General features: G+C 56.6%; 1 protein-coding gene across 10 annotated transcripts; it reads left to right on the forward strand.

The window, feature by feature from the left end:
* The first annotated feature begins 3,042 nt into the window (after positions 1-3,042).
* Positions 3,043-60,390, forward strand: SPEG (striated muscle enriched protein kinase). Of its 10 annotated transcripts, XM_036319973.1 has the most exons (43): positions 10,202-10,266; positions 11,320-11,362; positions 12,273-12,302; positions 12,876-12,965; positions 13,049-13,385; positions 16,134-17,434; positions 19,261-19,404; positions 19,703-19,885; positions 29,233-29,408; positions 29,630-29,718; positions 30,613-30,788; positions 33,245-33,505; positions 34,782-34,940; positions 35,039-35,228; positions 35,337-35,560; positions 37,896-38,015; positions 38,236-38,340; positions 38,939-39,145; positions 39,434-39,557; positions 39,671-39,846; positions 42,401-42,513; positions 42,867-43,035; positions 43,317-43,413; positions 43,540-43,740; positions 44,787-44,844; positions 45,423-45,500; positions 45,606-45,784; positions 46,322-46,348; positions 47,028-47,180; positions 47,365-47,407; positions 48,421-48,489; positions 48,764-50,753; positions 50,998-51,129; positions 53,760-53,876; positions 54,019-54,186; positions 54,302-54,424; positions 54,598-54,765; positions 54,902-55,517; positions 55,977-56,216; positions 56,298-56,521; positions 57,342-57,417; positions 57,608-57,757; positions 58,087-60,311. In XM_036319973.1, the coding sequence occupies exons 1-43, from the start codon at positions 10,234-10,236 to the stop codon at positions 58,277-58,279; spliced, it is 9,552 nt and encodes a 3,183-aa protein (XP_036175866.1). In that variant the 5' UTR covers positions 10,202-10,233; the 3' UTR covers positions 58,280-60,311. The 10 variants fall into 10 exon arrangements, 9 of the variants coding, with proteins under 9 accessions (XP_036175865.1, XP_036175870.1, XP_036175871.1 ...); XM_036319972.1 differs by lacking the exons at positions 10,202-10,266; positions 11,320-11,362; positions 12,273-12,302 and adding an exon at positions 3,043-3,564 and having other exon boundaries at positions 13,049-13,208; positions 58,087-60,340; XM_036319971.1 differs by lacking the exons at positions 10,202-10,266; positions 11,320-11,362; positions 12,273-12,302 and adding an exon at positions 3,168-3,564 and having other exon boundaries at positions 58,087-60,390.
* Positions 60,391-60,948: the final 558 nt, after the last annotated feature.

A 60,948-nucleotide genomic window follows, 5' to 3' on the forward strand; every position in this document is an offset into this window, starting at 1 on the left:
ATGTAATTCCTCGGCTCAAAATTCTCTGAGATAACTTTCTGGTTCACTAGGAATAAAAGTGCCATGGCCTACAAGGTGCTAGGCTGTCTGACCTCATGTCTCTGTTCAGCCCCACTGGTCTCCTGGCTCCTCTTGGAGGCCACCTCTGCTTGGAGCAGTCCTACTTGGATATCTGTGCCATTTGCTTCCTCACCCAGGAGTAGGAATCCTGGACTCAGAGTCAGACCTCAAAGGCATTGATCCCCACGCTGATGAAATCCCTCCCCAGCCTTGCTCCAATGCCTTGATGAGCAATCACCCAGCTCTAACCACCCTACCACATTCCTATCTCCATAACCTGTTCCATTTTTCCACAGCACTTATCTTCTTCTAAAAATCTTTATTATCTACAATAATAAAAGCGTACTATGTTAATTAGACCTGACAACACCGGGGGCTGCGAGGGAAGCCCGGGTCCCAGGTGCCGTAGGGAAGCTGGTGCTGGCAGCCGGGGGAAGGAAGGACTACTCTTGTATGAATTTCGTGCATCAGGCCTCTAGTTTCTTTATAAAGAAGAAATAAGCAACACAGGGGCAGGAATACTTGTCTGCTTTGCTCACTGCTATACTCCTAGTGCCTAGAACTGTGCCAGGCACATAGTAGGAACTCAAGAATTTGTTGAATGAATGAATAAACCCTGAATTGGATCACCCCCATTTTACAGATGAGTAAATTGGGGCTTAGAGATATCAAGATCACACAGTTCATGATTCAACCAACAAACCAACCAACCAACCAGCCAACATTTACAGACCATCTACTGCATTCTACACAAATCATTGAGGCACAGTGCTAGGTGGCTTTGGGCTGTTGGTTTTTAAAAACAGTTTCTAGTCCTTTGTTCTTGATGTTCCAACTGCTTGCAATGTCTTGCCTCTACATTTTAACAATTCAGTTTACAGTTAAAAATTCAATTTATCATCAGTGGTTGCGAGCAGAGGGCATGTTTGACGACAAAGGGGATGCTCAGGCAAATATTTAGGGTGATCAGACTGTTTTGTAAGGTCCTGGGGTAGTGGATACATGATTCTCTGCATTTTTTAAAACCTGAGAACTGCACAGTACAAAGAGTAAGCTTTAATGTATGCAAACAACAAAATTTTCATTCCTCAAGGTTTTTAATCTCTATGGACAAAATTCACTATTTAAATTGTTTCTTCTTTCCCCTGTCCATGAACACACACACAAGCACACTTTGACTTTGGTCTCCCAGAATGAAGACGTGGGATAAGGGGGCTACATTGAGAGTGCCTTTCTCCATCTGCAAATGACTCAGGGCTCCTCTGCCTTCCCAGGCTTATTCCTCAGGGCTCAAGGTCAGACCTGGGCCTCTCACCTGGACTTTAAAAAAATATTTTTTATTTTGAGATCATTGTAAACTCACATGTGGTTACAACACAGAAAAACAATACAGAGATAACCTGTATGCCTTTCATCTGGTTTCCCCCAATGGTAACACCTTGAATAACTATAATACATTATCAGAACCAGGAAATCGCCATTGATATAGTTCACCCACCTTCTTCAGATTTTGCCAGGTTTATATATATGATTTGTGTGTATGTGTGCTTGTGCATGCACACATGTGCATGCATTTAGTTCTATGCAACTTTATCATGTGTAGATCCATGTGACCACCTCCATAGTCAAGATACAAAACTGTTCCAGCACAAAAGTCTCAGTTGGACTTTTAAAAGCAGTTATGTCCCGCCCTGGCCAGTGTGGCTTAGTTTGATGGGCATCGTCCGGTGCACCAAGAGGTTGCAGGTTTGATTCTTGGTCAGAGGCATGTGGATTTTGGGCTGGGTCCCAGGTATGGGATGTGTAGGAATCAGCTGATTGGTCTCTCTCTCTCTCTCTCTCTCTCCTCCCTTCCTCTCTCTCTAAAAAGAAATAAAAAATATTTAAAAAAGAATTTGGCAGCAGGCATTTAAAAATAATAAATAAATAAATAAAACATAAAAGTGGTTATGTCCTATCTTGATGTTTCTCAAAGTGCAAGCCTTATGCATCAGTCACCTGGGACACTAGTTAAATGTGCAGACAACGGACCTTCCCAGCACTGCCTACTGAACCCGCATCTCTGGGGGTGGAGCTTGATTCTCTGTACTTTTCACAGGTGCCTATTTTGAGAACCACTGCTCTAACTGGCCTCCAACTCTCCCATCTCCAATCCACCCTCCACACTGTGGCTGCCAGAGAGATTCTTCCACAACATAGCTCTGACCATGTTATCCTGCTGCTTAGCACCCAACTGTCATCAGGAGACTGACTTTAGCAAGCAAAGCTCCCTGGGTCAGGCCCCACTTCCCACCTCCACTCACCCTCCCCACGGCAGTTCAGTCCTTCCAAACGCCTGATTCCTAGAACACATCATGTGCTTTCATCATGTTCTGATTCCGGCCATGCTGTTCCTTCCCTCTCCTCTCTGCCTATTGCAAACCTGTTCAACTACCCATTTTTACAGATGAGGACTTGGAGGTTGAGAGAGGCTTGATGCCACCCAGCAAGCGCAGGCAGGACCCGCTGGGAGCCAGAATCCACCCTACTCCCTGCTCCTGGTCTTGCTGTTTACCACACGGCCATGGAGGCTGCGGAGGCCTCTGCTCCCTCTTGTCTGGCTGTCGCTCCCCTTCGCCGGGCCTTCCTTCCCATCTGCCGCTCAGACACTTCACCCAAGACCTCCTGTCCCTTTCCCAGCTGGGAATCTGGGGCCTGCGGGGAGGGAGGAAGGGAAATGGGATCGAGCCCAAGGGTAACCCGACTCCTCGGAGTGGGCTTGGGCGCAGACACACCATCGGGGAGGAGGCTGGGACTCGGTTAAACTTGGTGAGGGTCTGGGGGCACCTGGAGGGAGGGAAGGAGAGGAGTGGAGTCCAAGTCCCCTCCTCTGCTGCCCCCTCCCTCCACAGCTCCCTCGAAACTGGAGCCGGGGGCCCTAAAAATAGCCCCCGAGGAGCAATTGCCAGCAGGCCGCCCTGGTGACCTTCTGGGTAGCGCAGGCTGAAGGCGGGCGGGCAGCAGAAAGGCAGGGCGCCGGCCCCCCAGGACTCATCTTCCAGGCACCATCCCCCGGGCGCCCCCGTGGCAGTCGGTTCCAGCACCCCCCAGCCCAGCTCGCTGAGGCCATGCAGAAATCGCGGGGCCTGCGAGGCGAGGAGGCGGGCACCAGGGCACCCCCCAGCCCCGGGGTGCCTCCGAAGAGGGCCAAGGTGGGGGCCGGCGGAGGGGCCGGGGCCGGCGGAGGGCTCGTGGCCGGGGCGCCAGTCTTCCTTCGGCCCCTGAAGGACGCCGCAGTGTTTGTGGGCTGCGACGTGCGGCTGCGGGTGGTGGTGAGCGGAGCGCCCCAGCCCAGCCTCAGCTGGTTCCGAGATGGGCAGCTCCTGCCCCCGCCAGCCCCCGAGCCCAGCTGCCTGTGGCTGCGGAACTGCGGGGCGCAGGATGCCGGCAAGTACAGCTGCAGGGCCCAGAACGAGCGGGGCCAGGCCTGCTGCGAGGCCGTGGTCACAGTGCTGGAGGTCGGAGGTAATGGGGAGGGAGGGGCTGGGTGGGTGGTCAGAGGTAGAGGACTGCCAGGGCCAGGTGCATTCATCCAGACTTCTTCCCAGGTGCTTTGGCGTCTCAGCTGCGCTGACCCAGAAGTGCCCACCAAGAGGAAAGTGCAGGGAAAGGGGTGTCAAGGTAGAGAAGCTCCCCACAGGAAGGTCAGAGGTCATGGGTCAGCAGTGGGTAAGCAAAGCCCGAGCCCCACTCAGGCCTCACTGGGGATTCCATAGTGGACACCCTCATAGTTTCCCCGTAGCAAGAGGCCACCTGCAGAAAATCATCTTCATCAGCTCCAGTAACTTAGACCTGAGACTCCTGATCAGCTCCTGACAGGTGTGTGCGCCCCTGGTCCAGCTGCGATGTTGAGGGGATGGGTCAGAGCTCCTTGCAGTCTGTTGCTGGGGGAGGTTGGTATGCCCAGCACCAGGCTGGTTGGAAGAAGCCAGTGGGTGGATGAGTATTAATAAATGGGGTCCAGGGCAACAGGAGATAGGTCTGGGGGCTCCCAGGCATGTATGGAGGTGTGTGCCTGAGAACCTACATGTCAGCATGTGCTTGTGTGCATATGTGTGGGGGTTGTGGGCTGTGGAGGGGTTTGGTGGTACAAGCAGATGAGGGACAGAGGTTTGTGGAGTTGGTGTAGGAAGCCCATGGCCTGGACACACTAGCGAAGGTTTGGAGAGCATGGAAAGGAAATGCTTAGGCGGGTGCCCGGGCCCTGCCCCTCTTGTGTAGAGTGCTAGTCTTGTGTGAAGGGACCAAGGATGGTCCCAGGCAGGAGAGTGTCTGAGGCTGGGCTTGGTGCTCAGGGTCCTGTGGGTGTGTGTGCCTGACCAGGGCCCATTCTCCTTAGGTCCTTGTTGGGGCTTCCTTTTTTACCTTCTCTAGGCCAAAGGCAGAGCCTTAGGTTAACTGAGCCTTAAGAAACAGAATTCTGAGGAAATAGACTGCAGTTAGGGGAGATGGCAGCGAGCTTGGGGGAGGACACTGAGTGTGTCTGGGCAGTTTCAAGAGGGAATTCTCACTCCAGCTGGCTGGTGTCATGTAGGGGTACATCCTTGGGGGCTGAGGAGGAGGCATAGGCATATGAAGTGCCTTAGTAGCTGGAGGGAAAGGAGATGCTAAGGTGCAGCCATGGCAGGAGATGGAGCAGGGGCTCACCCCCCCTCTGTCAGCATCTTCTCTTTCCCTAGCTCCACCCTGCCCACCCTCCTACAGTCTTCAGTGACTAGTTCCTTGGAGTTTCCTGAGGCCAAGCATGAGGCAGAGAGGGCCAAGGCTGGCTTCCTTGACTGGCCTTCTACTTGGCCAGGTACAGGCTTTCCCAGTCTGGAGTTAGAGAATGGGGCTCATCCTGGAAGAGCTTTGAGCTGGGGAGGGATCGGACTCCTTGGGGGATCTTAGCTCTGGTCCCCTAAGGGGATGGGAAACAGAACGTAAATCGAAGGGCATGATAGATAGAGTGATGAGACTGCAGCTCAGGGAAAGGAAGTGCTGAGGAGCTTGGTGGTCGCAAAGTTTGTTTAGAGCTGGAAAGAACCACAAGGAACTGAAGCTTCAGATGCCTCCTTTTACAGGTGGGGACACTGTGGCCCAGAGCGCAGGGAGATCTGCCCAAAGACATACAGCTAATTATGGCCACCTTGAATTAAGAACCCAGGTTTTCTCTCTGGAAGCTTTTTACTGCTCCGGGAGTTCTAGAGGAGGGAGAGAGTAAGCGAGGGGAGCTGTCCATTGTGTAGAGAGTAGCTCAGGCCTGGCCTTGAAGATGAGAGCCTCCTAGCCTGCCCTGGTCCCCCAAAGTAGGCAGAGTGATAGGGTACTAGAGCCCCTTTCCATGGGGCAGAGTTGTCTTCTCAGCCCCTCTGTCATCTGGGTGGCATGGCCAGCAGGCTGAGCCCTGGCTGGCATATCTAGATGGAGGCCAGGGGGATGGTCTCCAGGCTGTTCTGTTGGAACAGCATGTGGGAGAGGAAAGGACCCTGGGGGCAGTGGCACTGGACTTGGGGCCTTTAGACAGTCATGTTAAACAGGAAGAGGGTTGGGCTGCAGCAAGTCACATTTGAGAACTTTTCCCACCTGTGAAACCTTTAGCCCAAGAGCAGCTTTATAATTAATATTAATTGGTAATAATTTTTAGTAGTAACTTATAATAGTATGAATAGCTACTACGCTACCGTGTGGCAGGCAATATGCTGTCATATCCTTTGACATATCATTTAAGCCCCACATAGCTCTGGGGAAACTGAGGCACAGAGGGATTAAGTGGCAGGCACTGCTGTACAGATAGCATGTGGCAGAGCAGGGATGAAAGCCTTGGTTTGTTCCACTGCGAAGAAGAACCACGTACTTAACGACTACACCCCTCCCACATGATTTGGGGGAGGTAGGGGCTTTGCTTTGGTGATGCTGGGGGCTGACTAGGTGAGTCTGGCTTCTTTCTCTTCCTATTGCCTCCTCACTCCCACCAGTCCCTGCCCAATGGCAAGTGCTGGTCAGGGGCAGCTGGGCAAGTAGCTCAGCATTGCTCAGACTTTCTCATGGAAAACGTTCTTGGTTAGGATCAACAGTGGGAGGACTTCAGGGCTCTCGAGGAAGCCCAGCCAGGACCTGGATGCAGAGGGAAGGAGGCAGTTTCCTGGCTGGAACTGTTGTCTGGCTCAGCAAGATGGGGTTGATGCTGAGGTTCCTGGCACTCCTAAAGCCTGAACTGTTAGCTCAAGAATGGAGGGACATTGCATGGCTTGGAGAGGCTGGGCCCTTGAGAAGACAAGTGGACTGAAGGATGGAAAGTTTGAAAGATGGGAAACAGAAGGTTGGGATTGAGGGCCTAGAAATGAGGAAAGAATAGGAACAGTGAAGATGGTAGAAATATAGAATCCTTAACACATGTAAAGCACCTGATCTCATTTCATTTTTTAATTCCTTAGCCCAGGTTACTGTTATGCTATTACATGTATAAGAAAACGGGGTTATAGAGGGAATTTACCCAAGGTCACATGGCTAGTAAGGTGGCAGAGACAGATCTGAAAGCCAGGCCTCTGGGTCTAGGTCCACATTTCCTGTCAATATCCCAAAGTCATCTCCTGGCCTGTCTCCAAGACAGGCAGGCAGTCTTCTCCTTCGAAATCTCAGGTTCCCATCTGCATGTGCAAATCAAGTGACCAGAGTAAGTGCCACCCTCAAAGCTTGGGGCATGTGGCTGGAAGGGAAGGTCTGCACTAAAGGGCAGGGGGTAAGGAGGATCTGATGATGCTCACTGTCCAGCTAGGAGTTTCATAGCCAAGAAACCAGTGTCAATCGGAAGGGCCAATGGTCAACAGATGGTAGTGAACCATGCAGGAGGTGGGGGATTTGAAGAGAGGTTAGGGACAGGGAGAAAGGGCCAGTTTATTTATTTTATTTTTTAAATATATATATATTTTTAAATTGGTTTCAGAGAGAGGAAGGGAGATACAGAACTAGAAACATCAATGATGAGAATCATTGATTGGTTGCCTCCTGTATACCCTCCACTGCAGATCGAGCCCACAACCTGAGCATGTGACCTGACCAAGAATCGAAACATAACCTTCTGGTTCATAGGTCGGTGCTCAACCACTGAGCCACACCAGTCAGGTGAGAAAGGGCCAGTTTAGACAAGGGAAAGGTGGGGAATAATACACCAGAGCCTGCATTGAGGTATATTCTGAAGTTGTCATCTTTTTCACCTGGAATTTGGAATGTCTGGATAAAAAGCCAGGAGGGAACCACTATGGAGTTGGGGATAGGTATGGAGTGTCTCCATCCATGCATGCCAGGTCCTAATCAGGAGAGGAGGAGGGACCAGGGAGGAGCTCCTGGAGGAAAGAAAGAGAAGAGCAGAGAGACGCGGAAATCAGCCTGAAGCAAGGCAGGTCCTCCCAAGCAGATCCTGAGTGGAATGTGAGATGGAAACTTCTCGAGCCATTTTTTGCAAAAGGTCTGGGTCAGGACAGAGAAGGGAGGGAGGCTGGATGAATGAGCTGCTGCAGGAAGATTTACTATCCCCATCCCCACCACCTCTTGTCCTCTCCACCTCCAGCTTTGTCATCCATTCCCATGTTTATCAGGTGGCTACTGTGTGTCAGTCCCTGTTCTCAGGATACATGAGTGTGGGGAGGGGGTAAAGCCCCAAACTCCTGTCCTCCTAGAGCAGTAGTTTTCAACCTTGGCTGCACATTAGAATCACCTGGGAACCTTTTTAAAATCCTGATTTCTGGGCCTCATCCTCCGGAAATTCTGTTTCTTTGTTATGGAGTGGGGCCACAACATTAGTAACAAAGAAACAGAATTTCCAGAGGATGAGGCCCAGAAATCAGGATTTTAAAAAGATTCCCAGGTGATTCTAATGTGCAGCCAAGGTTGAGAACCACTGTCCTAGAGATGACACAGCATTCAATAAGCATAACAAATAAGCAAAAATTATACAGTATGCTAGAAATACAGGGTTTCAAGCTCAGGGTAAGTGAACGAAGGGAAAGGAGAAACTGAATCTAGGCATGAAAGAGAGGAGGCAAAGAGTAGGGGAGTGAGGCAGGGCATGATGACAGGGGTTTTCTCTGGTAGGGGAAATGCTGGCAGTGCAGAAATTAGAAGTCTGGGTTTGGGAAATGAGAGGGGGCCACAGCAGTACAGCCATGGAGGAAAAATGGGGTAATATTGGATCTACCCTGCAAGCATGCCCCAGGTCAACCTTGTGGGGGTGAACAGAGCAGGCCCAGAGCGGGAACACAGAATCCCACAGGCCTCTGCTCAGCCCAGCTGTCCCGTCACTCACGCCCGTTGCCCATTGGTTATTTTTGCTATGGAATGTGCCAGCCCCTCGGATTCTCCTGGAGAACAGGGGCTCAGGTTACTCCCTCTCCGCACTCAGCTCCCCCATCTGTGAGTGGGTGTGTTTGGGGGTGGCAGGGAAAGGGCCTGTGGGTGGTCAGGGTCCTCTGGCTGGAAATGATATAGACACACATGTGTACCCTCTCAGCACAGGTCCCTGTGCATGTATCTGCATGTAGAACATTTGCCTCTGGGTATCTGGGGAACTGAACCACTTGCATGTACCCAGAATGTACCAGACATGACTGTAAAGTAAAGGGGCCACAAATAACTTCAGGGGCCAAGTGGAAACTGATCATGAGCAAGGTCCTGTTGTCAGCAGCTGAACTTGAGCATGCTTGCCCCCCCTAAAATATGTACTGTGCAGGCTGAACAAAACTCATCCGTTGGCTCTGTATTTATTTTGGACCCATGCTTTCAAGAAATAAAGTTAGGGAACCTACTGACCAATCAGTGTGTGAGTCTTTATGGCACAGTGGTCACTAATTCCATCACAGTGTCTGGATCAGAATCCCGATTCTACCAATTGTTGGCTGTGTGACATTGGGCAAGTAACCTCTCTGTGCCTAAGTCTTCCCCTTGTTGTGAGGATTTAGTGAATTTATTCATAGAAAGTGCTTAACACGCTAAGGTGCATACTAAGCATACAATAAGTGTTGATGATAATGACTCTGTAGTCACATCTCGGAAACCAGGACTGGCACTACTTGTGTATGCTGGGATAGAAATTTGGATTTGGGGGACACATGGAGACACACAACCTGTGTGGCTTTGGCTAAGTGACAGGACTTTTCTGAGCCTTAGTCTTGTAGGTTAAATGAAGCCAGTTAAGCTCATAAAGATTTCAAGCTCATAGGGTTGTTGTGAATGAGGTAGCATTTATAAAGTGCCTGGCACTTAGTAGATGGTTAAGAAAGTTACAGTAATTGGGTGGAAAGTAGAGTTTTGTGTAGGCAAAGTGTGCATAATGCTATGGGGAAACTAAGAAAGTTTGGTGAGTACGCTCACCTGTGAGTGAGAAGATGGGTCCTATTTGTGAATAATTAGGAGAGCTTCTTGGCACCTTAGCTTGTGTGTGTGTGTGTGTGTGTGTGTGTGTGTGCAGGGATAGAGTACCTATCATCAAGAAACTCAAGAGCCCTCTCTGGGCTTTCCTGAGAAGCCTGGGGGTGTTTACAGCTGGGGCCATGTCAGCACGGAGCCCCCAGCCACGAGGAGCCTTGTCCTGTGTACGACCTAGGCGCCCTCACCCAGCGCTGTGGCCTGCAGCATACTCGGCCACCGCGAGTTGGGTACCGCCTGGCACAGGTCCGTGTGCGCATGTTTGTAGAGTGAGCAAGTCGAGATGCGCTGACCTTCCGGAGCCGTCCCGCGGGAAGCGGAAGGAGGTGGCGTGGAGATTGCGTAGGGCTGCCAATGAGAGCGTGGCCCGATCTCTCGTGGGGGCCACTGCACCCCTTTCTGTGCCTCAGTTTCCCCATGTGTCCAGGGCCCGGGAGGCAGATGAGGGATGGGAGTGCGGGAGCACAGGTGATACCCGTCCCAGGGGACGCAGGGGTGCAGGCCAGGGAAGGGGAGCCAGGTGGGGTGCGGGCTGGCGGGGGAGGGGCGGGCTCTGGGCGCGGCCGCCGCCTTCCCCGCGCCGGGCTCCCGCGCCCCCGAGGCTGCTTCCGCCACCGGCGCTGGCTCCAGTCCGCTCCCCGGCCGCCCCCGGCCCCGCCTCCGCCTCCGACTCCGCCTCGCCCCCGCCCGTCCCCTCCTCGCCCGGCCGCCCGCCCGGCCCCCTCCCCCGCCATGAAGAAGCTGTGGGTGAAGAAGCGTTTCCAGGTGAGGGCTCCGGGGGCGGGCGGCGCCGGGAGGGGGTAGGAAGGGCTGGGCACCCGGAGGGAGGGCGGGTCACCGCGGCTGGGCCCGGGGAGGGGGCGCTGGAGTCGCGCCGGTCCCACCCTGGCCGCTGAGGCCGCGGGGCCGGGCGCTCAGGGGACTCCCGGATCTGCTGTATGAGCGCACAGCCCCCCGCCCCTCCCCGCGCGGAGCCCCCTCCCCGCCCCCCCCATCGACTGTATTCCCCGCGACCACCCGGGGAGATCTCCGCGCCGCCTTTGGCGTGGAGCGCCCACTAGCTTCTTGGCCACCTTGTTCTCTTCTAGCCTCTGGCCAACCTGGGCCCGGGCCCTGCCCGGCTTCCCCCAGCCCCCCACTCTGGAGCCTTCCATCTTCCCGAGCTCCTGGAAGCCCGGCACAGGGATCCGCGCTGAGCTCAATAGATTCCCCAAGCCCTGCCTTGTCCTCGCATACCCGGGCCTCCTTCCTGCATTCCTGAGGCCCCGGCCTTTTGGGGTACTTTGCCTTCTGGCCCCCATCACCCTCCCTGCCCTCTTGACACCTATCCTTGGGATCTGTCTTGCTCCCGGCAGGAATTTGTGTCCTTATCTCTCCATCTCCCAATCAACCAAGCAACCTCCACCCCCCCCCCATCTCTTCCTTTATCTCATCTCCCAGTCATCCAAGCAAACACTGCCCCCTCCCCCCAATCTCTTCACCTCAGCCAGCCCCCTATCCTGTCTCCTAGCCTCTGTCCCTGGGGGTGTCGCTCAGGTCCCCAGTGCTGTGAGACTATGAATTATGACCCACAGCCTTGCTGTCCTCTCTCTCCTTCCTCCCCTGCTCCTCCCCAGAGCCAAGCTGACTCCCGGTGGGAGGGCTGACAGGCAAGGAAGAGTGGAGACATTCTCTGTGTGGAAAGTTGGCCACCTTGAGTCTCTGTCCCACCTCCCCCCACCCCCCTGCCCACTGGCCCTGGAATGTTTGGACAGGAGGTATAGGGATGTCAGAAGCGAGCCTTCCCCTCAACAACTCATTCTGGCTTTTCTCTTTCAGAAAACCGGCCACTCCCGCCGGGCCTTTAGCCGCCTCACCCATGGTGTGTGGACTGTGGGCTTCCTGCTCTACCCCATCCCACTCCTTCTCTTGGTCCATGCTCCTACGTGAGGCACCCAAGTCCCGAAGACAGCTCATGAGATGTGGGACCCCCCCCCCCCCCCCCGCCACACACATACATGCATCCATACTCACCTACCCACCCAAGAAGGCCCCTGTGCCCTGCTGCTGAGAAAGGACCTAGCAAAGCGGGGGGAGGGGGAAGAGTCATACACATTCCACCATAGGTTCACTGTTCTTCATCCACGGGACAGAGTGAGGATGGGCTCATTGCCATAGTTTGGCTACCAGTACATGGCTCCTGCTTGTCGTGGCACTCAGAGAAACTGAGGCTCAGAACCGGATAGAGTCTGGGAAAGTTAAACATGGCCCAGAAATGTTGCTTCTAGCCTAACTGGGCATTTTTGAAGACCACTCAGCAGAAGAGAGGGATGGGGAAGAGGGTTCCCGTCACATCATGATGCAGAACAGATGAGGGTGTGGTTTTCAAGGAGGGGTCAAAACACAATACAAATATTGTAATAGCAGGTGAGCCTGACCCCTAATGGGGGGTGGCTGGGCTGAGCACAAGCAGGCATGTGTGTGTGTGTGTGTGTGTGTGTGTGTGTGTGACCAGTGAGTACACCAGTAAAAGTGCCAAGGGTACAGGAATAACCAGCCAAAGCATGCGGGCTTCCCGGCCCTGGGCACACTGGGAGCTTGCAGGCAGTCAAGAACTAGAGATGCTTTCCCCATCCCAGGTGTCTCCCTCCCCAGCCCTGGTCCCACAGGGCATCTCTGGGCACTGGGTATCCTTGTGCCCTCTCTGCTGCCTGCCCACCATGCCCTACCCCACAAACGCTCTGATAACAGTCTGTCCATGTCTCTCTTCTGCTGCTCCTATGGAAGCGAAGTTTTCCGCTCCTGCAGAAAGCAAAGTTACGGTAGGAAACTGGCTCCTGCCCTAGCCCTCCACTCCCCCCTCTTCCCTGCCCAACCCGCCTCTCCTCACCCTGCCTCAGCTGCACCCTGATGTGTTCCGGCTGGCTTGGGGTAGAGGACAGGCTGGTCCTGCGATTGGTCGAGTGCCCTGACAATACGACTCTGAGGTGACTCCCCTTTATTCCTGGGGTACTGGAACCCAGAATTTAGAGCCTTGGAACCTAGGACCTTGTTATTTGGGGGGCTGCATGGGAACTTAAGCTACCACTGGCAGGGGAGGAGGGGTTGGGGCTGAGGCCCTGGTAATTCATTAGGTAGTTGAGGGGACTACAAGGAAGCGAGGGTGAGTACCCAGGGGCCCAGAGTTGGAGCCAGGGAATTGGCAGGGGAGGGGTTACCCTGAGCAGCCCAGGATGGGCAGGGGAATATGGGGAACAAAAGAGAGGAGAAGATAGGTACCAGACATCCTACAGTGGTAAGATGGAGCCTGCTGTGAGAGCGGTAGGAGGTGACATGGGGGAGAGTTGTAATGAGAGGGAAGAGGGCCCTGCCCACACAGGCCCCTGTTTCTTCAGACTTGGAGACAGGTGAGGATGACATCAGCGATGTGCAAGGGACCCAGCGCCTGGAGCTTCGGGGTGACAGGACCTTCAGCACCCCCACAGGTGAGCTGTCTGGGGTGCTCAGAGAGCAGGCGGGTGGGCCTCCCACGAGAGGCGTGTGTGCTTCACCATGCTCCTTTCTCCAGGGGGCTCCGACACCCTGGTGGGCACCTCCCTGGACACTCCCCCGACCTCCATGACAGGCACCTCCGAAGAGCAAGTGAGCTGGTGGGGCAGCGGGCAGACGGTCCTGGAGCAGGAAGTGGGCAGCAGGGGTGGCACCCGCCGCCTCCCGGGCAGCCCAAGGCAAGCACAGGCGGCCGGGGCCAGGCCACGGCACCTGGGGGTGGAGCCGCTGGTACGGGCATCTCGAGCTAATCTGGTGGGCGCAAGCTGGGGGTCAGAGGATAGCCTTTCGGTGGCCAGTGACCTGTATGGCAGCGCATTCAGTCTGTACAGAGGACGGGCGCTCTCGATCCACGTGTAAGTAATGCTTCTCAGGGGCCTGCACTGTCCCACATTACCATGCTGTCCTGCACTTCCCCTCCACCCCCACCTCCCGGCACCATCCACCCCTCCGTGCACTTCTCCACCTTCCATTGCTTCCACTCCCAGCCCCAGCTATTCACTCATCTTCCCACACTGCTCCATCCGTCTCCTGTGCCATCACCACCCACATCCTCCCACACCTACTGTTCTGGCTCACCATGCCCTCTCCATGGTCTCTGTACCCCTCTGTCCCTTCCTTGTCTCCTCCAAAATCTCCACTTTCCCTGGGGCCCTCTCCTGCCTCACCCATTCAGGCTCCAGTTGTCCCCAGGATCCCCCCCCTTGGGGCCCCCTCCGTGCCTGCTGTCTCTGCAGCTGCTGCCTTTTCATTCTCTGCACATTCCTGTTCCCTGTGGGCCTTTCTCTGGGAGGAACGGAACCACGGCAGCTCCCGGGAGAGCAGGAGAGAGCAAGGAAGCAAGAGCACACCAGGAGAGAGCAGAGAGCGAGGTGGTCAGGGGGCAGGTGGGGTCAGGGGCCTGGGAAAGCAGGAGTATGTGGGGGGGGTGGGGGAAGTAGGGACCAGGGCAGGGAGTGATGGAGACAGGAGGCTGGGGTAGAGGCAGAGGGGTTGGAATGCTGGAGGGGGGTGTCTGTGATGATCTTGTGGGAAACGCCTGAGGGTGGGTTTGAAGGTTGTCCTGGTAGGGGGTGTTGAGCACAGGTGTTGGAGTGAGGCATTGGAGCCATTTTTGGAGATTTGGGGGTTGGCCGATACAGAAGAGAGTGCTATGGTAGAAGAGGGGAGTGGCTGGTGAAAGCTGTATTGGGGGCATTTGGGGAGTTGACAGGGGCCTGATTTGTGATGGGTGTGGGTGTGTTGGGGGGTTGGGATCATCATGGAAGAGAAGGAAGGGGCCTGTTGTGGGTAAGGAGGTTTGAACGGCTAGTGGTGGGTAGGGGAGAGGTCTGGGCAGGGGCAGGGGCAGGGGCAGGAGAGGCTCCCTTGCTTTATCTGATTGGAATTAGCCAGGTGCTCCTGTGCCCTGGACTTGCCTTTTCCTTCCCTGCCTGTCTTTGCCAGGCTCCAGCCAGAGCCTGGAGTTGCTATGGCAACTTCGAGGAACCCATTTCCTTAGTGATGTCTGTGGTACAGAGGCTGGCCTGGAGCTAGAATCTGCCGGCAAGAGGCCTCCTTGGCTGTCCCAATTTCTCTCTTGCCTCACCCAGTTCCCATGGGCCATTCTTCAAGGACTGTGCTGTAGAGTAGATTCTGCCTCCCTTCAGGTGGCTGGCTGAGGTTCTGCGCCCTCAGGGCATTATGGGTTGCCATCCCCATGTCTCGCACCCCCCCACCCCCACCCCCCCACCCCCCCCACCCCCGTCAGAGGTGAGGTCTACAGTGGAGGTTGCGAGGTTGCTGACCCAGGTAGTCTAAAACATCCTTAGAATTTATGCTTGTGGCTGGTACCCTATTTCTCCTCTTTCCAGTGCCCCCAGAATCCCAGACATTTTGGAGGGAGAAGGGCTCACAAGTCAGACTTCGCTGGCTTTCCATCCTAGCACCATTTCCTAGCAGTCTCACCCTGCTAAGGCACATTTACCTCTATAGGCCTCAGTTTCTTCATCTGTAAATGGACCTGTAACAGTTCCCATCTGAAAGGGTTGTTGTGAGGATTAAATGACTCAGTGCATTTAAAGCATCTAGCACACGCCTGGCACACAATAAGTACTCAGTGAGTCATTTCATACTTTGTATTCAGCTCTCTAATGTGTCAGGTGAGATGCTAACATCTCAGATTCCCTTTCTTATTAATCTTTACGTTTAGCAAGGGTCCAGGTGGGGGAAACTGAGGCCCAGCTCTTGGACTCAAAGCTCTGTAGGTGAGAGGTGTGCTCTGGACTGACCAGCTCCTTCCCGTCTCCTCTTCGCCGGCACTCCCAACTCGGGCCCACGCAGTAGTTATTTCTGAACTGAGTTATTTCTGAGCACACCCCTTTGGGGAGCCTCTGTGCTTCTCCCGGGAGTTCCAAGGACTCAGGTAACGTCCCCAGGGGCAGGACAAAGTCAAAGGCCTGCACTGGGAGCAGACTGATGAAATGGAATGGGAACCTGGGCATCCTAGCCTCCTACCCTAGGGACCCCTGCTACCACCTGCTGTGTCCTCTCAGTACTGGACTCAGGTCAGAGCTGGTGTTAGGTAACCCCAGGGATGGAGCGTTGCTCCTGGAAGGAAGGCTGAAAGGCTGGTGCCTGTTCTGGGGCCGCTGTGAAGGCGCCATGTCCTGCGGAGGATGGGCAGGACTGTGGGGGGCAGCTGGGGGCAGGAATGGGTGGGAGGCTGCATTCCTGAGAGGGCCCCTCCCGGTGCACCCCTTCTGCCTTCCCTCACCACGTCATCCTTTGGGTCCTAAACCTCATTCTTTTCTCTCCCACCGCTCTGTTTTGTTTCCGCTGTTCCCCAGCTTCCAGGGCTGGGGGGAGGGGCTGGCCCGAGCGCCTGGGGCTGAGTCCTACCTGGACCCAGTCACTAGCCCCATCTCCCGGTGCCTGAGCCGCCGCCTCTCCCCAGCACCGCACCTGCCCTGGCTGTACCTTCCTCTTTGCGGGGAGGGGTGGTGGTCTGGCCCATGTCACCCCAAGCCTTCCCCGCATGTCCCACCGCCAACCCCTGTCCCTAGCTAAGGGTCTAGGAGGGGAGGCCGCCTGAAGCTTCTACCCTCTTGGTCTCGGTTCCGCAGCAGCGTCCCGCAGAGCGGACTGCACAGAGAGGAGCCCGACCTTCAGCCTCAGCCAGCCAGCGAAGCCCCTCGTCGCCCGGCCCTGCCGCCTCCCTCCAAATCCGCGCTGCTGCCCCCACCGTCCCCTCGGGTGGGTAAGCGGCCCCCGCCGGGGCCCAGCGCCCAGCCCCCGGCCACCCCCACGGCGCCCCACCGGCGCGCTCAGGATCCGGTGCTGCCCGAAGACGCCACCGCCGAAGAGAAGCGAGGGAAGAAGGCCAAGTCGTCGGGGCCCTCGCTGGCGGGCACGGCCGAGTCCCGGCCCCAGACGCCCCTGAGCGAGGCCTCGGGCCGCCTGTCGGCGCTGGGCCGCTCGCCGCGGCTGGTGCGCGCCGGCTCCCGCATCCTGGACAAGTTGCAGTTCTTCGAGGAGCGACGGCGCAGCCTGGAGCGCAGCGACTCGCCGCCGGCACCCCTGCGGCCCTGGGTGCCCCTGCGCAAGGCCCGCTCGCTGGAGCACCCCAAGTCCCACGGCGATGCCTCGTGGGGTTCGCCCGGGGCCTCTCAGGAGGAGCTGCGGGCGCCGGCGGGCAGCGTGGCCGAGCGGCGCCGCCTGTTCCAGCAGAAGGCCGCCTCGCTGGACGAGCGCACGCGGCAGCGCAGCCCGGCCTCCGACCTCGAGCTGCGCTTCGCCCAGGAGCTGGGCCGCATCCGCCGCTCCACGTCGCGGGAGGAGCTGGTGCGCTCGCACGAGTCCCTGCGCGCCACGCTGCAGCGCGCGCCGTCCCCCCGGGAGCCCGGCGAGCCCCCGCTCTTTTCGCAGCCCTCCACCCCCAAGCCCTCGCGCGCCGTGAGCCCTGCCGCCCAGCCTCCCCCTCCGAGCGTCGCGGGGAGGTCCGGGGATGAGCCGGGCAGGCCGCAGAGCCGCGGGCCGGCCGGCAGGACAGAGCTGGGGAAAGGCCCGCAGCAGGAGGTCAGGCGCCGGGACCAGTTCCCGCTCACCCGGGGCAGAACCATCCAGGAGTGCCGGAGCCCCGTGCCGCCCCCCGCCCCGGGCGACGCCCCCGAGGCCAGGACAAAAGCCCCTCCGGGTCGGAAGCGGGAGCCCCCGGCACAAGCCGTGCGCTTCCTGCCTTGGGCCACGCCGGGCCCTGAGGGCGCTGCTGTGCCCCAGGCGTCGGAGAAGAGCAGGGCGGGGCCTGAGGCCGAGAAGAGGCCGCGCCGAGGGCCGGAGGAGGATGGTCCCTGGGGGGCCTGGGACCGCAGAGGGACTCGCAGCCAGGGCAGAGGTCGCAGGGCCCGGCCCACTTCGCCTGAGCTTGGTAAGGCCTCCGGAAGCACCACTGAGAAGGTGCTGGGACTTGGGTGGGAGGGTGTTTGGGGAGAGGAGGCTGCTAGGATATGGCCTCCCGGGGCAGGAATGGACTCAAGCACAAGTCTGAGTGAAAGTTTTGAAGGTTGATGTGCTAAAACCTGCCTGCTGGTGAGATAGTGTGTGTGTGTATGTGTGTGTGTGTGTTGTGTTTTTTAGAGTGTTTGTGTTTTTATGGAGGCGAGGCTGAGGTGTGAGCAGAAACCCAGTGCCCAGATGCCTGCCATAGGCCCTCTGGGTCTAGGGGCCTGCTAGTCTGTTGGGTTAAGGACCTAACTGATGGAAGGCACTGGTGGAAATCCAAGGAGCTCCTCCCCACACCACCCCTTCGTGGGGGACGAGATGGAAGCCTGTCTCAATATACCAGTGTAATTGGTTAGGTCCCTGTTACAGGAAAGCTCTGGATCAGCCAACTCTCATCTCTGCCCTCCCCCTCCTGGCACCATCCCGGGACCCATCTGTAGCCACTAAGGCCTAACCCAGCCTCTCCTTCTAGCCTCTTTGTTCCCAATCTTGAGTCCCTGCAGCGCTGAGCTGACTGTGGTCACCTGCCAGCCTGTGTGTGGTCTCCCAATCTTCCTGTGGGTGATGGCCAATAGCCAGACTGCCCTTGCCCCTAACTCTGCTCATCCTGAACACCAACTTGGGGCCCACTCCTGGGTTGAAGCAGGGGAAGCCATCCTTCACTCGTTCCCACCCGCTGCTGCTTCCCCAGGCCAGAGGCCCCTACACACCGCTCCCAGGAGACCCTGTATGTCTTTTTCATTGCACTTACCACCCTGTATTTTTCTTCAGCAGAATCACTTTATTTTTCATTAAAGTATTACCGCCCCAAAATTTCTAGAGATGATTAGGCCCCTGTCCCTTGTTCTACTGGCCATCATTATTGCACATGCACAGCCATGTCCCAGGCATTGTTAACTGGGTGCCTAGGGGGTGTTATTTTAACTTAATCTGTATGCCAGCTTTGCGAGATATTGGGTATTATTTATCAGCTCCATCATACGGATAACAAAACTGAGGCACAGAGAGGTTATCTAATTTGCCGGTTTATGTCGCTAGAAGACAGCATAATTGGGATCATCACTGCTCTTTTGGCACTGTGCTTTATCTAGCTTATAGAACGTCAGAGTTAGAAACACCCAGAGAGATCTCTGTGTGTACAAGCGTCCCGTAAGCAGGGACCACATCTTATTTCCTCTTATCGCCCTGGTGCCAAGCAGAGCTTAGTATGCAGTGTTACTGTTTGATGGATGGACAAAATCAAAGCTGATTTTCATGGGGCCTCTCAGACGGCTATAGGGCAGCATCACTAATATGACAGTACATCCCATGTTGCCCTGTGACATCACTATTATTACTTACATGTCAGGTTGCTATTACCTTGTCTTCTGTCTGTATGGACACTTGTAGTATCTTGTGCCCCTCAGCGTGCCTTGCACAGGGATGATCTACCATCCCTGACCCCTGATTTGTGTAAAGATGTGGCAGGGCTCCTGCCTTCCTCCAGAAACAACCCTGTGGCTGAGGTTGAAGAGCAGACAAACTAATGCAGAGTCCTGGATGCCCTGTCCTCCTTGAGGACCCCCTTTCTATCTTTCTTCCCTGTCTCAGGACATTCAGGAGAGAGGTTTTTTGCTCCCCAACCCCCACCTTCTAGAAGCCCCTCTCTCTGGGTTTGGATTTCTAAATTGCAGGGCTGCCATCACAGCCTCTATCCCCGAGTCATCTCCATAGGACCATATCCCTTTACCCTGTCACCCGTGTCTCTGGCAGAGTCTTCGGATGACTCTTACGTGTCTGCTGGAGAAGAGCCCCTGGAGGCCCCTGTGTTTGAGATCCCCTTGCAGGACGCGGTGGTGGCCCCAGGGGCGGATGTGCTGCTCAAGTGTATCATCACCGCCAACCCCTCGCCCCAAGGTGAGCTCCAGAGTTGGGGCCTGGCTAAGGTTGAGACAGGGAGGGGTGGGTGAGGAGGGAAGCTCATCTGCTCCCGGGCTGGGCTGTCCTGACTCCTGCATGTGTTAGAGCTTCCCCAGAATCCCCTGAGAAAGGGGAGGGCAGGCCTGGGCTTCTGTTCGTGAGGGGAGTCCTCCAAATTCCCTAGGGTGGGGAGAGGAGAGGCTTGGGCTCTGTGTCGGGTGGGGGCTGGGGGGAGATTTGTCCCAGTGGGCCCCTGTGGGCCATGGTGACTGGGCACCCTGCTGCTTCCCCCCAGTGTCCTGGCAGAAGGATGGGTCCACGCTTCGCAGTGATGGCCACCTTCTCATCCGGGCGGAGGGTGAGCGGCACACCCTGCTGCTTCGGGAGGCCCGGTCGGCTGATGCTGGGAACTACACGGCCATCGCTACCAATGAGCTGGGCCAGGCCAGCTGCGCTGCCACGCTGGCTGTGAGACCTGGTAGGGAGCCTGTGGGCCCCAGGGCCGGGTGGGGTGAGCAGTGACCCTTCCCTGTAGGCCCAGGTCCCCTTCCCCTCCCAGCCTAGAGCTCAACTTTCAACCACTGTGCAGTTTGTTCTTGTGTCCCTTGCTCTGGTGGAAGCATTTTAAATGGCCTTGGCCTCAGGGCCGAGGCCAAATTCCCAAGGCACACAGCAGGCTGGCCAATTCATGAAGTCCCTGAAATTTGTCTTTAGACATCCTCTAAATGCCATCCTTTCATGGCATTTCCCTGAACAGGGTCCTATGGGGAAAGCAAATTATCCGTGAGTCTCAGAGAAAAAGAATCTCCCTGCTCAAAGGGCTTAAAAACCATCAGGAACCTCTGAGGTCATTTCCTCTCTAGAGCAGCCCCCCTGCTCCCTAAGAGAGATGCTTTTAAGTGCTTTCCTCCCTCCCTTGTTCCTTCCGTTGAACCCAAAGCTCTAAAGAGGGTCCAGCTGAGACCACTTCTTGGGAGGTGGCAGTGGCTGAGGCTGCCCTGTTTTCTATTTTTATGAAAGTCCTCACTTGGTGTCAGGCTACTTCCTTTGGGTTTAAGCCCAGTTGCTTTCAGGTTCAGGGTAGGGCTGGACTGGTGTCCATGTCCATGGCCATGGCCTGTTCAACTCATTCGGGTCACTGGGCCCAGCAATGTGTTGACCCTGGGCAGTGGGGGTGGGAGGAATTGAGGCTGGGAAAGGGGGCATTCCAGAAGCAAACGATGCAGACTCAACCCTCAAGGAGATTACGCTGGGTGATGACCCTCCACCAGAGGACTTAGGTTGGAAGAAAGTGCAGGGCAGATCAACCCTGTCCCTAGGAGAGTCGAGCAGTTGGTCAGTGTTGTGGGATGCTGGATGGAGAGACATGAGGGCCCTGAAGGAGGCTGGGATTTAGACTGGCAGCGGGAGGGGTGGGCATGGCAGGAGGGGCGAGAGAACACGCTGTTCTGTCCCTTCTTTCACTCAGCCCTGCTGGTGACAAGATTGCAGAGCCTGTCTTGCTGTGGGTCAGGGCCTCGGCACCTCCACCATCCACCATCAGGGAGTTCTGGTGGTGTCTGACCTGAGTCCAAGTCCTGCTTTACATCCTTATGGTTGTAACTCTCTCACTTTGCAGAAGAGCAGGTCTTAGCGTGCAGACCCCTCCCAGAAGCTCAGATTTAAGGCTCTCTCCTTCCCCTTGCCCCTCCCACCTCAAGGAAACATACTGTCCCTCCACTGTGTGCTTCCCTCCTTCCATCACCTCTGGGATCTGCTTCTGATTCAGCTCCCAGCTCCGCTTAGGGGGCCCAGGCATGGGTCCAGGACTCTGGTCAATACCTGGCTTGGATGTTTGGCAAGGAGTGGGGTGGGGGGTGTTCCCCAATACTGGAGCAGGGCCATTTGGGAGCCTTTTATGGTTGGGAAGGAGGCTTGGGGCAAGGCAGCTGTCTGCACTCCTCTTTGCCTGCTGAACCTCCCTGCAGTTTCAGTTTCCTCATTTGTAAACCAGAGATAATTATACTATTCGCAAGAAAGAAAGCAAATGTGTGAACAAGCTTTATGAACTGTAAAGCTATAGACAAATGCTAGTTGTTAGCATTATTAAGTGATGCTGTTGTGCACGGGAGCTCAGGTTCCCTCAAAGCTTCGGGAAGCTGTCTTTCCCGTTTCTTTCCTTTCTTCATACTGTTTATCCCTTGGAGTCTCCTCCCTGCCCTTGCTAGGCCCACAGCCCCCAACCCCCCATATTTCCCAGATGTCACAGCATCTCTGTGCCTCTCCACCCCGGGGAGCTAGGGTGTGCACCCAGAGAATAGCTCCTGAAAGTCAGACTGGCTCCAGGCTCCAGGGCTTGAGGGGCAAGCACGTGGGTCCAGACTCAGCTCTTGTGGAGGAAGCAGACTTTCTTACCCTACAAGGCTCTGTTTGGTCCAGAGCAGCTGGATGGAGGCCAGTGGACCGGGAGAGCAGCAGGAATGGGCGGAACCAGTGGGTGGCACAGACATTTGGCAAAGGCTGGGGTCCCAGGCCTGGAGTTTTTAGGGAGTGGGAGGGGGGGCTAGGGAAGGGTGTTCCGCAGTGTGGCTGTGGGTGGGGTAGGAGTAGGGTGAGGGAGGGAGTGTCTAGTGTATTTTGGGAAGAGGCCTTGTGGAACTGCCTTCTTTTCTTGCTCCTCACCAACCCCTTTGGTAACCAGGACTGGCTGTCCAGTGCCCTCTTGGGGTTCCCACCCCAACAGGACCTGCTTTTGAGGGCTCACAGATCTCAGTTCCTGGTTGGGAACCTTGGAACAGGGAATTGGTAACTAGAGAATGTAGTTACCCTGGTGCTGTGGTTTGGGGGGCACAATGTCCTCACCAGCTCTGGCAGCCCCACCCAGCCCTGGATCCCTCTCATCCTGCCCCACCTCACTGAATAACTGCTGAGTTGAGCTCCCAAAGGGTGTGTGTATCGGGACAGTGGGTTGGAGGGTGTGAGAAGTGCTTAGCTGAAGCTAAGCGTTTCACAGCTGTCTGCATCCATCACACAGGCATTTATTGAGTCCCAACTGGGTGCCAAGCGCTACGTCTCTTGAAATAGTTTCGTGTGTTTGCGGAGTGCCATATGCTTTCTTCCAAACCCTCTCACATCTCTTCCCTTACTTGAGCTACGTCACACATGTACAGTTGACCCTTGAACAATTTGGGGGTCAGGGGCACTTACTGCCATTGTAGTAGAAAACCCTCATTTAACTTTAGTTGGGCCTCCCTGTGGGCAGATTCCCAACTGCCAGGTGACCCTTGAACAACGGGGATTTGAACCGCTCAGATCCATGAGAAACATTCGTGTATAAGGAACCATTGCAGTTCAAACCCCTGTTATTCAGGGTCAGCTGTGTATTTCTTGGAGGGACATGATGGGTGGTGACATTCCAAGTTTATAGGTGGGAAGGTGAAAATGTGGAGGGTAAAGCGACACAGAGATAGCACGAGGCCAGCATGTCTACTTCGCATCTGTAATCTGCCTGGGGTGCTGTAAGCAAGAGGTGAGTGAAATCCTCACCTATGGAAAAATAAACAGCGTGATGGCAGATGAAAATAACATGACTAGTTAGCATCTCCTGAGCACTTTGTCTATACCAGGCCCTGTTGTTGACTGGGTTCTCACATTTAATCCACCCTGTGAGCTAGGTTCTATTATTATGCCCATGTTACAGATGAGGGGACTGAGACTTGGAAAGCTTTAGCGAAGTGCTCTAGAGTAAAGTTCTAGAGAAATTTCAATAGGAATTTCTGTGATAGAACTACTATATACGTGCGCAGTCCCATATGGTAGCCACTAGCCACATGTGGGTTTTGAGCACTTGAAATGTGGTTAGTGTGACTGAAGGGCTGAATTTCTAATTTCATTTTCATTGATGTACATTTAAATCATCCCAGTGGCTTGTGGTTGCCCTGCTTGCTCAGCCATAGGAGCATAGGGTCCGTGGGAAGCTGGGTGGTGATTTGAAGCTCTGCCCTTGGATCTCCCAAGTCTGCACTCCTAACCACTGCACCACACTGTCCCCTTTCCTCTACTTAAGAGGTTCGGGGTTCAGGTAGAATTGTGCTCATGAGCTCATGGGGTGGGGGTGGGAGCAGAGACTGCTGAGGCCCTGGGGTTTTCTTTCCTTTCCTGCCCTCCCTGCCCCTGTGACGGTGGTCCTGCTTTGTTTCCCTGCGTGCCCAGTGTGCACACAGATGGCTCACCCCACCAAGGGCTCTGGTCAGAAGCAAGGGGGACATGGGTGGCTTCATGCACCCAGGCCTCTGTCCTGCTGCTGTCAGTCCTCCCCTCAAGCACAGGTCTCATATATTTTCCAGCAGAGACCTTGGCCTCTCCGCTTCGCTTTAGCTGGCCACCATGTCATCATCTGAACAGCAAGGATCATAACCCCTGAGCTGGTTTCTCAGTCAGATTTGTGAGGCTCTGCAGAGCTGAAGATTCAGCTAAGGACCTTTGGGCCAGAGGAAATGGCTTATCAAAGCTCATTTTGGTCCCATCTGTATGATGACATGATCACAACAGAAAAGAGGTGGTTTGGGAGGTCATGAATATAAAAGGAAAGGAAGAAATTATGGCACTCCTGTCTGCCCCCTTCTCCTGGCCTGGCCCTGGCCCCGGCAGATTCTTCCTTATGAAGTCAGTGGCTGCCTGTGCAAGGGATCTTAGAATGCCACATGGCCCCATGGTCCATCCTTGATGGGGTCTGGACAGCATCGAAAGAAAGCAGTGTGGTCTCTTGACTAGACTCAGCCCTCCTCCCCTTTCCGTCTCCCAGAAGCAGGCCTGCCCCAACAGGTGTCCCCCAGGGCTGCTACCTCAGAACAGGGGTCCTCACACACAGCCTATCAGAGGAACGTGGACCTAATTTACTGTGGGTGCGAACGCTGATCTAACATGGGGCCGTCTTAAACAGCAATCCTAAATAACCATACGTAAGAGCTGAACCACTTCCATGCCTAGGTCAGGCTGACCATGTGAAATGCTCTCTGCTTCCTTGTCTATTTTTAAACCAAAATTAAAACATTCTCAGCACAACTCTTCTCCTTTTCCCTCCCTTTCATGGTGGGATTAGCACAGCAGGCACTTAAACAAATTGCCCCTGGAGAAACCCACTGGGACAGTGGCGGGTAGACAGTCGGCTGTGAGCGGCCAGGCCACGTGCAAGGCTGTGAACCTCCAGCACATACTCCCTTCCACAGACACCTCAAGGAGCTCCCTTAGCCCTCAGGGAAGGCACGGAAGCTGGCCTCCACCTTCCGCACCTGAAGTTGATCTGAGGGTGGCTGGAGGCAGCTGAGGCAGCGGGAGGGACCTGCTCTAACATGGTCACGTCCCATTTATTTCTTCTTTACCTAGTTCTGTAGCCGGAGGGGTTGAGCTGCAGTTCTCTGCACACGCTTTCTGCCTCTGAACATTTGCTCCCGTGGTTTCCTCTTCCAGGGTTGCTTTTTTTTCTGCTTAAATGGAACTAAGTCTTCATTCTAATACACCCCTTCCCTCAGTCCCCTCTTCTTCCCCGGGCCAAAAGTAATGTCCTACTGTCTTCACTACTGTGGCCTTCTCTGCCCCTCTCTTGCCACCTTCCTTGTTCCTGTTTGCTCTTATAGTCCTGTGTGTATCTGGCTTGTCATCCCATCAGCCAGAGGGCTCCTCAGGTTATGGCTGTGCTTTGGCTACTCTTAGCCCTTGCAGCCATACCAGGTGGTCTTCCTGGACAGTCAAGGTCTGTGTGTGAGCTGACAATGGGGGGTAGAGATCCCCAGGACTTTCCAAGTCCCCGGAACAACCTGGATAACACACAGAGGCTGGGTGAGACACACATCAGCAAAGGGTAATGAGGACCTGCCTGAGAGTGGAGGTTGGGGGACAGAGGAGACCATAGAACAGTGGTCCTCAAAGTGTTGTCTCCAGACCAGGAGTATCAGCATCACCTAGGCCAGTGATGGTGAACCTTTTGAGCTCGGCGTGTCAGCATTTTGAAAAACCCTAACTTAACTCTGGTGCCGTGTCACATATAGAAATTTTTTGATATTTGCAACCATAGTAAAACAAACACTTATATTTTTGATATTTATTTTACATATTTAAGTGCCATTTAACAAAGAAAAATCAACCAAAAAAATGAGTTCGCATGTCATAGGTTCGCCATAGACCCAAAATACCACGTGCGGGCGCGCACGTACAGTGCGATTGAAACTTCATGGCCCATGCGCAGAAGTCGGTATTTTGTGGAAGAGCCGGTATTTTGTGGAAGAGCCACACTCAAGGGGCCAAAGAGCCGCATGTGGCTCGCGAGCCGCGGTTTGCCGAGCCACATGCAGCTCTTCCTAAGCCTTAGGAATACCCTAATTAAGTTAATAACAATGTACCTACCTATATAGTTTAAGTTTAAAAAATTTGGCTCTCAAAAGAAATTTCAGTCATTGTAACTGTTGATATTTGGCTCTGTTGACTAATGAGTTTGCCGACCACTGGGCTAGGGAATGTGTTAGAGACGCACATCATCGGCTCCAGCCCGGACCTAGTGAATCAGAGACTCAGGGCAGATCCCAGCAATCTGTGTTCTAAGGAGCTTTGTGGGTAATTCTGGTGAATGGTGAATTTGAGAACGACTGCCCTAGAGTGAGGGACCTTGAAGAGGTGGGAGGCCAGTGGTATAGTGGGAACACGTGAGTTATGGAGCCACACCTCTGAGGTTCAGAGCCCTGTGCTGAAATTTGGTGGCTGAGTGAGATGGGACTGAGTAATACCACCTCTTAGGGTTATCCTCCTTCTCACATGGGGATTGTGTAGGTCCCTAAACTTTCATGTGCATAAGAGTCAACGAGGTGCTTTTGAAAATGCAATTTCCTGACCTCTGTTTTAAGAAATCTAATTTTGGGGCATCAGAGTGAGGCCCAGGAATTTATAGTTTAAACAGGCTCCCAGGTGGTCCTGCTGTGGGTGGTTCAAGGACCATTCTGAGAAGCCCTGAGGTAGAGGGCCTTACGCGACGCCTGTCCTGATGGTGACCCTGACTTGTGGGCTCCCCAATGCCAGTACTTTGACTGACCTGGGAGCAGTGTTGACAGGCCAGGCATATGCAGAGTCTGTGTTTTGCAGTGGTGGGGTGTGCAGGGGCAGCACCTACATGGTGGACATTTGTGCATCTTGGGTTTGGGGGGTACCTGCTCCCCATTCCCTAGCTGGGGTAACTGTTTCCCACAGTGAGAGCTGGCCTTGTGGGTGGAGCACAGCTGGGATGTAGGGACTGGCTACAAAGATGGTTTTGGTGGAGGGGCCAATGAAAAGGGGTGGTACCAGAACCTGGTGTGGAACCGTAGCGGCTCTGGGGATCTGGAGACAGAGATCCCTGATCAGCCTCCTTGGCCACACAATTTTGGGAGTCCAGAGGGGTGGGGGCCATGGTCTGGTTTCAGAGGGGCCCAGTTCTGGCCCTTCTGTAGCCTGAGCCTCCTGCTTAGGCTGCACTGACAGCCTCCTCTCTGAGGGGCTTGAAGGACTCTGATTAGCTTGGCCACGGGATGCCCCAAGGTGCTGTTCCCCTAGCCACCACCAGAGGACTCTGAGGATCCCTGCAAACTTCACCCTTAATCTCTCCTCTCCCTCCCTGGGCCAGTGGCCTCAGCGCTGTCCAACCTGGAGGTGACTCAAGAGGTCACCAGGACCCACAGAGGGGAGGGGTGCCTGCCTTCAGAGGCCATGCCTGTGATCTCAGCATCAGCTAATGGCAAGCCCAGAGCAGATACTCACCAAGTGACCATTCTGACTTCCTTCCCTACCCCCACCTCAAGACAGCCAGCCTGAATGGTGAACCCCCTCTTCTGCCAGTCCCCCCCCTTCACTGGCAGTGATGGGAAACACAGGTCATAGCTTGGGAATGTGGCCCCGGGCAGGGGTGATAGGAGGAGGGAGAAGGACATGTGACCTCTCAACAGCTCCCCTGCTCCCCTGCTCTGTCTCCAAGCCCCTTCCTCGCCCCAAATACAGATGGGTGCTGGTAGTGAGGGGCTGTGGGGGAAGCAGCCCCTGCCTCCTGACCATTGGCCCTGGTGGGGCTGATGAGGGGAGGGACAACTGCCAACTGGTAGCGCCCGTAGGAAGAGTGTTGGGCACAGGCCCAGTGTCCTGTGGCGGCTGCCGGGCCAAACCTGCCATGGCAGGATGGGGAGACAGAGATGGGATTCTGGATCCACTCAGATGGAGAGGGGCTTCTCTGGGAGCCGAGTTCTCTGATTCTCAGCACCAGAGAAAACAGGCTGTGGCCTGGCTCGTAGCATTTGAGGCTTGTTGGGAATCTCGGTGGTTTGGTCAGAGCAAGGGGCCTCACAGGCAGGGGCTGTTTGCCTTCGGTGCCTCCTCTGGTGGACTCGTTGAAATGAGTGGGTCAGGGCAAGCGTCTTGGATGCTGCATGCAGTGCCACCCCCATCTTCCCCTGGGGACCAAGGCCTTGGTGCTTTGAATCGAGGTGCCACTGAGGGGGCTTTGTGCTTGTCAGGGTCCAGGAGCTGTAAGGAGAGAAAAGGCAGATCCTGCTGCTTGGGAATGAGCAGGGTGGCTAAATACAGCCGCCTCACTCTGCCCCTCCCCTCTCCTCCCCCTCCACTCCAGGCCCAGGCTGCCTGTGGTCTCAGCAGGCACCACCTCCCCAGCCAGCTGCCTGCCTGCCACCCAGCCTGTCCCCACCAGGCCAACCCCCACCTTTCCCTTCCCCTCCCCCAGGACCTCGTGCAGAGCCTCAGCAGGGTCAGCGAGTGAGTGGGGCTGGGCAGGCTGGGCTCTTGCTCTCTGGGGAACCTGGCGGGGTGGGTAGTGGGCAGGCAGCGGCAAGGCCTGGTGCCAGGGCGGAGCCTTCGGGACAGGCTCAGGCTGGGGTCTGTGTGGCAGAGTCTCCAGGTGAGTTGGGGTGCAGCCCTGTGGGGGACTTGGGGTGGGGGAACCAGGAGGAGGGGCCAGGGGGCTGTGGCAGATTCATGTCTGTATTTGGCAGTCGGCGAGAAGCCAGCTCAGTGAAGCTGGGCCCCTGGCCAGTTGCAGGGGAGGGCGTCAGGGCCCTGGAGACACCCCTCCCCCAAAGACACACTGGTGCCCCTTCCTCTTCCCCAGCTGCCTTTCTTTGTGGATGACTCAAACTCTGCTCTCCCATCTCCTGAGAGTTTGGGGGCCCATGCTTTAGGTCTGGGGCCAACAGGTGCTCCTGGGGTATCTGGGGCAGGAAGCTGAGAACGGAGAGGGGGAAGGGCAAGCTGAACAGTGCCACCTCATTGGCCCTGGCACTGAGGTCAGGATGGGGCTTGTCTGAGGTGTGTGTTCCTCTGCACTAGGCCCAGTTCACCCAAGATACGGGTGTCCTAGTTGTGCCACCCTGGGGTCCAGAGACGTGAACCACCTGCATTAGGAGCCTGCGATTCTGTGCCAGGAATGTGTGAGTTCCGGGCTCCAGTGGAATTCCACGTCTCCCACAAGGCCCAGGAGCGGCCCCTCTGCTGCCTGAACCCTTGGCCCCAGGCCGTTCCCTCTGGCTCCCCTGCTCAGGAGGACCAGCAGGGTCAGTATTAGGAGAGCCTGTGGCAGGATTCAGGGACTCAGGGAAGGAAATACTTGGCAAGGTCACACAGCAAGCAAGCCCCGGGAAGCGAGGTCAGGGCTGGGCCAGCCTGCAGGAGCCGTCGTCTCACCTCCTGGGCTCCCATTCCAGACCTTATCAGGTCCTTGATCTCAGGCTGATCGATGTATAGCTCTCTCAGTCTCTCTGCCCTCCTGCCTCTCCTGGCATCCCGCTGTGTGCCACCGTCTCTCCTCTGTCTCTCCTCCAGGTGGGTCCACATCCCCTTTCAGCAGCCCCATCACCTCTGACGAGGAGTACCTGAGCCCCCCAGAGGAGTTCCCGGAGCCTGGGGAGACCTGGCCCCAACCCCCCACCATGAAGCTCAGTCCCAGCCAGAACCGCCGCTCCTCAGATGCTGGCTCCAAGGCGCCCCCCACCTTCAAGGTCAGATCACGGAGCCCAGCCTCAGCCTCCTGAGTACTTCCATTCCTTTGTGTGGCCTCTTGTTCTTGGGGCCATACCAGGTTCTAGCACAGCCTAGAGCTTGACCCCATTAACTGAGAGCCAGTCTAGGTCAGACTGGGGTGGAAGAGGCCTTTGTCCCAGATCTCCCCCCCCCCCCCAGGAGCTGCAGCTGGGCCCTGACACTTTGGGGTTCCCTGCAGGTCTCCCTTATGGACCAGTCAGTAAGAGAAGGCCAAGATGTTACCATGAGCATCCGTGTGCAGGGGGAGCCCAAGCCAGTGGTCTCCTGGTGAGTAGCAGCTAACCACCACCTGCCAGCTCCCCTCCTCCCAGGCCTGGCCCTGTGAGATCTGGCTCTGGGCAGAGGGGACTGGGCCCTTGGTGGACTTTCCCTTGATCTGTAGGGGGCCACATCCCAGGTACAATGGTGCCACTCCCCCAACCTGCCCCTGCCTCTGTCCCCGCCTGCGTTTAGGGCTCACTGGGGGCTTCCTCCTGGGGGTGGGGTTTGTTCACTTGGGCCGAACAGCCTGGAGCCATCTCACTCCCTGAGGAGGCTGCCCGCCCCCAGTCCGTTGACCACAGGCTGATTTTTGAGGCCTTCTCTGCGCCCAGCCCTGTGCTAAGCCCAGGTGGAACCATTTGTTTTTGAGCTGCCAGAGCCCGGCGTTAAATTCGGGCCTCATCTGTGGTGCTACATCCCAGGTGCCTGGAGCTTTGATTAGTTCGCTCAGGTTATTGTTTTTATTGGTTTGGGTTCTACTTTCATTTTTAATTGATTGTCTCGTCCCCAGTGTGATTTCTTAACGTTGTAAGTTATTTCATGTCCCTTTGGGGAAGTGGGGAAGCTACCTGTTCATTATAAAGAAATAAAAATAAGACATGAGGAAATTTAAGAGCTATTAAGAGCTGAAGAGCATGGCGCCACTCTAGGTGCAGTTCAGCTCCTAGAAAGGAGATACCCAGGTGGGCAGACGTGATCCGGAAGTTCCTGGTGGAGGTGGGATGCGGAGTCAGGGTGAAAACCTATCTGTAACCCAGGGTGCCCATGGTCAGTGGGACAGATCTGGGGAGGGGACAAATGATGAGCAGGGAGGAGAGGCCAGTTGGCTCTGTGCCCCCACTTCCTCATGTGCAGGTGAGGACCCTGGGCCCTGGGACTGAGTTCTTGCCCCTCTGACAGGCTGAGAAACCGCCAGCCCGTGCGCCCAGACAAGCGGCGCTTTGCGGAGGAGGCAGAGGGTGGGCTGTGCCGGCTGCGGATCCTGGCCGCTGAGCGGGGTGACGCCGGCTTCTACACTTGCAAAGCAGTTAACGAGTATGGCGCTCGGCAGTGCGAGGCCCGCCTGGAGGTCCGAGGTGAGTACATCCCACTCCCCATGAACACCCCCCCCCACTCACACACACATACACATCTGGCCCCGGCCTCATTCCTGCCCAATTGCCAATGTTCACATAACCTTAGTTACGGGATGCCAGAACTGAAAGGGCCTCCAGAGCCCCAAGTTTAGCTGCTCATGTTGTGGTTGGGGAAACTGAGGTCCAGAGGGGGAAAGTGACTTTCCCAGGCCACATGGCAACTTGCCCAGTGCTCAGCTTACTACCCAGTACTGCCTTCCCCATGCTCAGGCATAGCTGCCCCTGATGCCAGCCAGAGACCTTGTTCCTGCCACCAGCCATCCTCTCCTTCCACTCTTCTATGCCTTTGTCACCTTGCCCTTCCCAGGGCCCTCCCTCACACCCACTCCCCTCTCTCCTATTACCCATCTCATTGCTGTGCAGAATCTACTGTGGCTGGGGGTGGCAGTGGGAATGTCTGATGGTTGGACCCGTTCGGAGGGGCCCTTGGGGTGACTTGGGCATGGAGCATTGCCGGGCCCCAGGGGTGCCAGGGTGAGCAGAGCTGTGAAATGTGGAGACGGCCGGGTCCCAGAGTCGGGCCTAAGGGTAGGGGACCTTTCAGGCATCGGGGATGGCAGGCCCTAGCCAGGCTGCCCTGAGGGGCAGTGCTTTTCTTCCCAAGGACTGGCCATTTGCCTCTCCTTTCACCTCCCTTTTCCCTGTGGACAGTTCAGGGCTGGGAACCCCTTCTCAGCTCCGCACTCAGCCATCGTCCCCGCTTCCTGGCAGAGGCCAGTTTTGAGAGCTTCCAGGATCCCCAGACCCTGCTGGAGCCCAGACCCTCACAGTCATGGTTGCCCCAGTGGGCCCCGCCTGCCTCAGTTACCGGACCCTGTGCCTCCTGTTCCTGGGGTTGCCTCCTCCTCAGTCTCTAAATTCTTCCATCCCCACCCCCAACCCCCATCCCCACAGCCTGGCCCCATTCCCTGGCCTGCGCCTGCCCCTTCAGGGTCTGGTCTGCCCTGCTTCTCTGTGCTAACCCATGTCTCGGTGCTTCTCTCTCTTTGGAATTCTCCCCAACATCTCTCAGGTTTTAGGGTGCTCCTGGTAACTGTGAATGCCTCTCCCCTGGTTGCCCAGGGCCTCTACCTGCCCAGAAAACCCAGGGCCCCGGCCTCTGGCTGGCTGCCTGCCCCCCACCCCAGGGCTGGGCTTGGGGGAGCTGAACGTGGCAGTGCTGCCCTGGCAGTTGGAGAGACAGCTGTCTGTGCTGGGGGCCTAGCCAGGCTGCGTGCGTGCTTGTGTGTGCGTGTGTGTGTGCGTGTACTGCACTAACCTGCCGCTTGCTGACTGAGGTTTTTGTCTGTACACAGGCGAGTGAGCTCAGGGGGCCGACTGCGCTCCCCCCGCTACCCTCCGAGCCGCGCCCTGTCTCAGGCACCTCTCGGACCTCGCTGTGTTTCACTGCCTCCTGCCCACAGACCCTGCCGGCCTGGACCCTGTTCCAGCCTCCCCTCCCCTCCCTTTCCCGTGCAGCATCCTGGGGTAGCCCTGGGCCCCTGTGGACCCCTCCCTCCCCAAGTGGACATATGACTGGGCTGGCTAGGAGCCCCCACATGGACTGAGTGCCAGGAAGGGGTGGCCATGAGGACTATCAAGACCCCTTCCCAGTCTCTCCCTGCAGGGGAGCACCCAGTGAGTGCATGTGCTGCCACTGCTACAGGCCCTGTCTGTCTATCTGTTTGTCTGTCTGTGTGTCTGTGACAGTCAGGAAAGGATGCCTCCAAGCTGGCGTGGGATAAAGCAGATGGGGAGAGACAGGGCATAGCACCTGCAAGGTGGAGGGCCCAGAGGGGTCAGGGCTGTTGACAAGGAGCTCATGAAGTGGGGGCAGAGCACTGATCATTCCAGGAACGGGTTTTCAGCAGTACAACGCTATTTCACAAGGGGCCAGAAGCCAGAGGCCCCGGCCCTGCGCTGATGAGGAGGCCTGGCTGAGTCCTGGCTGTGGGCAGGTGTAGGGCCCACTTGGGGCTCCCCCTTTCACTATCAGAGTCCGGGAGGCTCTGTCTGGGAGCGAGGGAGTTAGCCAGACTTGATGTGGGAGTAGGGGCCTCCTGTAGAGCGTGTGGAGATACTCAGAAGTACCTGTTTCTTAGTTCAAATAAAGTCCAGTTTGTACCCAGCTGGTGTGCTGTGTGGTATTATTTTCCGCCGCCGTCTCTGCCCTCAGTTTCACTGTCCTTGATTCCTGCCGCTTCCCGAGTTCCCCCTCCCTGGCCCAGCTGGGGTTGCTGTCCTGAAGCCAGGCCTGAGACCTGGCCAGCCATGAGGGTGGGCTTTCCCTGTGTCTCCAAAGGAACAAAATGCATCTCTCTCTCTGTGTCTGTCTGTCTCTCTCTGTGTGCGTGTGTGTCTCCCTCACCCTGTGTCTCCGCTCCATGTGTGCCTACTCCCCGTGGCCGCTCCCCCAGCACACCCTGAGAGCCGGTCCCTGGCCGTGCTGGCCCCCCTGCAGGACGTGGACGTGGGGGCCGGGGAAATGGCGCTGTTTGAGTGCCTGGTGGCGGGTCCTGCGGATGTGGAGGTGGACTGGCTGTGCCGTGGCCGCCTGCTGCAGCCCGCGCTGCTCAAATGCAAGATGCATTTCGATGGTCGGAAATGCAAGCTGCTGCTCACCTCCGTGCACGAGGACGACAGTGGCGTCTACACCTGCAAGCTCAGCACGGCCAAAGGTAACTGCCCACTTGGGCCCCAGGGCTGCCTCGGGCCCCCAAGAGCTGGAGGGAGGTCCCTGGAGGGGACAGATTCTGGGGGAAGAGTGATAGATGGGAGAGGGTGCCATACAGCTGCCTCAGTAAACGCACTTGGAGTAGCACCGAGAGCAGCACCTGGCAGCACCTGGCAGGAAGGGCCTCCCGTGTCAGTGTGAGCTGCTGTTCCTGTAGGAGCCCATCTGCTGAGGTGTGGCAGACAAACCTGGGTGTGGGTTCCAGTTCCTGCCCTGTCGCATACCAGCCACCTGACTTTGGACAAGTCACTTCATCTCTCTGAGCTCAGACTATTCATGTGTAAAAACGGGATCATGATAATGCCTAGCTCGGGGATCGGTAGGATTAATGAGATAATGAATGTAAAGAACAAAGCACAGCGCCTGGCGAAGGGTGCCACCTAATAAATGTCAGCCATTAGTATTATGAATGACTTCTCTGACCTGGTCCCCGTCCTCGTTTGAGGGGGAGACAATGCCTCGCCAGGTTGTGGTAATGAGCACCTAAGGTGACACTGGAGGGACCTTGTAGGCAGGAAGGGACCAGGTCAGCATCAGGTGCTGTCACTTCCCCCAGAAGATTGTCTGTGGGGCAGTGAAGTGGGGCGAAGGGGCATGTGCTTTATGTCTGGGGTGGTGGGAGGAAGTATGGGCACAACCCAGGTGCAGAGGAGAATTCCAAGGGGAGGGAAAAGGGGTGCAGGAGAGGAAACAGGCTTGCCTTCTAGGCCCCTCTTTCTTTTTTTAAAAATATATTTTATTGATTTTTTTACAGAGAGGAAGGGAGAGGGATAGAGAGTTAGAAACATCGATGAGAGAGAAACATCTATCAGCTGCCTCCTGCACACCCCCCACTGGGGATGTGCCTACAACCAAGGTACATGCCCTTGACCAGAATCGAATCTGGGACCTTTCAGTCCGCAGGCTGACGCTCTATTCACTGAGCCAAACCGGTCAGGGCTAGGCCCCTCTTATTGCTGAGCTGAGCATCATCCTGGGTGGGCAAGGTGAGCGGAGGATGGGAGAGCCGGGCTGGGGCCCTGGACACCCATCGTATCCCTAGCCACCATGGCAGCCTCTGCTACCCTTGCCGACCTCCACGTTCCTGAGAAGGCCCAGTGCCTCTTCCAGTGCCTAGGGACCTTGCTGGGTTCCAGCTCCTGGCCCAGGCGGGGGGCCTGTGGGTCGGGGTGCCTGGGGTTCCATGGCCTTTGATGCCCCAGTGCTGATCCCTCCCGCAGATGAGCTGACCTGCAGCGCCCGGCTGACGGTGCGGCCCTCACTGGCGCCCTTGTTCACACGGCTGCTGGAGGACTTGGAGGTGCTGGAAGGCCGCACGGCCCGCTTCGACTGCAAGATCAGTGGCACCCCACCCCCCTCTGTGACCTGGACTCATTTTGGTATGGCCCTCCACCCTGAAGATGTTGGGGGACCCCCAAGGGCCAGAGAGCAGGACCCCTCTCTGAGTCTGCTGTGCATTCTTCCTCTCTCCCCGCAGGCCGCGCTGTGGAGGAGAGTGAGAACTTGCGTCTGCGGCAGGATGGGGGGCTGCACTCGCTGCACATTGCCCATGTGGGCAGTGAGGACGAGGGGCTCTACGCAGTCAGTGCCTCCAACACCCACGGCCAGGCCCACTGCTCGGCCCAGCTCTACGTGGAGGAGCCTCGGACAGCCGCCACTGGCCCCAGGTATTGCCTGGGGCCCGGAGCTGCCAGGGCTGCCTCTGTGGGGCCCCAGCCCAGCCTGTGACAGGAGGCAAAGCTCTGGGACTCTGGGCAGCTTTGTGATTTTTGCAGCTCGAAGCTGGAGAAGATGCCATCCATCCCTGAGGAGCCAGAGCATGGTGAGCTGGAGCGGCTGTCCATGCCCGACTTCCTGCGGCCGCTGCAGGACCTGGAAGTGGGACTGGCCAAGGAGGCCATGCTGGAGTGCCAGGTGACTGGCCTGCCCTACCCCACCATCAGCTGGTTCCACAATGGCCACCGTATCCAGAGCAGTGATGACCGGCGCATGATGCAGTGTACGTGCTGGGGAAGGGGCCCTGGGGAGTGTCCCCTCCAGCACCTCTCTGCTTGTGGTGCCCTCTGCTGCGCTCATCCTCAGGCCTTCCTTTTCTAGCCTCGTCAAGGATGAGGCATCTAGTGGAGGGGAGCCCAGAAAGGCTATCAGGTCGCCTTCTGCCTTGAGCCCACAAGCATCCATCTTGTTGAGTCACAACTCTGGACCTCAGTAGCTCCGTAGAAACTTACTAGACAGCCTGCTACTGATCGTGGGCAGGTTACAGAACCCCTCTGTGCCTCAGTTTCCTCATCTGTAATCGGTTTGTTAGAGAATTAGATCAGCAAGTACATATAGAACACTTAGGGCATGGCAAATAGCAAGTGGTCAGTACGTGTCACATCTTATGATTATTGCTACTGTTTTTGCCACCATTGTCATTCTCATTGGTAAAGCAGAGAAATTTCAGTGAAAAGGCCCATGTGGCCAGTGTCTGGCACTGAGAGGATGCTTGGCCAAGGCTATTAATGAATAGCAAGTAAAGAAGGAGCTGGAGGAAAATAGAGGGATGTATTTGGGACTGTGTCCTCTCAGCCTGGGGTGTTTCCCATGGGACTATTTCAGTTCCACCCTCGAAGGAATCAGAGTCTCCAGTGGAAAGGGCCACCTACCCCTAGCAGACAGCGCCACCCTGTGCCACATGATGGCCTCCTCTTACAGCAGCAGTGTGACAGAACTCAGCGCCTCATGTGTGCCAGGCCCTGAGTGCTAAAGGCCTGGCGTGGATGGTCTCACCACAGTCCTGTGAGGCAGCTACTATTATTTCTGTTTAAAGATGGGGAAACTGAGGCTTATGAAGGATCAAGGACTTGCTCAAAGGCAGGCAAGGACCATCTGACTCTGGCTCCCACCTCCTAACCAGGATGCTCCCTGTCGGCCGTGCCCATTTCCAGTGCCACCACTGAGGTCCTTCCCCTCTGCCCTCCACCACAGCAGTTGTCTGCTCAGCCCACAGGCTTCCTATCTCTCCATCTGCTTGAGGCCCTGGGTGGGTGTCTGGCTCAGAATCTGAGCTGGCGTCTCTTCTGTTTGTATCTGTGGTCAGTGGCGGCCCTTGGTTTCTCTTCTTTTATAAATAGTCTCAGTAGAGATAAATGGGTGACTGCTCCATGGGAGATAACCACTAAGAGGAGGGAGGGGTATTTGGGGATAGCCCTTATATGAATGAGGATAGTGTAGGCCTCTTCCTCTTCCTGTCCCTGCTGGAGACAGCTCCCTTATCATCATTCTGGGAACACGGCGTAGGGACAGAGCTTTGAATTCAGAGGGAACCAAGTTCAAGCCATTGCTCCATCATTTATTAGCCATGTGACCTTGGACAAGTCCATTCATGTCTCTGACCTCATTGGCAAAATAAGGATAATTTTGCAGGGTTATTGAAAGGATTATGGGGGTGGAAAATGTATGTCAAGTAGCTGGCATAGCAGAACACTCTTATTGGAGGTTATAATGTAATACATATATTTGGCACTTACTGCATGCTAGGTAGTGGGTTCTGCTGGAGGTCCTGGGGAGGGGAGAAGGGATGGGGGTGCAGAGTGGGGCCCCCAGTCATGGCACAGGAGGTTTCCCAGGCTGGCACTCCCTTGAACTATGTCTTGAAGGAGAAGGAGGCCTTAGTAAGAGAAGAATGTTCCAGAAGGGAGGAATTTTGTGAGCAAAGACCTGAAGATGGAGCCCCTATGGCTTGTTCAGGGACCTGCTGGCTTGTCAGGGTCAGATGGTGGAGGACTAGCAGGGGATGTGGCCAGGTGAGAGTTCAGTCTGAGTGCTCTGGCTGCTGTCAGTAGGTGCCTATGCAGTAGGTGCCTTTAAGATTTCCAGGTTGAGATGCAACATGCAGTGCTGTAGGTGGAGTGTGGGCTGCACTAGTGGAGCACTCTCAGGGGCTCTGTGCTGGCCATGGGACCGCCAGTGGCCATGGGAAGGGCCCTAGGAACAAAGCCTTGATAGAACTTTGACACAGAGGTGTGACACCCTCCCCAGAGGTGCGAAGAAGAGGGGCAGTCAACAGTTGGTGGATGGTGTGGGAGGAAGGTAAGAAGCTGCAGGGCCTGAAGTGTGGAAGGACAGACAAGAGGGGCCAGGGCTGCAGGTGTAGACTTGGCAGTCCGGACCTAGGGTTTGCCACACGATGGACACTCTTCTTGCTTGTCTGCTATTCTTTCTCTCTCCTTTCCTCCCTGAGTGGGTGGGGGTGAAGGGCCAGGTCTAGGGTGGCATGGGCTCATCCCTCAAAGTATTCTCCTAGCTCAGGCCCAATGTTACTGTCCCTCCCTACCCCCCCACCCCCCCAGACAGGGATGTCCATCGATTGGTGTTCCCTGCTGTGGGGCCTCAGCATGCTGGTGTCTACAAGAGTGTCATCGCCAACAAGCTGGGCAAAGCTGCCTGCTATGCCCACCTCTATGTCACAGGTGAGACAGGCACCCTCCCAGCCAGCTGCATGCACAGCCTAGCCTCTGGCCTACCCAGGTGACTGGTGAAGGGGGCTTTTGCACCAGCTCTCTTCCTTCCATCCCCTGGGGAGCCGTCTGGCCTTGCCCCTGCCCCTAGCCCACTCCCCTGAGGCCTGGTGATCCTGTGGAGCCACTGGGACGTAAAAGCCTCGGCGGATGCTTGACCTTTGGCTTTCAGATGTGGTTCCAGGCCCCCCAGATGGTGCCCCACAGGTGGTGGCTGTGACTGGGAGGATGATCACCCTCACATGGAACCCCCCCAGGAGTCTGGACATGGCCATCGGTGGGTCAGAGCCACACAAGGCTGAGTGGTGGGGATGGAGGCATGGGCAGGGCTGGCTCGGGCAAGGGTGCCAAGGGACCCAGGACGGGAGGGCAAGGCCCAGGGAAGCATATGGGATGGGGCGTGGACGGAGTGCTGGGAGCATGGCTAGGAGCAGCCTTGACTGCCTCCCCTGCATGGTGGATGGAGCTCCGGGTCAGGAGGGGACAAAGGGAGCCACCACATTCCCATCTCTTTCTCAGAGGGATTGGGTGCCTGGGTCGTGCTCCCGGGAATATGCTCTTCTTCCCTGTCCATGACCTCTTCCTGCTCTCTGCCTCAGTTTCCCCACCTCAGATAGTAACAAGGAACTGGGATACAAGGCAAGCTCCCTCCATGCCTGTAACTGGACCCCATGCCTGGCATTTTGTTGGCTCTTAGCCTGGCTAGGCCAGTGGTTGGGCAAGAGCAGATGGAGAGCAGTTAGAAGCAACAGGAGACACTGAGGCAGGTCCTCAGAGCAGACTGATGATGAGTTCCTGGGTCCTGAAGAACTGAATGGGGGTGGAGCAGGGCACGCCCCAGCCATGCCCGTCTCTAACAGCTGCCTCCCCATCAGACCCGGATGCCCTGACCTACACCGTGCAGCACCAGGTGCTGGGCTCAGACCAGTGGACAGCGCTGGCCACGGGCCTGCGGGAGCCTGGATGGTCAGCCACAGGGCTGCGTAAGGGCGTTCGGCACATTTTCCGGGTCCTCAGTGCCACCATCAAGAGCAGCAGCAAACCATCACCCCCTTCTGAGCCTGTGCAGCTGCTGGAGCGAGGTGAGCCTGGGTGTGCTTGTGGAGCGGGGATGGGTGCTGTTGGGCCAGAGAACTGGTTCCCCCCGGTGGGAGCTCAAGGGCTGGTCTGGACATTAGAGCTTTGACAGGAACAGTGTGGCTGGGTGCGACCTTGACCGTCAAAGTGCTTCCTTCTCACTCCTGAAAGCGGCTCATAGACAAAATGCTGACCCTCTCTGAGACTCAGCTTTCTCCTCTGTAAAAATGGAGCTCACAGGGCGATGGGGAGGGTTAGAGGAGCAGTGGGTCGTAAGGATCTCCTCCTCCCAGGCCCACCCCTGGAGGAGGCGCCCGCTGTGCTGGACAAGCCAGACATCGTGTATGTGGTAGAGGGACAGCCTGCCAGTGTCACCGTCACCTTCAACCACGTGGAGGCCCAGGTCGTCTGGAGGAGGTGGGGCCCTGCTTTGCATGCCCCATTCCCACAAGTGGCAGTCCAGTTCCGGCGTCCTAGCCTGACCTCCTGTGGCTGGGTCCTGGGTGACCTCCCTCTCGTGTGTCCCTTAGCTGCCGAGGGGCCCTCCTAGAGGCTCGGGCAGGGGTGTACGAGTTGAGTCAGCCAGATGACGACCAGTACTGTCTTCGGATCTGCCGGGTTAGCCGCCGGGACATGGGGCCCATCACCTGCACTGCCCGCAACCGTCACGGCACACAGGCCTGTTCGGTCACACTGGAACTGGCAGGTGGGTGATAGCAGACCCCCTTCCCTCTCCTCCCTCTGAGGCCCGTAGCCCTCCCCTCCCGCCCCCAGGTGCACACACCCATTGGCTAGTCCTAGGTCTTCTCTCTCAGCCTGTCCATCTAATGGCCATACTAATACCAGTACTACTACCACTAATAGTAATAGTACTAATAAGATATTTTTTGTACGTGTCAGGCTTAGTGCTCAGTATCTCACATGTAACTCCTCATTTAATATTTACATCAACCCTGTGCGATGGGAGGTGGTTATTATCCCTGTTTTACAGATGGGGAAACTGAGGCTCAGAGAGAGTGCGAAATAACAGGCTCAAAGTCACACAACCTAATAAGACCGGGAACTAGGATTCAAGCTCTGATACCCAATTCCAAAGCCAGAGGGTGCTCCCTAGCTCCTGTGTTAAGCACAATAGGAAATAATACCTCAATGTAACAAGCATAGGGAGACAAGATTACTTTAAAAAAGAAAAAACCCCAAGGGAGTGCATCTTACACGAGACTCTCAGCTCCCGGATCCTGGCTGCCCTTGGCTCAACTTGTCCGACAGAGCCTCCCAGCCTTCGCTGTGATTACTTTTTTTTTTAATTTCTCCATTACAGACGTTGTCCCTCAACCCCCAGCATGCATTAAGTAGTAATTGCCTCGTGTTCCAGTTTGTTAATTAACTCTAGACATATGTAACTGCCACTCAGGGTTTCGGACAGGCGCCAGCTAAACAGTGTTACCTGCTGAGCAGATACAATTCCCACCAAATGCAAAGAAAGTGACATTTTAGTTAGCACAGGCAAGCTTCTCGTGGGTAAATGGGCATTTTCTGGTGCTTTTAAAGAATTGTCCAGGTTCATCTGATACACCTAGTGCTTTGACCTTCATAGAGCCTACCCTCTCACCCCCACATCCTCCCCTCCCACTAGAAGCCAGATTCCTAGAGGGGAGGGAGAGCATCTTTAAAGTGGAAGAGAAGTGGCAGGAGCGTATGAGAAGATGGGAAACCGCACCGCCCCCCTGTGGATGGTGGATGGGGTGAGGCGCAGATCATCTGGGCCCTGGATCTCCCTTTTACGTGTCTTTTCCTTGCCCAGTTTCCCCCACCCCATCCCCTGTCAATTTCTCCTCAACCACCGCTTTGCTCCTTGAAAGGTCCATCTGCAGGGCTCATCTTTCTTTCCAGATATAGGGAGAGGCCCTGGCCACCCAGCCCTCAGCCTGACCTGCCTGGGACAGTGACACGGAGACTGTGTTCCAGCCAACCAGGGCTAGAACAGGCCTGGGGCTTGGGTCTACACTCTCTCCCACTGTGCCCCCGCCCCCCCAAGGCAGGGCAAGTGGAATGGCCCCTTTCCTCTATATCCGCCTCACTCTAGATCAGTGATGGCGAACCTATGACATGCGTGTCAGAGGCGACACGTGAACTCATTTTTTTGGTTGATTTTTCTTTGTTAAATGGCATTTAAATATATAAAATAAATATCAAAAATATACATCTTTGTTTTACTATGGTTGCAAATATCGAAAAATTTCTATATGTGACACAGCACCAGAGTTAAGTTAGGGTTTTTCAAAATGCTGACACGCCGAGCTCAAAAGGTTCGCCGTCACTGCTCTAGATCTCCCCCACTCCCAGGATGCCCTTCCCTTTTATCTATATAAAACAAAGCAGTGTGCCTGTGATGGTGGGGGTCCCTGCCCAGTGCCCTTGCTTTTCCCCAGGGCCTGACCACTCCACTCTCCTTAAAGCCTAGATCCTCAGCCATGCTGAGGAAGAGGGCACCAGGAAGTTACAGGCTCCTCTGCAAAGCACACTGGAATATGATTTAATTCCATCACGAGAATTAGAAGCCACTTCATAAGGAAATAATACGATTGCATGATATGTGTAGAGAATAAAATCACAGTCACATGTGAGAGGACTAAGCTGAGCTTCGGCTCCAGTTTGTTCTTACATCTCCAAGGTGGCAGAGGGCCCCTTCAGCATTTAAACAAGATTCAGAGAGAAAACTTCAAGACAGAGGCAATGCCATCGGGAACTTGATTCAGGGTCACAGGCTCAGCGGAGTTTGGAGCTCAGGACAATAAAGTTGGAGAAGCCCTCAATGGGACTGTGCACAGGGCGATCGCCCACAGGGGGCAGCGTTGAGCCACTCCACGCCAGCCCATTAATGCAGTGAGGGAAGAGGCTCAGTCAGGATGGCCAGCCCTGATTTGTCAAGAGAGACAGGAAACCCAGATTTCTTTTGTGTGTGAAAATCTCATTTCAAAGCTGGCAGATGAACACTGAGGGTCAAACAAAGCAAGCCTCTGGCTTAGGTTTTCTGAGATTCGGGAGACATCACGTATGGATTTACAGGGAGAGCGGTTGGTCCAGGCTAGGATTTTGAGAGCCCCAGTGGGTGAGGTGCTGGGGTCTGGGGAGTGGGGGCAGGGGGGGGGGAGGTCCTGGGTGGCCAGGGCCTCTTCCTCAGTTGCTGAGGAGGCAGGCCCACGTGACCCCAACATTCTGTCCCCCTCCCTTCTCCACTCCCACCTCCTGTGTTTCAGAGGCCCCTCGGTTTGAGTCCATCATGGAGGACGTGGAGGTGGGGGCTGGGGAAACTGCTCGCTTTGCTGTGGTGGTTGAGGGGAAACCACTGCCGGATGTCATGTGGTACAAGGTCAGAGGGTGACGCCATGGCCTCAGGGGAGGCCTAACCTGGGGCTGGCCAGGAGCTTGGGGGGAGAAAGGAGGGATTTCCTGGGAGTGTGGGAGGGGTCCAGGCAGCCTTAGGAGGAGGGGAGCTGAGGCAGAGAAGAGAAAGGGTGCTGCCAGAGGTGCGTTTTAGAAGGAAGTGGGACCCAGAGGTGCTGAGTGATGCTGGTGGGTGTGTGAGGAACCGGGGGACTAATTGGGGTAGAAGGGGTTCCTGGCCCTGAGAGGGGTGAGACTGGGTCTCTGGCATGGAGGGAAGGCTGGGTCCCAGGTGAGGTGAAGCCAGGCCCAGGCTGGAGGTGACGGCCGACTCTGCAGGATGAGGTGCTACTGACTGAGAGCAGCCACGTGAGCTTCGTGTACGAGGAGAACGAGTGCTCCCTGGTGGTGCTCAGCACGGGCGCCCAGGACGGAGGCGTCTACACCTGCACTGCCCGGAACCTGGCTGGAGAAGTCTTCTGCAAAGCAGAGTTGGCCGTGCGTTCAGGTGGGCTGGAGCTCCGGGGCAAAGTGCTCACCCCCTGGGACCCATTTGAGCCCCTGTCCAGGAGTCACTCATCTGGCCCTGCACTCCTGGGCTCCCACATCTTCCAGCCCCAGCACCCCACTCAGGCTTCCAACATTCTTGCTCCTCTTCATTCAACATTCATAATCCTTTTGTCCAAACAGTGTTCACAGGATGCTTCTCCATCTACCCTGCCTGTCTCAGCCTCTGCCCTCATTCCTCTCTTGCCCTTCCCCAGCTAACACCAGGCATCTCTTCCCCAGCTCAGACAGCTATGGAGGTAGACGGGGCCCGGGAAGACGAAGAACAGCGAGGAAAGAGACTCAGCGACTTTTATGACATCCACCAGGAGATCGGCAGGTGTGGGCGAGGTGTGGGGGGTGGTGTCTGGGGGCCAAGAAAGGCTGCGTCTGTGGCTGGGAGGGTGTGGAGAGTCAGGGTTGCAGCCATGCCTGAATCCCATCCTCTCCGTCTGTCATCACCCAGGGGTGCCTTCTCCTACCTGCGGCGTGTGGTGGAGCGTAGCTCTGGTCTGGAGTTTGCAGCCAAGTTCATCCCCAGCCAGGCCAAGCCAAAGGCATCAGCGTGGCGGGAGGCTCGGCTACTAGCCCGGCTCCAGCACGACTGTGTCCTCTACTTCCATGAGGCCTTCGAGAGGCGTCGGGGGCTGGTCATTGTCACTGAGCTGTATCCTGGGACAGGCTGGGTGTCTAGGGGATACCTGCCTGAATGACCGGTTCCTGTAACAACCAATTAGTAACATGTTTCACACTTAACAAAGTGGTCCCATTGACAGTTGGGAGTTCTGAAGGCATCTTATAAATACTTCATAGGGTGGAAGTATTTAAAAACCAACATTTTCTGCCCCGCTCCCCTTTTAGCTTAGACATATATAGAACTTAATGTGTGCCTCACAGTGGTCTAAGATTTTTATTTATTTAATCTTCATGTATACCTACTTATCTTGTGGACTTTTATCATCCCCATTTTACAGATGATGAAACTGAGGTACAGAGAGGTTAACTCACCAGAAGTCACACGGCTAGGAAAAGGCATGCAATTTTTGTCACGAAATGCAGTACAGCACTGTATTTCTGAACATTTGAAGTGACCTCATTTCAGATGAGCATCAGTACTTGGCTTTAGTAGGAGGCTGTTACCATAAAGAATGGACTTTAGCTTTGTAAGAGAGTTTGTTAAACAAAGGCACACTATAGTAAGGATGCTGGGTGGTTGGCTTATCACTCTCACAAGCACGGTGACCGTGTCCTTCACACCAGGCTCCCAGTCTGCACTGGTAGAACCCAAACCTCAGCACAACGGCCGATTATTATGTGTCATGGACCTTCTAGGTCATTCTCAAATAGTCAAGAAGTCCCATCTACAGTCAACAAAATTCTGCTCCAACTTGATCCCTACAAATACCTCACAGGGTGGGCAGGAGGAGGTGTTATCCTCGTTTTACTCCTGAGGGAGTGTAGGCTCAGAGAGGTTAGGTGGTGTGCCTGAGAGCCCACAGCAAGTGAGAGTCCAAGCAGGGCTGTCCCATCTGTGCACCCAGGTGACAGGCGGAAGAGTGAAGACACAGTTGCTAACTGGTACAGATGTGCTTTCAGGGAAAGGAGAAGCCTGCCCTGAGCTGGGATCTGACTTGAGCTCTGGGAGTGGGGGCACTGCCCAGGGAGGGCTGGGCAGTTGGCATTGGTCACTGTTCTCCTTGATCCAGGACACAGCTGCACAGAGGAGCTGCTGGAGCGAATGGCTAGGAAGCCCACCGTGTGTGAGTCTGAGGTGAGGGCAGTGGGTGGCAGGGGTCAGGTTGGGCACTAGCGTTCACCCACCTGAACTCTGAGAGCTGAGGGGTGGGTCCTGGACATGCCATCTGTACTCATGAATAGGCCAGGGGTGGTCCTGGAGAGCACTGGTAGGCGGGCAGCAGAGCCCTTTTCCTGCATCAGACCAGACCCCCACCCAGGGACTTGCATATCTCAGCAGACCCTCCCTGTCCCTACCGTGTTTCCCAGTCTTCCTCCTGTCAACATTCCTCAGACACTCCTCCCAGCAGGAGCTCCACCTGGACTCCATGCAGCCTCACTCTGTCCTGGCACGGGGGGCATGCAAGTTGTGCACTGCACACTTCTATTCATTATCATGTAAATGACTCCTTTCTGTAATTGTGGTGTGCCTGACTGTGCAGCTGTACATGGAGGCCCTGGGTCTCAGCAATCCAACCTATGTTCCAGTCCCCTCCACCAGCCATCTGAAGGCCACCTACCAGGCACAGCCTGACCTCTTGCCACAGCCCTGGTGGTGATCAAACATAATGCCCCACCCTTCCCCCACGGACTCTGGGTCACCTGTTTCCACAGATCCGGGCCTACATGCTACAGGTGCTCGAGGGGATATGCTATCTGCACCAGAACCATGTGCTGCACCTGGATGTCAAGGTGAGGTGCAGGTGGGGGTGGGGAGCAGGCAGCCCTGTGGGAGCCAGGCAGCGGGGTGTCCTCCCCTTTTCACTCAGCTCCCACACCTTGCCCCGTGTCCTGCAGCCTGAGAACCTGCTGGTGTGGGATGGTGCAGAGGGTGAAGAGCAGGTGAGGATCTGTGACTTCGGGAACGCCCAGGAGGTGACTCCGGGAGAGCCCCAGTACTGCCAATACGGCACACCTGAGTTCGTGGCGCCCGAGATTGTCAACCAGACCCCTGTATCTGGAGTCACTGACATCTGGTAATGTTGGCATCCTGAGCGGCTGGGGTGGGCCAAGGCAGCTGCCCTCAGTGCTGAGGAGGTGCTCACTGGCAGAGAGGAGCTTTACTCAGCCCAGGTTCCTTCTCTGACAGTGGACGGGTGGCATTGCTCATGGGTCCCTTGCCCACATAGCTACCTACCCCTACTCCTCATCAATCAGGGATGACCCAGACACTCGAGGCCTGTCCATCCTTGGTTCCTTATCTCCCCTGGGTGATCAGCCGCCCCCTCTGCAGCCATCTTGCCCCCCCCCCCCCCCCAGTGAGGCAGGCATTGTCCCTTGGTTCCCAGATTTCTCATGGCTTCCTGGGCTGGCCCTGCCATGACCCTGGACTCCTCCAGGGATGTCTGGATCTTTGAATGCAGAGTCTTCCCTGAGGAGGCATCCTTGCATAATCCATTTGTCCAAACAGTGTTCACAGGATGCTTCTGGCTAGATTCTTGGTAGCGGAGAACGGCTCGCTTCTGGTGGGAGGTGGGCTGTCCTCTCACCGACCCTCTCTCCTTCCCCCACAGGCCCGTGGGCGTCGTTGCCTTCCTCTGGTAAGGACCTCTCTGCACTCAGAACCCCAGTCTCCAACGGTCTCTTAGCACCCCCACTCCCAACATGTATAGGGTCTGGGGCTAGCGAGCAGTTGGGGGTGTGCAGCCTACCCCTTCTCTTCCACACCCACTGCTGCTTCCTGCACAGCAAGGGGCCGCATATGCAGGAATGCAGACGTCCCAGCCTGTGTGTCTGTCTTCCACCGCTGTGTCCCTCCATAAGGGGTGGCACTCAGCTGGATGGAGAGGCCAGAGCAGGCTCAGTGCCATTTAGGCAGGGACTACAAGGCCCTGACTGTCCAGCAGGGACTGGAAGGAGTAGGCTCAGTCTCAGGGAAGCATATCCCCACCCCACCCCCGCCCCCCTGCTCCCCGCCCCCCTCTCGCCCCGCCCAGCACAGACTCCTTACCTCAAGGACAGGCCATGGCTGGAGGAGGCACAGAACAGGTCCTCTAAGCATGGGCCCAGGGCAGGGACCTGGTGGCTGCCTGTCTGGGTGGTGGTGGGAGCAGGACAGGCAAGAGTCCAAAAGACTCTGTCCAGGTTCACCCAGCCTCTGTCTGCCCCACAGCCCCAAGGCCTCCACCTCTCCCCGGCCCTATGTCCCCACCGGCATCCTGTCATCTCTTGCTTAGCCCTAGGGCCCTGCCTACCTCTCAGCTCTCTCCACCCCTGCAGCCTGACGGGAATCTCCCCGTTTGTTGGGGAAAACGATCGGACAACATTAATGAACATCCGAAACTACAATGTGGCCTTTGAGGAGAACACGTTCCTGAGCCTGAGCAGGGAGGCCCGTGGCTTCCTCATCAAAGTGCTGGTGCAGGACCGGCTGTGAGTACGAGGCCCCGAGGCCCCCCGCCCTGCAGAGTCCCCTCCTGCCACCCCTACTGCTGCCCAAGCCTCTGCCCTTAGACATCCAATCCTCCAAGTCCTTAGAGGCCTCATTTTCCCAAACATTTATTGACTGACTGAAGTAATGAGTGATGAATCCTTTCTTAATCCTCATTCCTTACAGGAGGCCTACCGCAGAGGAGACCCTAGAACATCCTTGGTTCAAAGTGAGTCTAGTACTGCAAAGTCATGGTCGAAGAGGTGGAGAGAGAGCATGTGAACAGCTTCATTTATTGAGTAGCTACTGTGCGCAGTTACCATGATAGGTGTTTTATATACTTACGATCTATCCGCCTCAAATAGCTCTGTAAGGAAAGTATAACTCCCATTTTGCCCATAAGGAAACAGAGGCTCGAGTTGGGGTATCATGGATTCCAAGGCACAGATGTGGACTTCCCATCCTGGGGGTCCTCATCAGGGTTTTTTCTGGCTCTTGAAACCAACCCTGTGTCCACCTCTGTCTTGCACTGGTCCCACACACTGTGGTTGGTATGTGGCCTGGCCTCTTGGCTTTGAGCTCTGTGTGGGCAGAGTTCTCATTCATCTTCAAATGCCAGCAATGCAGGGCACAGCGCCAAGTGGGGGGGAGGGGGTTGAGATTCAGCAAATGACCCAGAAAGAGCAACTAAATAAACCATCCATTGAGAATTATGCTGGGACAACTGAAGGCTGAGGTAATTCTGGTATCTGTCCTTGGAGAACCAGCCTTGTCTCCCAGGTCAGAAATGAGCCCCAAAGAGGACAGCCTGGGTGGGTCGCTGAGGGAGGCCTCTGTCATGGCCTGGCTCACCAAGGCTCCAGATATCTGGGCTGCTAGCTCCACATGGAGATGGGTGGTGAGCTGGGCAGTAGGGCCACGCCCAGGGGCCTAAGCACAGGCCTCCCAGGCAGCCACTGTACTAGGACAGGGCCTTGAGCCATGGTGTAAGCTCTGAAGCCCACCCCAGAAGCCACCAATTTTTGGCCTCTCCTCTTAGGTTCAGGGAATTTGTCTACATGTGGGCACCTTGGCTGTTGGAGTTGTTGTGACAGATCCAAGGGGAAGGGGACCCCCAGGACCCGGAGGCAATGCTGCTTGGTCCACTGTCCCCTCCTGTAGACTTTGTCTCTCCATTGTCAAACCTTGAGGGTCTAGGTTGACAGAAAACTTTCTCTAAGTCCCTCTTTCCTGGGTTTGCAGACACAGGCAAAGGGCGCAGAGGTGAGCACGGATCACCTAAAGCTATTCCTCTCCCGGCGGAGGTGGCAGGTGAGTTTGGCTGGGTCCTGCTTCTGTGCCTTCCACCTTCTCATTCTGAGCCTTCTCTCTCTAACCTTGCCTTTTCTCTATCACGTGCCCTCACCTCCTGCTCGTCTGTCTTCATCTGCTTTTTATTCTCTCAACTCCTGGTTTCCCTCCTGCCCCCTGACCCCTGCCCCTCTCTCTGTCTGCCTTGGGCCTTCTCCGGGGGCTGAGGTGAGCCTGAGCGGTTCAATCTAGCCCCCAGGGGACTGTAGGTCTGACTCTAGCACTCTTTCTTCAGCGTTCCCAGATCAGCTACAAGTGCCACCTGGTACTGCGCCCCATCCCTGAGCTGCTGCGGGCACCCCCCGAGCGGGTGTGGGTGGCTGTGCCCAGAAGACCACCACCCAGCGGGGGGCTCTCGTCCTCCTCTGACTCTGAAGAGGAGGAGCTGGAGGAGCTACCCTCAGTGCCCCGACCACTGCAGCCCGAGTTCTCGGGTTCTCGAGTGTCCCTCACTGACATTCCCACTGAGGATGAGGCCCTGGGGACCCCGGAGGCTGGGGTTGCCACCCCTATGGAGTGGCAGGAGCAGGGAAGGGCCACCTCTCAGGACCAGCAGGCCCCGAGCCCTCCTGCCCTCCCCTCCTCAGGCCAGGAGCCCCCAGCTGGGCCCAGCCCCAAGCGGGGAGAGCTCCGCAGGGGCAGCTCAGCTGAGAGCGCCCTGCCCCTGGCCGGGCCCCGGGAGCCGGGCCGGGGCCTGCAAAAGGCAGCGTCTGTGGAGCTGCCACAGCGCCGGAGCCCCAGCCCGGGGACCGCCCGCCTGACCCGGGGAGGCCTGGGTGAGGGTGAGTATGCCCAGAGGCTTCAGGCCCTGCGCCAGCGGCTGCTGCGGGGAGGCCCTGAGGATGGCAAGGTCAGTGGCCTCAGGGGTCCCTTGCTAGAGAGCCTGGGGGGCCGTGCCCGGGACCCCCGGCTGGCACGGGCTGCCTCCAGCGAAGCAGCACCCCACCACCAGCCTCCACCAGAGACTCGGGGCCTGCAGAAGAGCAGTAGCTTCTCGCAGGGTGAGGCAGAACCCCGGGGCCGGCACCGCCGAGCCGGGGCGCCCCTTGAGATCCCTGTGGCCCGACTTGGGGCCCGCAAACTACAGGAGTCTCCCTCCTTGTCTGCCCTCAGCGAGACCCAGCCACCCAGCCCTGTACGGCCCAGTGCCCCGAAAGCCAGTGCCCGCAAACCCAGTGCCCCCAAGTCTTCAGAACCTCCTGCTACCAAACCCAGTGATGCTTCTCAGCCCTTGGCATCCCAGCCAGCCCAAGAGAAGGCCCGGGAGTTCAAGGCAGAACCAGTCCCAGCCCCCAAACCTACACAGCCTCCCCTGGCCCTGCAAACCCCAGCGCCCCCCCTCACACCCTATGCCCAGATCATTCAGTCGTTGCAGCTGGCGGGCCGCACGCAAGGCCCTCCCCAGGGCCCAGCCACACCTCCGACAGAGCCCAAGTCCCACCCCGCGGTGTTCGCCAGGGTGGCCTCCCCACCCCCGGGAGCCTCTACCAAGATCGTGCCTGCAGCCTCGGCTCCCCCAGCACTGGCCGAGAAAGCCCGGGTCCCCACGGTGCCCCGCAGGCCGGGCAGCAGTCTCAGCAGCAGCATCGAGAACCTGGAGTCCGAGGCCGTGTTCGAGGCCAAGTTCAAGCGCAGCCGTGAGTCGCCCCTGGCACGGGGGCTGCGAATGCTTAGCCGCTCGCGCTCGGAAGAGCGCGGCCCCTTCCGCGGGGCCGAGGAGGACGGCATGTACCGGCCCAGCCCGGCGGGCACGCCGCTGGAGATGGTGCGACGGCCCGAGCGCTCGCGCTCTGTGCAGGACCTCAGGGCGGCCGGGGAGCCGGGCCTGGTCCGCCGCCTCTCGCTGTCGCTGTCCCAGCGGCTGCGGCGCACCCCGCCCGCGCAGCGCCAGGCGGCCTCGGAGGCGCGCGGCGGCGGGGACGGGGAGAGCTCGGAGGGCGGCAGCTCGGCGCGGGGCTCCCCGGTGCTCACGGTGCGCAGGCGGCTCAGCTCCACGCTGGAGCGGCTGTCCAGTCGGTTGCAGCGCAGCGGCAGCAGCGAGGACTCCGGGGGCGCGTCGGGGAGGAGCACGCCTCTGTTTGGACGGCTACGCAGGGCCACTTCCGAGGGCGAGAGTCTGCGGCGCCTCGGTCTCCCGCACAACCAGCTGGCCGCCCAGGCCGGCGCCACCACACCTTCCGAGGAGTCCCTGGGCTCCGAGGCCAGCGCCACGTCGGGCGGCTCAGGTGAGGAGGGGCAGGGTGCAGGGAGCACGGGTGGACAAGTATGGGTGGGTTGGGGGTGTGGGGCCTGGATGGCAGGTGCAGAGTTCAGAAGAGGGTGGCGCTCCCTGGACGAGACACTCTGGGAGGAGGAGCGGGCGGGGCACCCGGGGCTGGGTGTTCTCTACTTCCCTGGGCTGAGGGCTGCAGCGGGTGGGAGCTGCCTGGCCCTGGCTGGGCAGGTACTAAGGCGCCTGGGTCTTCACAGCCCCTGGGGAAAGCCGGAGCCGGCTGCGCTGGGGCCTCTCTCGGCTGAGGAAAGACAAGGGCTCGTCACAGCCAAACCTCTCTGCCAGCGTCCAGGAGGATTTGGGTCACCAGTATGTGCCCAGTGAATCAGGTAGGAGGTGCCTGCTGGGTAAGTAGCTGGGTGGAAGATGGGCCACTCTGAGGAGCCCCAGCAGTGATGCAAGGGACCTGGGATTAGGAAAACAGTAACAACAATAATAATAGCAGCATTGTCATTAATTAGCAATGCCCAGTGTCCTATGAAGCACTTTACAAGCACTTCAACGCCCCCCCACTGTTGAACTATTTATTATTTGTGTCATGTCCATATGGCTCAGGTGAGGAAACAGGCTCAGCCATGCTAAGTAGCTGGTGGAAGGCACAGAGCTGGTAGTAAGCACAGCAGCCAGAGTTGGAGTGTATGCCCCTGTGCACCAGACCCCAGAAGCGGCTTCAGGACACCATCGCTTTTCTTTGTCTTGCCTCCTCCCTCATGGGAGAGGGTCCTCGTAACTCCATGTAGTTCTGAAGGTCAGGGGCTCCTACAGCCCCCATACCGATGTGTGTATGCAAAGACACTATTTCTCTCCCAGTCTAGAGGCCCACAATCCAGACTGTGCCCCCAATTCTGCATTTCTCTACAGCCTGAACACCCACCTGCCCCTCCCTGCCCCCTGCCCTGCCCCTGCAGGGTCTCCAACACTTTCAGCACCTTCAGGGCTCTTTGCTGGAATGAGGGGAACATGGGATTTGCCCTGGTCTGTTTCTCTGCCTGGTGTCCTGCAAGGAGGCAGGTATTTCCCACCTGGGGTCACCCCGTCCCTCACCTAAAAAAGGGGCATTACTCAAGGACTATACACAAAGGCTCAGGAGGCCAGGTTTCCCGGCTGGCATGCAGAAAGGAGCAGGCCCACCAGGGCAGGCTGTGTGCAGGATCTTCAGCAGTCGTCAGTCTGTTCTTCCCCAGTTTCTGATAAAACTCCTCCGAACTGGTCCAGCTGTGCCTCCAGTAGGCTTGAGGTGACTATGTCTGGCCTTGGCCAGGGGAGCTGGGGCACCTTCTCCTCAAGGCAGCGGGCATTGGGGGGCTGTAGTACAGGAAGAGGGAGGGAGGCCAGCTGGTGGGGGCAGGGGTGGAGAAGGAGAAGGACTGAGACAGAGAGAGAGAGAAGCCAGCACAGAGGCCTCAGGACAGCTGATCCCTTCCCACCAGGGGCCTCCCTCCCAAGTCCATTTTGCTTGTGCAGCTGATTTCCTGCTGAGGCAGTGTCCCCTTACCTCATCCTCCCCCCTCCCTGCAGACTAAGGCTGCCCCATGTCCACTTGACCAGCTAGGGCTAGCCTCTGGGGGGTGGAGGTAGAACTGGCAGAGCTAGGCCAGGATCACCTTTCACCTTGCCTCCTGGCCTCCCTCTCTTGCCCCTACCCAGTACCCTCCCTTTATCTGATGAAACCGTATTCACTTTGTTATTGGAGCCTCAGTGTGGGACCCCTCCTTAGGGAAATGGGTACAGTGGGAAGGGCGGGCGGGCATGCTGCTATTCGGACCATGCAGTCCTGCTGAGCATTCCTCTCCTGCCAGCTCACCCCACCCCCACTCCCTCCTGGTTCTTTAGACAGGCAGCTGGGGCTCCCTGGGGCATCTATCTCTCAGCCTTCTCTGCCCACGTGAGAAAAATCCACCCACCCACCCCCACCCCTACCCCCACCCCCGGTGGCCAGGACCAGATTGGAATATTTCTAAAGACATATGCCAGGGAGCAGGAATACAAGTGCTCACGGCACTAAGGAGCCACAGGCGACTGCACTGAGCAGAGACCTTGGCCCATCTGCACCCAGGCCATGACCGGTTCACCAGCCAGCTGTGAAGCCAGCTTTGCCGAAACAGCCTCTTTCTCTGAGGGTCTGTGCCTGGCTCGCTACTGAGCATATTCATGAGCTAATAATCATAACAATAACAAGAGCTAACGCTTATGAGCACTTATGGTTATATCTTAGACACGTGCTAAGCACTGTATATGTTCCTTGTAATTCTCACAACAACCCCATTAGCTTGGTGTTTTTTTCTTTTCCTCAGTTTACACAAGACATGGTCCAAGGTCATGCAGATACTGTCTCTTGCCCCTTCAAAGGCTCTCACCACTCGGCTGACCTGAAGGAGTATTAGAAGTCTAGGACTGAATCCCTGGACCCCAGGGGCAATGAGGGGTGGGGAGGCTGACACACTTTCTGGCTCTGCCCCCTGTTTTGCCATGACTTCAGAGCTTTTGAGACTGCATTTTTGGATTGAATATTGTGTTCAACCCCAGGATTCTCAGCTCAGGTGACCAGCTCCTCTCACTTCCCTGTGGTGCCCCAGAGGGAGTGAGTATTGCCAGCTTAACCATTATGGTTTTTCAATATTTACTTGTTTTTATTTTATTTAACAAGTGTGTATAGAGCACTTGACGCAGTGCCAGGCGCTGCTCTGAGTGAGTTGCAAACATATGAATGAGGTCACTACCATGCATCTTCCATAGTCAGCAAAAGGAAAAGATAGCTCTACACACAGCGAGTGCCTGGAGAGAGTGCTGCTCACCCCAAAGAAAATTCTCGAAAGTGTGGCCTGGGGTGGCACTGTTCGCATCTGACTGGGAAGAGAGAAGCTTTTACTCTGCTCTCCACCTCTCACATGTATCCTCCCCTCCCTCAGCCGTGTGAGCTGAGGTCCTTGCAACCCATGGCCATCTGCTTTCCCTGCAGACTTCCCCCCAGTCTTCCACATCAAACTCAAGGACCAGGTGCTGCTAGAGGGAGAGGCAGCTACCCTGCTCTGCCTGCCGGCAGCCTGCCCTGCACCCCGCATCTCCTGGAAGAAAGGTGGGATCACTTCTCCCCAGAGGGGGGCATGGCATGTGATCCCAGTGCCCTGCGAGGCTTGGGGGAGTGGCGGCTGAGGGGTCCCGGAGGACCAAATGTGCTGCCCCACTCAGCAGCCCCTCCTGCTCCTCTCTGTCCGCAGATAAGCAGTCCCTGCGGTCAGAGCCCTCAGTGGTCATCGTGTCCTGCAAAGATGGACGGCAGCTGCTGAGCATCCCCCGGGCGGGCAAGCGGCACGCGGGGCTCTATGAGTGCTCAGCCACCAATGTCCTGGGCAGTGTCACCAGCTCCTGTACCGTGGCTGTGGCCCGTGAGCCTGGGGCAGGGACTGGGGGGGAAGGCTGTGATGGAGGGGGTTGGGGCAGGGCTAGATGGGCTCTAAGCTGGAGCATAGGGGCTCACTGAGGCTCCCTTTCTCTTGCCAGGTGTCCCAGGGAAGCTAGCCCCTCCCGAGGTACCCCAGACCTACCAAGACACAGCGCTGGTGCTCTGGAAGCCAGGAGACAGCCGGGCACCCTGCACGTACACGCTGGAGCGGCGGGTGGACGGTGAGGGACTGCACAGGCTGGCTGGGGGAAGGGGTGGCAGGTGGAAGGCCAAGAAGCCAGGGGGGCAAGTGTCCTCCCCGGGCAGAGTTCCGCTCCCTAGACTCCTTACAGATAGCACTGGGAGCTTGGGCCACCCCTCTGTGACCTCAGCCCTCCTCCGATGGTGCCCGCAGGGGAGTCTTCCTGGCACCCAGTGAGCTCAGGCATCCTCGACTGTTACTACAATGTGACCCACCTACCAATCGGCGTGACTGTGAGGTTCCGTGTGGCCTGTGCCAACCGTGCAGGACAAGGGCCTTTCAGCAACCCTTCTGAGAAGGTCCTCGTCAGAGGCACGCAAGGTCAGTGCGATGGGGGGGCGGGGGAGGGTGGCCAGATAAAGAAGGGGACCCTAGCCCAGGATCCACCCCCTTCTCAGAGCACCGCAGTTTTGCTGCTAGGGGCACCGTGGTGATGATTTTCCTTGTCGTTCCTCAGATTCCTCAGCTCTGCTACCTGCTGCTCACCGAGACACCCTTGTTACCTCAGGGCCAGCCAGGGCCCCGCCTCCGGACTCTCCTACCTCACTGGCCCCATCCCCGACCACTGCTGCAGCTCCTGGTCCCCCAGGCCCCCAGTCAGCTGCTCTCAGCCCTTCATCTCCCCCAACACCCCCCAGCCAGGCCTTGTCCTCACTCAAGGCTGTGGGTCCACCACCCCAAACCCCCCCACGAAAGCACAGAGGCCTGCAGGCTGCCCGGCAAGCAGAGCCCTCCCCACCCAGTGCCCAGGTCACCCCAAGTAAACCCAAGTCTTCCGTCCCTAACACTGGGACCCCGACCCCAGCCTCCACTCCTCAAGGGGTTAAGCCAGCGTCTTCCTCTACTCCCCTGTATATGGTGACGTCCTTTGTGTCTGCACCACCAGCCCCTGAGCCCCCAGCCCCCGAGCCCCCTCCTGAGTCCACCAAAGTAACTGTTCAGACCCTCAGTTCAGCCAAGGAGATGACCAGCTCCCCTGGCGTCAGTCCCCGCAGCTCTCCGGGGCCGGAGGGCACCTCTCTTCGACAGGGCCCCCCTCAGAAACCCTACACCTTCCTGGAGGAGAAGGCCAGGCAAGCAGAGAGGGGAAGGAATGGAGGACAGGGGGGAGTGGGTGGAGCGTAGGGGACACAGGAATTCAGAGAAAAAACTGGACTGCCCACCCAGCATGGAGAAGGTGCGGAGATCTGGGTCATCAGCACTATTGAGCTCAAATTTTCCCTGGGCCATACACTGTGCTAAGCTCTGTAGCCATATGATCCCATTTAATCTTCATCACTTGGAGAGGAAGCCACTGCATTGTTATTATCACCCATTTCACAGATGGGAATACTGAGGTTAGAGAGGTTATGGGATTTGCCTAAGGTACAGAGTCACTGAAGGGCAGAACTGGGACTTGAACCCAGATTTCTAAGATTAAACCCCAGAGCCCACACTTGGGCCCCTGCTCGCCAAACCCCAGTCCCCTCAGCCTTCACAATGTTGGTGTCCCCCTCTTTCCTCTAAGCCTGTGGTATCCCTTTAACACATAGGGGGCGCTTTGGTGTAGTGCGTGCATGCCGGGAGAATGCCACCGGGCGGACGTTTGTGGCCAAGATCGTGCCCTATGCAGCTGAGGGCAAGCGGCGAGTCCTGCAGGAGTATGAAGTGTTGCGAACGCTGCACCACGAGCGGCTCATGTCCCTGCATGAGGCCTACATCACCCCACGTTACCTTGTGCTCATCGCTGAGAGCTGTGGCAACCGGGAGCTCCTCTGTGGGCTCAGTGACAGGTAGCTGGGCATTCTGGGGGAGAGGGAATGGGAGCAGAGGAAGCTGGGCTGAGATATCACCTGTCTCCCCTGGACCTCCAGGTTCCGATATTCAGAGGATGATGTGGCCACCTATGTGGTGCAGCTGCTGCAAGGCCTGGACTACCTCCACGGCCGTCACGTGCTGCACCTGGACATCAAGCCAGACAACCTGCTGCTGGCCTCTGACAACGCCCTCAAGATCGTGGACTTCGGCAGTGCCCAGCCCTACAACCCCCAGGCCCTGCGGCCCCTTGGCCACCGCACGGGCACACTGGAGTTCATGGGTGAGGGCACCACGCCAGCCAGGGTAGGGGGTTGGGGTACTGCCAATGGGACAGCAGCCATAGCTTCCCCCACTTCACCCACATATATGCCATTTATTGGGTGCTTACTGGATGCAAGAAATGAACAAAGCCCTTTCTATGTTTTTTTGTTTCCCCCCCAGTGTATCTTCACAATAGCCCTGGAGATTGGCATAACATTACTTCCATTTTACAGATGAGGAAACAGAGGCATAGTGAGGCTATTTGTCCCATATAAGACAGTTTTCAGAGGTGGAGCCAGGATTTGATAAAGCTGAAAAGATAGGAGAACCAATATTAATTTATATAAGTAAGGAAAACCAGCTACCACTTAGCTACCTGCTAAATACTTTATGTTCATTATCTGTACCCTTTAGATTTATTCTGAAAGCCACACTTTACAAATGAGGAAATTGGAGCGCCAGACGGGTTTAATACATTGCCCAGGGTCCTATAGCTAGAAGGGGCAGGCCTGGGATTGTAGCCAGCCAGGCCGATTCAAAGGCTCTTCATCTTTGTGCTGGCTGCATTCATTGTGAATGGGCACTCCACCTTGGAGCTGACCCGAGGGAGCCAGTGACCCTGGTTCTCAGCAACTCCGCGGTTCTGGTGACCCCACCATTCAGAGCCTGGGCTGATTCCTCAGGTGCCCACAGCTCCCCTGGAGGCCACCCCCACTTCCACCCTGCCTGCTGCTCTGGTCAGACCCACCTCAGGGTGGTGGCCTCAGGGGCCTCCCCAGCCTTTTCCTGCTTCCCTGCCACCAGGAAACTGGTTCAACTTGGCCTCTGTCTCCTGTCAGCTCCTGAGATGGTGAAGGGAGACCCCATCGGCTCCGCCACAGACATCTGGGGTGCGGGGGTGCTCACTTACATCATGTGAGTGCCCCGGACCCACCTTCTGCCCACGGTCTTCCCCCTCCCCAGCACGTGTGTACCCAGGTGCCAGTAGCCCTGTCCCTGAGTGCTGTGCCCCTGAGGACCCCCATGGACCCCCATACTAATGTCTCCCTGGACCTGTGAGTTGACCCTCTGTTCACATGTCTCAATTGAACTGTCTCCACCACAGGCTCAGTGGACACTCTCCGTTCTATGAGCCAGACCCCCAGGAAACAGAGGCTCGTATTGTGGGGGGCCGCTTTGATGCCTTCCAGTTGTACCCCAACACCTCCCAAAGCGCCACCCTCTTCTTGCGAAAGGTCCTCTCAGTACACCCCTGGTGAGTGGGCCCTACACCTGCCAACCCCCCAGTATTACCTTCTTGGCCTCAGACGGCCCTGGTCTAGCCCATGCCCTGGTCTAACGCCTCCCCTGCCCTTGGTAATACACTGTTGTTACTACTACTCAGTGGTTGTCCTACCCACCATTTAAGACCTATGACACAAGCAGAACCACTGTCCCCACTCCAGAGACTGGGAAACTGAGAGTTGCCCAGAGTCACTCACTAGGGGTAAATCCAGGTGTGGGACTCAGATATCTGGGAGGACAGAGCCCAGCCCTGCTCTAGGCTGTCCCTCCAGGCTCACCATTTCTGGCTGGGCCTGGCAGGAGCCGGCCCTCTCTGCAGGACTGCCTGGCCCACCCGTGGCTGCAGGACGCTTACCTGATGAAGCTGCGCCGCCAGACGCTCACCTTCACCACCAACCGGCTCAAGGAGTTCCTGGGTGAGCAGCGGCGGCGCAGGGCCGAGGCCGCCACCCGTCACAAGGTGCTGCTCCGCTCCTACCCAGGCAGCTCCTAGTGGCTCGGACCACAGCCTGGCCCCGGGATTCCACTCGGGGCTCCCGCTGATGCTGCGGGACATTCCAGGGCCCACGCTGAACTGGGTGGACTCAGGGCTTCGGACACCACCAGCAGAAAAATCCAGCCGGGCTGTTACCTCATGGACCTGCGGGGACAGAGGCCCCGGTTTCGGGGGCTTCGGCCAATGCCACCAGGCCAGAGCCAGAGCTGGAGACTCACTGGCCAGGCTGGGTGGAGTTGGAAGCAGGAAGAAGGGCAAGAACAGAAGGGGGAAGTGCGAGGAAGGGGTGGGAGACTCTAGGAAGGTTCTGGGAATGGGAGACAGTGCATCCAGGGGAAAGGAACCCAGGAGGGTGTGAGTGGCTGGAGAGGTGAAAAAGGAAGGAGCCCAGGGTGTCAAGGCCATGGGCTGGGAGTGCCAGTGAAGCAGGGACAGGACATGGGACAGTGTCAGGGTGCCAGAGGCAGCGTGTGAGAGAGGGCAGCAAGATAGGGGAGGGAGAGGAGAGAGGACTCAGGTGGGGATGGGATGGGCCAGCTGCCAGCATCCCATTGAAGAATTGTGGAGGGCTGGAGGCAGGAGGCAGTGGTCACTCAACCCAGAGCTCTCCTGTTGCACTCCAGTGAGTGCAGCTCTGGGCTCTGTGTTGGCCCAAGGATGTCCCCACTGGCCCTCCATGGCCTTTGCCCTTCTTCCCATTCATATTTATTTATTTATTGACTTTTATGAAGTTTTCCTTCCACCCAATCCTAATTGCTCATGTTGTCCTGACCATCCCCCTCCACCCAAGCCATCCAGCTGTCTGTGCAGCTGTCTGTCTGTCTGTCACAAGGGAAATAAAAATAGCAAGCAGCAGGACCTATGTGTGATCTATGGGGAGAGATGGCTGGGGAGCAAGGTGCTGTGACAGGAGTATTCCAGCCTTCCCTGGGCCAGTGAGAGCCCAGGTATACCAGCCAGCACCTTCAGATGTCCTCCTCCCTCCCTGGCCCTCCTGGCCCCTTACCTCTCCCTTATTCCTAGAGGGAAGAGAGACTTCAGTCTGCTTTTCCCTCTGACATTTCTGGAATCCTGGCAGGACCCTGAATCCCCACCACAACCCTCTAACCACACTCTGGTGGTCCCCACCCTTTCTCACATGTTCCATCATCACACCTTGGAAGACGCCAGGCTCTGAAATGGACCGGCCCACACCCCAATCCTGGCTCAGCCTTCTTTCTGCAATGCTTCCCAGCTCTGGCCCTGGTGCCCCAAGCAGAGGGGGTTTTATCATGATGCGAGCAGGTGGTGTGAAGAGCTGCACAGGAGCCCAGGACAGGCCCACCCCCCATGTTCTCAGTGTCAGACCACCAATCAGCTGTGAGTTCTCTGGGCAGTGTGTCTGCTGTGATGATGCTACAGATGAGCATTTTCCTAGACCCCAGGGACACCCAGACTGGACCTTCTGATCCCCATGGCAAGCTGCTGTGAAGTCTGCTGGGGGTGAAGGCACCTCGACTCTGGCTGCAGTGCCACAGAATGGTTAATGGGTTCTAGAACTGAGGTGGGGAGAGAAGGGAGCCAGTTCTCCTGGGGTCCAAAGGGACTGTCCTCCCCGCTTCACCCCTTGAAAACCCTGTTCTTGACAAAGTGACAAGAATAAAGTTGCCACCATGAGCAGAGAGCTGGTGCTGGTGTGTTGCTGATCTAGGTTGAGGGCCCCTTGGCTGGAGCCCAAACAATGTCATCCCAGCCCAGCCTCTCTGGCTTCTCAGGACCCGAGGGAAAAGGCAATACCTATCATCATAAAACAGCAGTTAAAGCAGCTGGAAGGGACCAGAGAGACATCTTTTAGCTCACCTGTCATTTTAGCGATGAAGATATACAGTTTGCCTGTGAGAATCTGTAATCCCCTACTCACTGCAAGTGTTTTCATATAAAAATGAGGTGCCTGAACTCATATCTTGATAAATGGTAAAATTCCTCTCCTGTCCCCCTTCTGATCTTGAACTCCCTTCCCATCTCCATTGGAAATGGCATATGAACTGCTTGTTCCAAACCCGGAGGAGCAAAGGTAATTTATATCAGCAGAGCTGTGTCAAAATTGCTCTGATCAAAAGGTGACAGTGCTCCACACCCGGGTGGGCAGTTGCCATAAATGGAAGCAATGCTCTGCCTGGCAGGCTGGATACCAGGCATGTCCCATCACCTCTGGTGCCCCTAAACATCAGCTTTGCCCCATAATGGGCCGTGGCCCATCCAAAGTTGCTGAGTCAGTATTAGTGCCAATCTCCAGGGACAGTGCAGCCCATACCATATCACATGGAGGAGAGTGCGTGGAGATGGGGGTGGCAGGAAGGGATGCTGTTCTTAAACATCTTTACGGTCCTCTCTAGGTTTATCTCAGTTTACCGCCAGGGGGCACAGTGCGGAAATGACAACCCTAGACTCTGGGGTGGGGGTGGGGGTGAGGCGCTTTCGGATTGGTCCGGACAGCCACGTGGCCCTCTCATAATTGGCTGGATGGACAGTTAAGTCCGCCACTTCTCTGGCTTCATTCAAGAAACCCTCCTCCGCCACCGCCCCCCCCTCCCGCCCCCCGCCCACACTTGCACCCCTTAACTTACAGTATCTCAGTAAGGGCACATTGTCCCATTGTCCAGGGACCGACTGAGTGTAAAGTTGCC

The sequence above is a fragment of the Myotis myotis genome, unplaced genomic scaffold, assembly GCF_014108235.1.
Source record: "Myotis myotis isolate mMyoMyo1 unplaced genomic scaffold, mMyoMyo1.p scaffold_m19_p_8, whole genome shotgun sequence".
In the NCBI taxonomy this organism is placed as follows: domain Eukaryota; kingdom Metazoa; phylum Chordata; class Mammalia; order Chiroptera; family Vespertilionidae; genus Myotis; species Myotis myotis.

Excerpts from the sequence above, each read along its gene's own strand:
- SPEG (XM_036319971.1), top strand. The coding sequence starts at position 3,168 with ATGCAGAAATCGCGGGGCCTGCGAGGCGAGGAGGCGGGCACCAGGGCA. Across the intron at positions 39,146-39,433 it reads TGTGCAGCTGCTGGAGCGAG|GCCCACCCCTGGAGGAGGCG; the intron begins GTGAGCCTGGGT and ends TCCTCCTCCCAG. Across the intron at positions 57,418-57,607 it reads GGGGTGCTCACTTACATCAT|GCTCAGTGGACACTCTCCGT; the intron begins GTGAGTGCCCCG and ends TCTCCACCACAG.